The sequence below is a fragment of the Chlamydotis macqueenii genome, chromosome Z (assembly GCF_036417535.1).
Source record: "Chlamydotis macqueenii isolate bChlMac1 chromosome Z, bChlMac1.mat, whole genome shotgun sequence".
NCBI lineage: Eukaryota > Metazoa > Chordata > Aves > Otidiformes > Otididae > Chlamydotis > Chlamydotis macqueenii.
The window spans coordinates 84,043,937-84,104,177 of record NC_141593.1 but is presented as its reverse complement, the minus strand read 5'-3'; the positions used below and the strand labels follow the sequence as shown (position 1 = coordinate 84,104,177).

General features: G+C 54.2%; 5 protein-coding genes across 5 annotated transcripts; all 5 read right to left on the bottom strand.

The window, feature by feature from the left end:
* Positions 1 to 824: 824 nt before the first annotated feature.
* Positions 825 to 6,859, bottom strand: LOC147596477 (dynein regulatory complex subunit 4-like). Its single transcript, XM_086771429.1, has 11 exons — positions 6,773 to 6,859; positions 5,306 to 5,503; positions 4,903 to 5,109; positions 4,556 to 4,610; positions 3,949 to 4,154; positions 3,508 to 3,675; positions 3,085 to 3,171; positions 1,886 to 2,095; positions 1,483 to 1,548; positions 988 to 1,163; positions 825 to 876 (listed from the first exon to the last, which is right to left on the bottom strand). Exons 1-11 carry the CDS (start codon positions 6,785 to 6,787, stop codon positions 825 to 827), a joined length of 1,440 nt encoding a protein of 479 aa, XP_086627555.1. The 5' UTR covers positions 6,788 to 6,859.
* Positions 6,860 to 13,045: 6,186 nt separating this feature from the next.
* Positions 13,046 to 19,080, bottom strand: LOC147596476 (dynein regulatory complex subunit 4-like). The gene is made up of 11 exons (XM_086771428.1): positions 18,994 to 19,080; positions 17,527 to 17,724; positions 17,124 to 17,330; positions 16,777 to 16,831; positions 16,170 to 16,375; positions 15,729 to 15,896; positions 15,306 to 15,392; positions 14,107 to 14,316; positions 13,704 to 13,769; positions 13,209 to 13,384; positions 13,046 to 13,097 (listed from the first exon to the last, which is right to left on the bottom strand). The coding sequence occupies exons 1-11, from the start codon at positions 19,006 to 19,008 to the stop codon at positions 13,046 to 13,048; spliced, it is 1,440 nt and encodes a 479-aa protein (XP_086627554.1). The 5' UTR covers positions 19,009 to 19,080.
* Positions 19,081 to 25,266: 6,186 nt separating this feature from the next.
* Positions 25,267 to 31,301, bottom strand: LOC147596475 (dynein regulatory complex subunit 4-like). Its single transcript, XM_086771427.1, has 11 exons — positions 31,215 to 31,301; positions 29,748 to 29,945; positions 29,345 to 29,551; positions 28,998 to 29,052; positions 28,391 to 28,596; positions 27,950 to 28,117; positions 27,527 to 27,613; positions 26,328 to 26,537; positions 25,925 to 25,990; positions 25,430 to 25,605; positions 25,267 to 25,318 (listed from the first exon to the last, which is right to left on the bottom strand). Exons 1-11 carry the CDS (start codon positions 31,227 to 31,229, stop codon positions 25,267 to 25,269), a joined length of 1,440 nt encoding a protein of 479 aa, XP_086627553.1. The 5' UTR covers positions 31,230 to 31,301.
* A 6,186-nt stretch (positions 31,302 to 37,487) lies between these two features.
* LOC147596474 (dynein regulatory complex subunit 4-like) lies at positions 37,488 to 43,533 on the bottom strand. The gene is made up of 11 exons (XM_086771426.1): positions 43,447 to 43,533; positions 41,980 to 42,177; positions 41,577 to 41,783; positions 41,230 to 41,284; positions 40,623 to 40,828; positions 40,182 to 40,349; positions 39,759 to 39,845; positions 38,560 to 38,769; positions 38,146 to 38,211; positions 37,651 to 37,826; positions 37,488 to 37,539 (listed from the first exon to the last, which is right to left on the bottom strand). The coding sequence occupies exons 1-11, from the start codon at positions 43,459 to 43,461 to the stop codon at positions 37,488 to 37,490; spliced, it is 1,440 nt and encodes a 479-aa protein (XP_086627552.1). The 5' UTR covers positions 43,462 to 43,533.
* Positions 43,534 to 49,719: 6,186 nt separating this feature from the next.
* On the bottom strand, positions 49,720 to 55,765 carry LOC147596473 (dynein regulatory complex subunit 4-like). The gene is made up of 11 exons (XM_086771425.1): positions 55,679 to 55,765; positions 54,212 to 54,409; positions 53,809 to 54,015; positions 53,462 to 53,516; positions 52,855 to 53,060; positions 52,414 to 52,581; positions 51,991 to 52,077; positions 50,792 to 51,001; positions 50,378 to 50,443; positions 49,883 to 50,058; positions 49,720 to 49,771 (listed from the first exon to the last, which is right to left on the bottom strand). The coding sequence occupies exons 1-11, from the start codon at positions 55,691 to 55,693 to the stop codon at positions 49,720 to 49,722; spliced, it is 1,440 nt and encodes a 479-aa protein (XP_086627551.1). The 5' UTR covers positions 55,694 to 55,765.
* Between the last annotated feature and the right edge of the window lie 4,476 nt (positions 55,766 to 60,241).

Below are 60,241 nucleotides of genomic sequence, written 5' to 3'. Positions count from 1 at the left end.
CCTATTCCCATCCGCATTACTCACTTTGCTGCATTTGCTTACATCGATACACTTGCTCATATTCCCATCCACTACAGTCTCCCACAAATGGATCACACCAAGTGGGACCCTCTGCAGTGTATTTGAACAAAAAGCCTTTACAGATTCAGCTTTCGAATACATGTGCATTACTATTCTATAGAATGATTGGTTCCAGTCTCCTCGCCCGGCCCGTCAATTCCTACGCGCACTCAGTCCTGTTACTCCCCCCATTTCTTTTAAATCAGTGGTAGGAATGAAGTAGAGGGTTGGTGAGTCAGTGGTCGCAGGGACTGATGCTGGCATGACCTTTTCCCTCATTTCTCCAGTAGCTGTGTCACCAAAATCGGGAATCAAACTCCTGAACAGCAATATAGCATTAAGAAGCAGCATTCTTTGTTGCAGCGCTGGATGCACGGGGGATCCTTCCACCCAGCATACATGCCGGTCTGAAAATCTGGACAGAATCTATTTAGTGATTTCATACATCATCATTAATAATTCCCTGAACACTAATACATAATCATCAGTTTTCCTGGAAACCATTGTAATATTCCCCACCCACTTGTGCATGCTCAGTCTTTTGAGTCAAGGGTCTTCTGGTGGTCTTGGGGGTTGTCAGAGTGGGCCCTCCTCAAATTCTCTGGCGGAACCCTTCCTTAAAATCTCCATCCGTGGTCTTGGGAAGGTCGCGTTTTCCTTGATTTTCTGGCTCCAAAGTGATGGCTCAGGGCCTATCTTCACAGCTGGGGTTTGAGGCCTGCCTTTGTTCTACCACTCTTCTTAATCACCCCAGACATGCTGGGCTAACTGCTAACAAACGAGATGTTGTAGCAGTTCTGAGACTCCGTGTTCCCTCTAAGGGCACATAGATTTCATACAAAATTTACCCTATGTGACTACAGTGAGCCAAAGGCTCACTGGGCTCTGTTTATTGTCGCGGAGCACCAATGAGGCCCTGCACGGCACAGCGGGTCCCTTCGCGCCAGCTGGCGCCAGGAGGGCACAGCGATGAGTCCCGCAGGGCCCTGTCCCAGCACCTGCCCCAGCACGGGGCTCGCCAGTGGCTTAAAGCCCAGGTTGTCCACGGGGATCCCAAAGGCTCTCAGCTTGGCCTCCAACGTGTGCAGCATGTCATTGTGTGCCTGCAAGAGAAGCGTCCCATGCTCAGCCTGATACCGAGCTCCAGCCCAGCACCTCCCTGCCTTGCCATGGACGCTCTGCACCTCCCTGCATGGAGAGGACCCCAAAATGCCTTCCTTTGCAGGGGAAACCGCAGCCTGGGCTGGCTCCTGCCCAGGCCATGAAGCAGCTCAGCCGGCCTGCTGGAAGTTCCCTTCCATCCACTTGGTGCAAGGCTTGGAGTAGAAATTCCCATTTCCACCCCACCAAGCCACAGCCAGCACCCACCAGGCCCCAGCCCTGACCTGCAGGGCTCAGGGAAGCTTCATCCCCTTCCCTCACCTTGCAGACTTGGGCTAGCTGCAGCTGCAGCTGCCTGATGGTGGTGTTCTTCGAACTGACCAAGTCCTGCAAAGGGAGATGGTGCATCAGGCAACAGCTACACGGCCCTGGGGACACGGCGGCTGTGAGCAGTGTGACAGAGTGCACAGAGGAGCTGCTGCGCAGCGGCCGAGCTGGCAGCAGGACTTAGCTTGCAGTACAGCCTGACAGGTGGCCACCGCTCTATGTCCTTCCAGCCAGAACTGCCAGGGACAGCCAGCCCCAGGCAGAGGTGAGGGACATGGATGAGTGACATGGCAGCTTCAGCCACGGAGGACGAGGGCTTGCATGGCTCAGGGTCAGCTTTCACCATAAGGCAGCCTCTGCCCTCCAAGGCCAGCCCTCACCGGGCCCCACACAGTACCTCCAGCTTGCTGGAGACCAAGAAGAGGGCATCCGGGTCGAGGTTGGAGGCTGCAAAGGCCTCACTGAGCTCCACATCCTTTTTCTCCACCATGCTGAGGAGCCCTTTCAGCTTGCGCTCTAGGAGCAAGTTCTTGAAGCCCGTCTTCTGCTGCACCTCTTCTGTGGCTTGGGTGAACTTCTGATAGAGCTCATCTCGCTCCGCCTGCACCTGCTCCCAAAGACAGCGTGCCTTCACACCCGGGCTGGCGGCAACCCCGGGCCAGCACCAGACAGGTCTGGTGGCTTGGCCCTGCCTGCTCCAGCCACGGCCTGGCCATTCCCCATGGCACCTGCAGCCCACAGGAAGGCAGGTGCTGGAGCACAGCTTCTCTCCCTCCCTCCCTTCATGGCTGGCACTCCCTCAGCACCCACACTTCTGCTCTCGCCTCCCCTCCAGGCCCGAGACACCTCTGACAGCAGAATGGCTGGATGGGCACTGGTTTACACTTCAGAGGGGGCCCCACAGCACACAAGGGTCTCTCCTCTCCTCGCAGCTGGCAGGAGTCCCTGGCTCACAGCTGGTTAAGAAGTGTCCTAATTAGGACACAATTTCTCCACCACAGCTTATTTTGGAATGCAATTAATATGTTGCTGCCTTCATGATGGATCGATAACAAGGCCTCAGACCAGTCTTCCTGTTCCTGAGGATTTCTGCTAATTACAAACAAGCTCTCTTCTTGCCTCCAGAGATTTATCTTCGCTGGGAGGGGGAGAGGCTGAGTCTGGGAGAACTCAGACAATGGGACTCATCCCGAGCCACTCCCGCATGGCAAACAAGGGAAGCAACCCCCAAATGCCAGCAGAAGGAGGGAGCGAGCTCCCACCGGGGGTGCTGACCCATGACAATCCCTCGCCACAGCTCTGCTCCAGAACTGCTGCTGCAGCCAGTGGCTCCCTGGCTGGGAGGGGACTACCTGAGCGTGCGCGCTTGCTTAGCCAAGTACAAGGCCAGGCCTGTCTGCTGAGCTGAGTGGAAGATGCCAAAGCTGTGAGAAGCTTCACTGGAAGTAGCAGTTATCTCAGGGCTCTGGATCAGATCTTCTGAAAGCCCTTGGCTAAGCACAAACTCTCTGCTCAGTCCCCATGACCAGCCCTCTGCGGAGGGGCCAGGGTTTTGGAGAGGGAAGTGGGATGCCCAGACCCATCTGCAGCTCTCACCTTGCTGAACCTCTGCTTCAGGACCTCGTGTTCCCACTGAAGAGCCTTCAGTTCCTTCTGGGTGAGTTTCAGATGGGCTCTGATGTTCTGCGAGTGGGAAGGGGCAGTTAAAAAGCACAGGTTTCTCTGGGAGGTGTGGGGGACACGTTCGGGCAAGGCAGGAGAGTGACCAGCAAAGAGAAATGGGTGAGAAAAAAGAAGCAGTACCCGCACCAACACCCTTTCCTCTCTGCTGTGGAGGCGACTCTACTTTCTCGCTACCGGAGTGCCATTTGAGATCGTACAAGCACCCAGCGAAGCCCAAAGGAACTCGGAGGACTTTGCTCAGGGATCTGGCCAAGCCGAGTGGCAGAGGTCACTGCTGAGCGGCTGCCTCCAGGACAGAGCCAGGGCCACTGGGGAGGGGACAGGGCTGGCACTCACCCTCAGGGCCTCCTTGTCCTTGTCATAGTTGGCCAACTTCTTCTGCAGCTCAGACAGCTGCTCGCGGGCCTGCTGCAGGGGCTCCTTCAGCTGCTTGTTCTGGAGCAGCACACGTGCCTTCTCCTTTTCCAAGCGATTCCCTTTCTTCTTCATCTCCTCCATCTGCTCCTGTTCTTGGAAACACAAGTGCCAACTCCTGGGGGCTGCCCAGGTCCTCAGGGCTTCCCCAACCCTCCGGACACCCTCCTGCTGCTGGCCCAGCAAGACCCTGTGCTCAAGAGCTTCACTCCTGGAATGGTAGCAGACCCTCGGGAGAGTAGCAGCACCCACACGGCCGCCTGGGAACCGGCCAGACCTGGGTGAAATCCTCACAGGAGCGGTCCATTGCTGGAATGGTGACACTGCAGGCCAGGCAGGCTGAGGCAGGGGGGCAGGCAGTACCTTGAGCAAGTCTATGAGCGCCATGTTTTTGTCACGCATATCATTGTAGTAGTCCTTGATGTCACGGAAGGCTTTCTCGTGGTTCCTCATCAGCTCATCAATCTGGGTGTTCTTCCCCTCCTCCACTTTGTGGACCTCGGTCGTTCTACACAAGTCAAGCTCGTCCCGCAGCACTTCCATCTTGTTGGTGTACTTGGCCTTGATCTCTGGGGGAGCACACAGAGAGCTGAGTGAGGACCTCCTGGAGATCGCACGTAACATGCCCCAGTGCCATTAATAGGTGAGGTGCCAGAGTGGCGTGTGCCACTGTGGCATCACTGGAGTTCAAGACACTTGTTAGCAGTGTCACCACAGCTGCCACCAGTGTGCGGAGCAGCTACACTGGGACCACGGAGAGCAGAGCAACAGGCGCCCTGCCTGCACCCTCTGGAAACTTGGGGAAAACTGTCCAGAACTCGGGGAAAACAAGCCAGAACTGGAGGGAAACCCATCCCCCTTTCTGCTCGAGGCTCTGCCACGGAGCCCGGCAGCACAGCAGAGCTCGGAGAAGCCTCCCCTGGCACACTGACAAAGGGAGGTCACGCAGGAGCTACGCGCACGGACTCACCTTTCACCTGTCTCTCAAAGTTGTTGTGCAGCTGGGTGATCTCCTCCTCTTGTTTCTGTTAGGGAGAAGCTACATGTCAGAGACACATAATCAAATCCTCAGGCAGCTGCATCCTGAAGGATTCCCTCCTGCTCCCTGGGAAAGGCCCCTGCTGTGGTGCCAGTCCCACGTTATCTCTGCACACGGCAGCTCATGGGTTCTCCAGCAGCTCTCACAGCTCTCCGTTGCAGGAGGGGGATTTCGCAGGAGCTGGGAGCCCCAGGAAGCCCTTCTCCGCAGCCCCACCACCTCCCTCTGCAGCAGATGCACACGGCTCATACATGGCTCCGGCCCGGCCAGGGACCTACCAGGTGCATGTTTTTCAGTGCCTCCTCACTGGCCAGCTCCTGCTCCTTCAGCTCCATTTTCATGGAACGCATGTCCTTCCTCAGCTCCATCTCCTGGGCCCAGTGATCCTTCTGGGCCCGCTTCACGGACAGGGTGCCCTCCCCCTTCAGCTCGGTGAGGTTTTCTTGGTGTTCGTGCAACAAGTGCTTCACCTTCTGCTTGTAAACCTAAAGACAAGCTACAGACTGGGTGAGGGGCTTCTGCAGGAGACATGTGGACCTGGGATTTTTATCTGTGACGCGTCTGGGTTGCATCTCACCCAGCTTCTCCTCCTCTAGCCCTTCCCTCACCTCCTCAGAGCTGCCCAAGGCTCAGACAGAGCTTGGGGCACTCACAACATCTCCCAGCCTCCTGCCCTCCCACCTTCAGCTCCACTTGTTGCTGCTCCTCCGCCTCCTTCATCTCCCACTCCTTCTTCCGCAACTCTGCTTTCTGCTCCTCCAGCTGCCGGCGGGTCATCTCCCAGAAGCTGTGAAACTTGTCACGTTCCAGCTGGAAATAGTTGCGCTCTTCCCGTTCCCGGTCCAGCTCCTCCCGCAGACGCGCAACATGCTTCTCCAGCTGCAAAGCCAAGGGGAAGAGCCAGGGAGGGGAAAAAAGAGGCCTCAGACAGACACCTCCACAAGACACCCGTGGCAAGCCATGTCACAAACCTGGCAGGCCACAGTGGCCATCAATGGGATGGAGGCGCGCAGGAGAGAAGGGGACGGGCCCTGACACAGGGACATCTGGGGACTGTGGGGGTTGCCCAGGGCCTGACAGAACCCATCAGCCCCTGGAAAAGGAGTAACACCATTCCCAGGTGCCTAAATACTACTGATTTGTAGAATCAAATCATAGAATCGTTTAGGTTGGAAAAGACCTTGAATATCACTGAGTCCAACCGTTATCTCAACACTGCCAAGGCCACCACCAATCCATGTCCCTAAGCAGCACATCTGCGTGCCTTTTAAATATCTCTGGGGGTGGTGACTCCACTGCTTCTCTGGGCAGCCTGTTCCAATGCTTGAGAACCCTTTGGGTGAAGGTGGTTTCCTCTCACCCTACCACTTCTTACTTGGGAGAAGAGACCCACAACCTCTCTGCTCCAACCTCCTTTCGGGTAGTTGTAGAGAGCACTAAGATCTCCCCTCAGCCTCCTTTTCTCCAGCACAGGACTCGGGCTCCAGACCCTTCACCAGCGTCGTTGCTCTCCTTTGGGTGTGCTCCAGCACCTCAATGTTTTTCTTTCAGTGAGGGGCCCAAAAGTGAACACAGCACTGGAGGTGCGGCCTCACCAGTGCTGACTACAGGGGACGATCACTGCCCTAATTATCCTGGCTACTCTCTGAGACAATCCAGGATGCTGTAGGCCTTCTTGGCCACCTGGGCATGCTGCTTGCTCTGAGATGTGCAAGATCTTTCCCAAGGAGCAAGGTCCCCAGCCCAGGGCCATCTGCTCCTCTGTTGGTAGGACACTGGGCAAAACAAGGGGACTTGGAGCAACTGAGGGCGCCGCGAGCAAGAGCACAGCAGGCTGCCATCACAGAGCTCCCAGCTGAGCCATCAGCTGGCTGAGCAGGCTGCCGGAGTTATGGAGTCGGGGAGAAGACAGGGAGGGCACAGGGCTGGAGAGCAGAGTGGGCCGGACCAGCAGAAGGGAGGATGGGACGAGGGGGCTGCTCCTTCCAGGACCAGTGAGAATCCCTCACCAGCACAGCTGGCCATCAGGCAGGGAAATGATCCTCAGCTGCTTGTCTCTGTCACCCTCCGCCACCTGTCATTGCCGGAGCCAGGTGCTGAGCTGGGCTTCCTAAGCGGGACTGGTGTGGAAGATGAGGGCTCTCTCACCTGCTCCTTGCTCATCTCCTGCGGGGACAAAGCATCCACCACTGCTGGAGTTTTGCTTTCTTCCCCTTTTTTCCCGCCTTTCTTTTTGGGTGCCTAAGGAGAGAAAGCAAAACACACGAGGTGTGTGCATGGCTCAGGTGCTGGGAAGAAACTGTGCTGCTCAGAGCTCCCACAGCAGCCCAGGCCACCAAATGTCCCTGCTCTCATGGCTGGGACAGGGTGAGGAGGGGGACAGGGAGCCAGGGTCCGTGGAAGGGGCCTGGAAGCCCCTGACAGCCTCCAGCACAGCCACGGCTCATACCCAGCCACTGCTGGCCCAAAGCGAAGCCCAGAATGCCCGTACCCAAAAGAAGGGCTCGGGAGCAGCATCACAGGCCTGGGCATGGCGCTGAGGGGCTCCCTCCCCAGGGCTGGGCCCAGGACAAGCTCAGGCCCTGCTCTCACCATGGCTGCTGCCACTCACACTGTGGTCTCCAAGGCAATGGGAACGCGCATCTGGAGAGAGGTGTGAGGTGGTCGGACACGCCCGTTAGCAACGTGGGGCTGCACCGTGGCAACGGGGGTGGGGCCTAGTCCAGGCCCTGAACCAGGTCGCCACGCCAACAAAGGCAACAAGTGGTGCCGAAACCCGGGAAGTCGCCTGGACGGGTGAACGGCGGCCGGAGCGGCAGGACCAGCCCGGCGGGGAGGACGCTCCCGGACCAACAAGGAGGATGGAAGCCCTTGTGAAGGTCGTATCACAATTACATAAGCAGTGGGGTATTGATTGTAAGCCCAAAGATTTTACTGTCGCAGTTGCGAGGCTTTTACAAATTGGGGTCATTGACCAGCCGGTGGATATTCTCCACCCTGAAGTGTGGGATAAATGCACTAAAGCATTAGCCGAGGAGACGATGTCCTCGGGTAGCGGGAAAAACCTTAAGTCGTGGGGGAAAGTCGTACAGGCCCTGCAGAAGGCCTTACAAGAGCAGGAAACCTGGAGGGCGGCAAGGGACTGTTTGTTAGTCACTCCGAAATTGGGAGTCGGGGCAGCTACGCAGACTCCGCACCCCCCAAACGGCGGTGATTCCACGGAGTCCAAAAACTTACAAGAGGGCGACACGCCCCCTCTACCCCTGAACCCCTCGCCCCCTCAGTCCCCAAACCCTGACCCGATTACGGAGGCACAGAAGCGCGCACTGTCCTTCTGGGGTGGGTTAACTGAGGAAGCCAGGGGCGCTGAAGCCCGGGCGAGACCACCACCTTATGCGCCTCATAATGGCGCCGAACCCCGGGGGGAGGGCGGGGCGAAGATGTCCCCGGTGGGAACAAAGAAGAAGCGCTCGAGCTAAGAAGCGCACACAAAGGTGAAGGGCAGGAGGACAAGAAGGAGAAGAGTGGTGGGGGCGACCGGGGAGGGGAGGGGAGTGTGAGTGAAGCGCCGACAGCCAATCAGAGCGGCCCGCCGAGCAGAAGGCGGGGCGAACCAAAACGGAGGGACAAGCCAAGGGGGAGGGAACGGCCCGCCCACCAAGGAAGTAGGCGGCGCCCAACAAACAGGCATCAGAACCCGGAAGTAACCAGTCAGTCGAGTTCCGACTCCGGAACAGCCGCGAGCTGGGGCGAGCGGCTCGTAACCGATTCAGACTCAGAGGAGGAGGACACGAGGGTAAATAAAATTAAAAGCAAAAATATCCCCAGCCAAAATAAAAAGGAATCGCGAGGGGAAGGAGTTCCTCTCACGGATTGGAGGGAAATAAAGATTGCCTGTGCGGATTGGGTCCCAACAGCCACGCTGGCGTTCCCGGTCCGGGTGGCAGACGGGGGACAAAGGGTTTACTCGCCACACCGTGGTTAACCACCCTGGTATCTACCCTGGGAGGGCCAGTCACAATGATCGTGTTAGCATTGGTCTTCGGACCCTGTATATTAAACAGACTCGTGTCGTTTGTCAAGAGCCGATTAGAGACGGTTAACGTCATGTTAGTGGAACGCATGGAACACCGACAATTGCTTTAAGGTTCTGTTTGTTTAGAATTATCCCTAATCGTTCCCCATTTACCATCCGCCCAGCGTGCCTTACACTCGCTATCGCGAGATGATTACACAGTATTTTCACTCAGGTTTACTAACAGTATTAGGCTTGCCTTCGCTTTTACGCCTACTCACAAAGTGCCGTTAATCGATCTTTTTAAGGTAACAACTATTTTAAGATATATATATTCTTTACGATTGCTGTAAAACGTAGAACAAGAACAGAATATTTGAACTAACTTAACTATACGTTTAGTATGTTTTTATCCGAGATCACGGTGTACGTATTCTTGAACTGGATCCAAAGTGCGTCTTTGTAGTTGCGGTACGAATTTATTGTGTTCTGTCATTGTAGATTTCTTTGTTCCCTTGTAGTGGGACCCCGATGGCCCTGAATGGTATCCTTTACACCGCGATACCTCTTGTAAACCTGTGTTTGTTCCAGAGTGCAAGTAAGTGCTGCAATGAAAAGTTGTGAGCAGTGTTTAGCTGGAATTTCGAGTGTTCTAGGTGAGTAAAGAGAGGGTTGTGTATGTGTACGCTGGAAAGAGGAAGTCGGGCTGAGGGAAGAGAGGAAGTAGTCGCCCAGTCGGATTCTGGGGGAGTGGCAGCACCCCTCAAACTCTGGGGAAGGGGTGGTACAGCAACTGAGTTGCTGGACACGGAGTAAAGACAGGATCAGAGAATGAATCAGTAAATATGGGAGGAGGTCAGAGTGGAGGAACATTAAAGAAAAGCCCTTTAGGTTGTGTACTTGCTCACTGGAAAGATATCGTTGGGACTGGACGTACGGAAAGTAAGAAGACCTCTACCCAGCAGTGGCGGATCCATACGCCCTGCTGACTGTGATGACACCTGAACCACTTTGGCTTGCTGCTCCGGATTTGAAAGGACGCTTTTTTTCTTTTGCCTCCCTCTCCATGAGGCCAGTCAAAATCGTTTGCATTCGAATGGGAAAAGACTGTGATATTTTGATCAATTTAATTACGCATAGGGAGGGGGGAAATGTGGGTAGCTAGGGTCTGGCGACCGGAAGATATCGCGCTGTACGGAAAGATAGGGTCTCTCTCCTGATGACCAATAGCGGTCAGTTTGTGATGCAAGCAGACGGAAATAACGTTGTAAACCTAAGCTATATAAGGTCGTGTTACCCCTCAATAAACGCCATTTGCCGTCCACCACACTGGTGTCAGCGAGCTGATGGACCGAGCGGCCTGGGGTTGGTCGCCGTGCCGTTCCTGAACCAGGTCGCCACGCCAACAAAGGCAACAGGAGGTAGTAGAGAAAATGTTAAGCCCGGGAAGAGGGAGGGGTGGGGGGAGGTTATCTTGTTCCCTGTCTCATTCTCCTGCTAGTTTTAGAAATAAATGAGTGTTTTTCCCCAAGTCGAGTCTGTTTTGCCCGTAACGGTAACTTTAAGGATTTCTCCCTGTCCTTATCTCAAACCTCGAGCTGTTTTTCCTTATATTATCTCTCCCTATTCTCTCGGAGGGTGGGGGGAATGAGAGAGAGACTGCGTAGTCTGGTCCCGATCGGGGCTGAACTACTACACAGCCAAAGAGGGATTATGGTTTTTCATAGGTTGCAGTACATGCTTACAATCATTGTTAGCATTTTCAACAGCCAGTTGTAATAGCAACATCCCTCTTGCATCATCATTGTCGAACTGCTGCTCGAAAGTAGCTTGCAGACGATCTATGAAATCTGCATATGGCTCATTAGCTCCTTGCAGCACCTTAACAAAAGATTGAGGTCCTTCGCCTTTTGATGCTGGGATTTTTCTCACTGCCCTAAGAGCAATATGTCTAATTTGAGCATACGCTTCTCTCGGGAACTGTGCCTGCAGGAGCGAGTTACTATAAGCATTTTCTCCTGCCAGTTGTTCATATCCTATTGGAATCTGTTGATTTAAATTTTGTAATACTTTGCACAGTACATCCTTCTTTAAAATCATGGACTGTGTAGGTGTTAACACCATTTTCATTAACAATTTCCAATCATGTGGATCCAGAGTATACGACTCTGCTTTTGCCTCAAGTAAGGGTGTAGTAAAAGAAGAATGTATCCCTCCCTTCTTTACTGTCCGTCGCAGCTCCTTTATAGCATCATAACTGAGAGGCTGCGAAACCAGCTGCTGATTAGCTTGATACATAACTGGACAGGCTAAAACAGTTTGCCAGTCACCATTCTGCATTGCCTCTTTTTTACGCTCTTCCCAGATACCACACATTTCAACATTCACAGCTGCATGACTAACATTCACATTTCACGGAGGAGGGAACAGATCAGGTTTCTTTTCAAAGTCTTTTGAACCCACATTAAATACATCTACCTCCAGAGAGGTTTCGTTATTAGCAAGCGCAGTATCAGGAAAAGAATTGATAGGTGAAACCCGAGGCAAATCTGGCACGCGAGACTGTGGTGACGACAGCGACGGTAAAAGCGTGGAAGCAGGGTGTACAAGTGCAGGTTGCAGGGGAACAGGAATACAGCACGGAGTTTTCTGCCCCGACCCGCGGCACGGAGTTCTCTGTGCTAATCCCTCCCCCCAACCAGTTTCTGGGGAGATGCCATTGTTACAGGGGGACACGCTTACAGGTTGAGGGTCTGGTAATGGAGATGCCGACGCCTCAGGCAAAGAAGAATTAGTAGACTCTGTTGAAACATTGTCGAGGGTTAGCATGATTTGTACCCAAGTGGCTAAGTTTTTGCAAGCTTGGCTGCAAAAAGCTGCTGCAGCGATTTTTTGAAGGCTTGTGCCCACTTTCTCCCAAGCCTCTATTTGAAAAGTCCCGTCTGCAGGAAATTGCGGATGATTTTCACGAATCCACTCTAATAAAGTCATTAACTGTGGGCTGGTAACAGTCCTGCCCTGCGTTTTCAGCATTTTTCCCATTACATCAATGCTTTGCATCTCATCTGAGGATATTTTCCCTCCCATGATTCCCAGTTGCTCACCTGTATGCAAGTGATGAGCGCGCTTTCTGATGTGTGGATCCTCAATCCCGGTTTCTGGATTCCGGCCTCTGGTTCAACTGGGCTATGCCACCAGTGCAGGCTTTGTTCAAGCCTCTTCAGAGTTTCCGTCCTTGTTCCTTTTGAAGTTTAAGTGCGTCCCTGTTTGGGCGCCATCTGTGGCATATTGGTGGGACAGAGTAACGGGCAAGACAGCAAGTGAGCCCAAAAGGCCAAAGTTTATTTTTACAGCAGTGTTTTATACTCTTTACCTGGATGCTCTTTGTCTACGATCTCTATTCCTATAGGGCAACTATTAGCACGATCTCTACCACCCCACTATTTGTCCAATTTGCTTCACGCTTTTGATTGACGTTGTAGCATTGTTCTTCATCACGTACTTCTTCACACCGTTGCTTCTCAGCATGTACTCTCGCTTTGCCCATTGTGCTCAGGTCCTGTTTGCTTTGATACATTCACCCCTATTCCCATCCGCATTACTCACTTTGCTGCATTTGCTTACATCGATACACTTGCTCATATTCCCATCCACTACAGTCTCCCACAAATGGATCACACCAAGTGGGACCCTCTGCAGTGTATTTGAACAAAAAGCCTTTACAGATTCAGCTTTCGAATACATGTGCATTACTATTCTATAGAATGATTGGTTCCAGTCTCCTCGCCCGGCCCGTCAATTCCTACGCGCACTCAGTCCTGTTACTCCCCCCATTTCTTTTAAATCAGTGGTAGGAATGAAGTAGAGGGTTGGTGAGTCAGTGGTCGCAGGGACTGATGCTGGCATGACCTTTTCCCTCATTTCTCCAGTAGCTGTGTCACCAAAATCGGGAATCAAACTCCTGAACAGCAATATAGCATTAAGAAGCAGCATTCTTTGTTGCAGCGCTGGATGCACGGGGGATCCTTCCACCCAGCATACATGCCGGTCTGAAAATCTGGACAGAATCTATTTAGTGATTTCATACATCATCATTAATAATTCCCTGAACACTAATACATAATCATCAGTTTTCCTGGAAACCATTGTAATATTCCCCACCCACTTGTGCATGCTCAGTCTTTTGAGTCAAGGGTCTTCTGGTGGTCTTGGGGGTTGTCAGAGTGGGCCCTCCTCAAATTCTCTGGCGGAACCCTTCCTTAAAATCTCCATCCGTGGTCTTGGGAAGGTCGCGTTTTCCTTGATTTTCTGGCTCCAAAGTGATGGCTCAGGGCCTATCTTCACAGCTGGGGTTTGAGGCCTGCCTTTGTTCTACCACTCTTCTTAATCACCCCAGACATGCTGGGCTAACTGCTAACAAACGAGATGTTGTAGCAGTTCTGAGACTCCGTGTTCCCTCTAAGGGCACATAGATTTCATACAAAATTTACCCTATGTGACTACAGTGAGCCAAAGGCTCACTGGGCTCTGTTTATTGTCGCGGAGCACCAATGAGGCCCTGCACGGCACAGCGGGTCCCTTCGCGCCAGCTGGCGCCAGGAGGGCACAGCGATGAGTCCCGCAGGGCCCTGTCCCAGCACCTGCCCCAGCACGGGGCTCGCCAGTGGCTTAAAGCCCAGGTTGTCCACGGGGATCCCAAAGGCTCTCAGCTTGGCCTCCAACGTGTGCAGCATGTCATTGTGTGCCTGCAAGAGAAGCGTCCCATGCTCAGCCTGATACCGAGCTCCAGCCCAGCACCTCCCTGCCTTGCCATGGACGCTCTGCACCTCCCTGCATGGAGAGGACCCCAAAATGCCTTCCTTTGCAGGGGAAACCGCAGCCTGGGCTGGCTCCTGCCCAGGCCATGAAGCAGCTCAGCCGGCCTGCTGGAAGTTCCCTTCCATCCACTTGGTGCAAGGCTTGGAGTAGAAATTCCCATTTCCACCCCACCAAGCCACAGCCAGCACCCACCAGGCCCCAGCCCTGACCTGCAGGGCTCAGGGAAGCTTCATCCCCTTCCCTCACCTTGCAGACTTGGGCTAGCTGCAGCTGCAGCTGCCTGATGGTGGTGTTCTTCGAACTGACCAAGTCCTGCAAAGGGAGATGGTGCATCAGGCAACAGCTACACGGCCCTGGGGACACGGCGGCTGTGAGCAGTGTGACAGAGTGCACAGAGGAGCTGCTGCGCAGCGGCCGAGCTGGCAGCAGGACTTAGCTTGCAGTACAGCCTGACAGGTGGCCACCGCTCTATGTCCTTCCAGCCAGAACTGCCAGGGACAGCCAGCCCCAGGCAGAGGTGAGGGACATGGATGAGTGACATGGCAGCTTCAGCCACGGAGGACGAGGGCTTGCATGGCTCAGGGTCAGCTTTCACCATAAGGCAGCCTCTGCCCTCCAAGGCCAGCCCTCACCGGGCCCCACACAGTACCTCCAGCTTGCTGGAGACCAAGAAGAGGGCATCCGGGTCGAGGTTGGAGGCTGCAAAGGCCTCACTGAGCTCCACATCCTTTTTCTCCACCATGCTGAGGAGCCCTTTCAGCTTGCGCTCTAGGAGCAAGTTCTTGAAGCCCGTCTTCTGCTGCACCTCTTCTGTGGCTTGGGTGAACTTCTGATAGAGCTCATCTCGCTCCGCCTGCACCTGCTCCCAAAGACAGCGTGCCTTCACACCCGGGCTGGCGGCAACCCCGGGCCAGCACCAGACAGGTCTGGTGGCTTGGCCCTGCCTGCTCCAGCCACGGCCTGGCCATTCCCCATGGCACCTGCAGCCCACAGGAAGGCAGGTGCTGGAGCACAGCTTCTCTCCCTCCCTCCCTTCATGGCTGGCACTCCCTCAGCACCCACACTTCTGCTCTCGCCTCCCCTCCAGGCCCGAGACACCTCTGACAGCAGAATGGCTGGATGGGCACTGGTTTACACTTCAGAGGGGGCCCCACAGCACACAAGGGTCTCTCCTCTCCTCGCAGCTGGCAGGAGTCCCTGGCTCACAGCTGGTTAAGAAGTGTCCTAATTAGGACACAATTTCTCCACCACAGCTTATTTTGGAATGCAATTAATATGTTGCTGCCTTCATGATGGATCGATAACAAGGCCTCAGACCAGTCTTCCTGTTCCTGAGGATTTCTGCTAATTACAAACAAGCTCTCTTCTTGCCTCCAGAGATTTATCTTCGCTGGGAGGGGGAGAGGCTGAGTCTGGGAGAACTCAGACAATGGGACTCATCCCGAGCCACTCCCGCATGGCAAACAAGGGAAGCAACCCCCAAATGCCAGCAGAAGGAGGGAGCGAGCTCCCACCGGGGGTGCTGACCCATGACAATCCCTCGCCACAGCTCTGCTCCAGAACTGCTGCTGCAGCCAGTGGCTCCCTGGCTGGGAGGGGACTACCTGAGCGTGCGCGCTTGCTTAGCCAAGTACAAGGCCAGGCCTGTCTGCTGAGCTGAGTGGAAGATGCCAAAGCTGTGAGAAGCTTCACTGGAAGTAGCAGTTATCTCAGGGCTCTGGATCAGATCTTCTGAAAGCCCTTGGCTAAGCACAAACTCTCTGCTCAGTCCCCATGACCAGCCCTCTGCGGAGGGGCCAGGGTTTTGGAGAGGGAAGTGGGATGCCCAGACCCATCTGCAGCTCTCACCTTGCTGAACCTCTGCTTCAGGACCTCGTGTTCCCACTGAAGAGCCTTCAGTTCCTTCTGGGTGAGTTTCAGATGGGCTCTGATGTTCTGCGAGTGGGAAGGGGCAGTTAAAAAGCACAGGTTTCTCTGGGAGGTGTGGGGGACACGTTCGGGCAAGGCAGGAGAGTGACCAGCAAAGAGAAATGGGTGAGAAAAAAGAAGCAGTACCCGCACCAACACCCTTTCCTCTCTGCTGTGGAGGCGACTCTACTTTCTCGCTACCGGAGTGCCATTTGAGATCGTACAAGCACCCAGCGAAGCCCAAAGGAACTCGGAGGACTTTGCTCAGGGATCTGGCCAAGCCGAGTGGCAGAGGTCACTGCTGAGCGGCTGCCTCCAGGACAGAGCCAGGGCCACTGGGGAGGGGACAGGGCTGGCACTCACCCTCAGGGCCTCCTTGTCCTTGTCATAGTTGGCCAACTTCTTCTGCAGCTCAGACAGCTGCTCGCGGGCCTGCTGCAGGGGCTCCTTCAGCTGCTTGTTCTGGAGCAGCACACGTGCCTTCTCCTTTTCCAAGCGATTCCCTTTCTTCTTCATCTCCTCCATCTGCTCCTGTTCTTGGAAACACAAGTGCCAACTCCTGGGGGCTGCCCAGGTCCTCAGGGCTTCCCCAACCCTCCGGACACCCTCCTGCTGCTGGCCCAGCAAGACCCTGTGCTCAAGAGCTTCACTCCTGGAATGGTAGCAGACCCTCGGGAGAGTAGCAGCACCCACACGGCCGCCTGGGAACCGGCCAGACCTGGGTGAAATCCTCACAGGAGCGGTCCATTGCTGGAATGGTGACACTGCAGGCCAGGCAGGCTGAGGCAGGGGGGCAGGCAGTACCTTGAGCAAGTCTATGAGCGCCATGTTTTTGTCACGCATATCATTGTAGTAGTCCTTGATGTCACGGAAGGCTTTCTCGTGGTTCCTCATCAGCTCATCAATCTGGGTGTTCTTCCCCTCCTCCACTTTGTGGACCTCGGTCGTTCTACACAAGTCAAGCTCGTCCCGCAGCACTTCCATCTTGTTGGTGTACTTGGCCTTGATCTCTGGGGGAGCACACAGAGAGCTGAGTGAGGACCTCCTGGAGATCGCACGTAACATGCCCCAGTGCCATTAATAGGTGAGGTGCCAGAGTGGCGTGTGCCACTGTGGCATCACTGGAGTTCAAGACACTTGTTAGCAGTGTCACCACAGCTGCCACCAGTGTGCGGAGCAGCTACACTGGGACCACGGAGAGCAGAGCAACAGGCGCCCTGCCTGCACCCTCTGGAAACTTGGGGAAAACTGTCCAGAACTCGGGGAAAACAAGCCAGAACTGGAGGGAAACCCATCCCCCTTTCTGCTCGAGGCTCTGCCACGGAGCCCGGCAGCACAGCAGAGCTCGGAGAAGCCTCCCCTGGCACACTGACAAAGGGAGGTCACGCAGGAGCTACGCGCACGGACTCACCTTTCACCTGTCTCTCAAAGTTGTTGTGCAGCTGGGTGATCTCCTCCTCTTGTTTCTGTTAGGGAGAAGCTACATGTCAGAGACACATAATCAAATCCTCAGGCAGCTGCATCCTGAAGGATTCCCTCCTGCTCCCTGGGAAAGGCCCCTGCTGTGGTGCCAGTCCCACGTTATCTCTGCACACGGCAGCTCATGGGTTCTCCAGCAGCTCTCACAGCTCTCCGTTGCAGGAGGGGGATTTCGCAGGAGCTGGGAGCCCCAGGAAGCCCTTCTCCGCAGCCCCACCACCTCCCTCTGCAGCAGATGCACACGGCTCATACATGGCTCCGGCCCGGCCAGGGACCTACCAGGTGCATGTTTTTCAGTGCCTCCTCACTGGCCAGCTCCTGCTCCTTCAGCTCCATTTTCATGGAACGCATGTCCTTCCTCAGCTCCATCTCCTGGGCCCAGTGATCCTTCTGGGCCCGCTTCACGGACAGGGTGCCCTCCCCCTTCAGCTCGGTGAGGTTTTCTTGGTGTTCGTGCAACAAGTGCTTCACCTTCTGCTTGTAAACCTAAAGACAAGCTACAGACTGGGTGAGGGGCTTCTGCAGGAGACATGTGGACCTGGGATTTTTATCTGTGACGCGTCTGGGTTGCATCTCACCCAGCTTCTCCTCCTCTAGCCCTTCCCTCACCTCCTCAGAGCTGCCCAAGGCTCAGACAGAGCTTGGGGCACTCACAACATCTCCCAGCCTCCTGCCCTCCCACCTTCAGCTCCACTTGTTGCTGCTCCTCCGCCTCCTTCATCTCCCACTCCTTCTTCCGCAACTCTGCTTTCTGCTCCTCCAGCTGCCGGCGGGTCATCTCCCAGAAGCTGTGAAACTTGTCACGTTCCAGCTGGAAATAGTTGCGCTCTTCCCGTTCCCGGTCCAGCTCCTCCCGCAGACGCGCAACATGCTTCTCCAGCTGCAAAGCCAAGGGGAAGAGCCAGGGAGGGGAAAAAAGAGGCCTCAGACAGACACCTCCACAAGACACCCGTGGCAAGCCATGTCACAAACCTGGCAGGCCACAGTGGCCATCAATGGGATGGAGGCGCGCAGGAGAGAAGGGGACGGGCCCTGACACAGGGACATCTGGGGACTGTGGGGGTTGCCCAGGGCCTGACAGAACCCATCAGCCCCTGGAAAAGGAGTAACACCATTCCCAGGTGCCTAAATACTACTGATTTGTAGAATCAAATCATAGAATCGTTTAGGTTGGAAAAGACCTTGAATATCACTGAGTCCAACCGTTATCTCAACACTGCCAAGGCCACCACCAATCCATGTCCCTAAGCAGCACATCTGCGTGCCTTTTAAATATCTCTGGGGGTGGTGACTCCACTGCTTCTCTGGGCAGCGTGTTCCAATGCTTGAGAACCCTTTGGGTGAAGGTGGTTTCCTCTCACCCTACCACTTCTTACTTGGGAGAAGAGACCCACAACCTCTCTGCTCCAACCTCCTTTCGGGTAGTTGTAGAGAGCACTAAGATCTCCCCTCAGCCTCCTTTTCTCCAGCACAGGACTCGGGCTCCAGACCCTTCACCAGCGTCGTTGCTCTCCTTTGGGTGTGCTCCAGCACCTCAATGTTTTTCTTTCAGTGAGGGGCCCAAAAGTGAACACAGCACTGGAGGTGCGGCCTCACCAGTGCTGACTACAGGGGACGATCACTGCCCTAATTATCCTGGCTACTCTCTGAGACAATCCAGGATGCTGTAGGCCTTCTTGGCCACCTGGGCATGCTGCTTGCTCTGAGATGTGCAAGATCTTTCCCAAGGAGCAAGGTCCCCAGCCCAGGGCCATCTGCTCCTCTGTTGGTAGGACACTGGGCAAAACAAGGGGACTTGGAGCAACTGAGGGCGCCGCGAGCAAGAGCACAGCAGGCTGCCATCACAGAGCTCCCAGCTGAGCCATCAGCTGGCTGAGCAGGCTGCCGGAGTTATGGAGTCGGGGAGAAGACAGGGAGGGCACAGGGCTGGAGAGCAGAGTGGGCCGGACCAGCAGAAGGGAGGATGGGACGAGGGGGCTGCTCCTTCCAGGACCAGTGAGAATCCCTCACCAGCACAGCTGGCCATCAGGCAGGGAAATGATCCTCAGCTGCTTGTCTCTGTCACCCTCCGCCACCTGTCATTGCCGGAGCCAGGTGCTGAGCTGGGCTTCCTAAGCGGGACTGGTGTGGAAGATGAGGGCTCTCTCACCTGCTCCTTGCTCATCTCCTGCGGGGACAAAGCATCCACCACTGCTGGAGTTTTGCTTTCTTCCCCTTTTTTCCCGCCTTTCTTTTTGGGTGCCTAAGGAGAGAAAGCAAAACACACGAGGTGTGTGCATGGCTCAGGTGCTGGGAAGAAACTGTGCTGCTCAGAGCTCCCACAGCAGCCCAGGCCACCAAATGTCCCTGCTCTCATGGCTGGGACAGGGTGAGGAGGGGGACAGGGAGCCAGGGTCCGTGGAAGGGGCCTGGAAGCCCCTGACAGCCTCCAGCACAGCCACGGCTCATACCCAGCCACTGCTGGCCCAAAGCGAAGCCCAGAATGCCCGTACCCAAAAGAAGGGCTCGGGAGCAGCATCACAGGCCTGGGCATGGCGCTGAGGGGCTCCCTCCCCAGGGCTGGGCCCAGGACAAGCTCAGGCCCTGCTCTCACCATGGCTGCTGCCACTCACACTGTGGTCTCCAAGGCAATGGGAACGCGCATCTGGAGAGAGGTGTGAGGTGGTCGGACACGCCCGTTAGCAACGTGGGGCTGCACCGTGGCAACGGGGGTGGGGCCTAGTCCAGGCCCTGAACCAGGTCGCCACGCCAACAAAGGCAACAAGTGGTGCCGAAACCCGGGAAGTCGCCTGGACGGGTGAACGGCGGCCGGAGCGGCAGGACCAGCCCGGCGGGGAGGACGCTCCCGGACCAACAAGGAGGATGGAAGCCCTTGTGAAGGTCGTATCACAATTACATAAGCAGTGGGGTATTGATTGTAAGCCCAAAGATTTTACTGTCGCAGTTGCGAGGCTTTTACAAATTGGGGTCATTGACCAGCCGGTGGATATTCTCCACCCTGAAGTGTGGGATAAATGCACTAAAGCATTAGCCGAGGAGACGATGTCCTCGGGTAGCGGGAAAAACCTTAAGTCGTGGGGGAAAGTCGTACAGGCCCTGCAGAAGGCCTTACAAGAGCAGGAAACCTGGAGGGCGGCAAGGGACTGTTTGTTAGTCACTCCGAAATTGGGAGTCGGGGCAGCTACGCAGACTCCGCACCCCCCAAACGGCGGTGATTCCACGGAGTCCAAAAACTTACAAGAGGGCGACACGCCCCCTCTACCCCTGAACCCCTCGCCCCCTCAGTCCCCAAACCCTGACCCGATTACGGAGGCACAGAAGCGCGCACTGTCCTTCTGGGGTGGGTTAACTGAGGAAGCCAGGGGCGCTGAAGCCCGGGCGAGACCACCACCTTATGCGCCTCATAATGGCGCCGAACCCCGGGGGGAGGGCGGGGCGAAGATGTCCCCGGTGGGAACAAAGAAGAAGCGCTCGAGCTAAGAAGCGCACACAAAGGTGAAGGGCAGGAGGACAAGAAGGAGAAGAGTGGTGGGGGCGACCGGGGAGGGGAGGGGAGTGTGAGTGAAGCGCCGACAGCCAATCAGAGCGGCCCGCCGAGCAGAAGGCGGGGCGAACCAAAACGGAGGGACAAGCCAAGGGGGAGGGAACGGCCCGCCCACCAAGGAAGTAGGCGGCGCCCAACAAACAGGCATCAGAACCCGGAAGTAACCAGTCAGTCGAGTTCCGACTCCGGAACAGCCGCGGGCTGGGGCGAGCGGCTCGTAACCGATTCAGACTCAGAGGAGGAGGACACGAGGGTAAATAAAATTAAAAGCAAAAATATCCCCAGCCAAAATAAAAAGGAATCGCGAGGGGAAGGAGTTCCTCTCACGGATTGGAGGGAAATAAAGATTGCCTGTGCGGATTGGGTCCCAACAGCCACGCTGGCGTTCCCGGTCCGGGTGGCAGACGGGGGACAAAGGGTTTACTCGCCACACCGTGGTTAACCACCCTGGTATCTACCCTGGGAGGGCCAGTCACAATGATCGTGTTAGCATTGGTCTTCGGACCCTGTATACTAAACAGACTCGTGTCGTTTGTCAAGAGCCGATTAGAGACGGTTAACGTCATGTTAGTGGAACGCATGGAACACCGATAATTGCTTTAAGGTTCTGTTTGTTTAGAATTATCCCTAATCGTTCCACATTTACCATCCGCCCAGCGTGCCTTACACTCGCTATCGCGAGATGATTACACAGTATTTTCACTCAGGTTTACTAACAGTATTAGGCTTGCCTTCGCTTTTACGCCTACTCACAAAGTGCCGTTAATCGATCTTTTTAAGGTAACAACTATTTTAAGATATATATATTCTTTACGATTGCTGTAAAACGTAGAACAAGAACAGAATATTTGAACTAACTTAACTATACGTTTAGTATGTTTTTATCCGAGATCACGGTGTACGTATTCTTGAACTGGATCCAAAGTGCGTCTTTGTAGTTGCGGTACGAATTTATTGTGTTCTGTCATTGTAGATTTCTTTGTTCCCTTGTAGTGGGACCCCGATGGCCCTGAATGGTATCCTTTACACCGCGATACCTCTTGTAAACCTGTGTTTGTTCCAGAGTGCAAGTAAGTGCTGCAATGAAAAGTTGTGAGCAGTGTTTAGCTGGAATTTCGAGTGTTCTAGGTGAGTAAAGAGAGGGTTGTGTATGTGTACGCTGGAAAGAGGAAGTCGGGCTGAGGGAAGAGAGGAAGTAGTCGCCCAGTCGGATTCTGGGGGAGTGGCAGCACCCCTCAAACTCTGGGGAAGGGGTGGTACAGCAACTGAGTTGCTGGACACGGAGTAAAGACAGGATCAGAGAATGAATCAGTAAATATGGGAGGAGGTCAGAGTGGAGGAACATTAAAGAAAAGCCCTTTAGGTTGTGTACTTGCTCACTGGAAAGATATCGTTGGGACTGGACGTACGGAAAGTAAGAAGACCTCTACCCAGCAGTGGCGGATCCATACGCCCTGCTGACTGTGATGACACCTGAACCACTTTGGCTTGCTGCTCCGGATTTGAAAGGACGCTTTTTTTCTTTTGCCTCCCTCTCCATGAGGCCAGTCAAAATCGTTTGCATTCGAATGGGAAAAGACTGTGATATTTTGATCAATTTAATTACGCATAGGGAGGGGGGAAATGTGGGTAGCTAGGGTCTGGCGACCGGAAGATATCGCGCTGTACGGAAAGATAGGGTCTCTCTCCTGATGACCAATAGCGGTCAGTTTGTGATGCAAGCAGACGGAAATAACGTTGTAAACCTAAGCTATATAAGGTCGTGTTACCCCTCAATAAACGCCATTTGCCGTCCACCACACTGGTGTCAGCGAGCTGATGGACCGAGCGGCCTGGGGTTGGTCGCCGTGCCGTTCCTGAACCAGGTCGCCACGCCAACAAAGGCAACAGGAGGTAGTAGAGAAAATGTTAAGCCCGGGAAGAGGGAGGGGTGGGGGGAGGTTATCTTGTTCCCTGTCTCATTCTCCTGCTAGTTTTAGAAATAAATGAGTGTTTTTCCCCAAGTCGAGTCTGTTTTGCCCGTAACGGTAACTTTAAGGATTTCTCCCTGTCCTTATCTCAAACCTCGAGCTGTTTTTCCTTATATTATCTCTCCCTATTCTCTCGGAGGGTGGGGGGAATGAGAGAGAGACTGCGTAGTCTGGTCCCGATCGGGGCTGAACTACTACACAGCCAAAGAGGGATTATGGTTTTTCATAGGTTGCAGTACATGCTTACAATCATTGTTAGCATTTTCAACAGCCAGTTGTAATAGCAACATCCCTCTTGCATCATCATTGTCGAACTGCTGCTCGAAAGTAGCTTGCAGACGATCTATGAAATCTGCATATGGCTCATTAGCTCCTTGCAGCACCTTAACAAAAGATTGAGGTCCTTCGCCTTTTGATGCTGGGATTTTTCTCACTGCCCTAAGAGCAATATGTCTAATTTGAGCATACGCTTCTCTCGGGAACTGTGCCTGCAGGAGCGAGTTACTATAAGCATTTTCTCCTGCCAGTTGTTCATATCCTATTGGAATCTGTTGATTTAAATTTTGTAATACTTTGCACAGTACATCCTTCTTTAAAATCATGGACTGTGTAGGTGTTAACACCATTTTCATTAACAATTTCCAATCATGTGGATCCAGAGTATACGACTCTGCTTTTGCCTCAAGTAAGGGTGTAGTAAAAGAAGAATGTATCCCTCCCTTCTTTACTGTCCGTCGCAGCTCCTTTATAGCATCATAACTGAGAGGCTGCGAAACCAGCTGCTGATTAGCTTGATACATAACTGGACAGGCTAAAACAGTTTGCCAGTCACCATTCTGCATTGCCTCTTTTTTACGCTCTTCCCAGATACCACACATTTCAACATTCACAGCTGCATGACTAACATTCACATTTCACGGAGGAGGGAACAGATCAGGTTTCTTTTCAAAGTCTTTTGAACCCACATTAAATACATCTACCTCCAGAGAGGTTTCGTTATTAGCAAGCGCAGTATCAGGAAAAGAATTGATAGGTGAAACCCGAGGCAAATCTGGCACGCGAGACTGTGGTGACGACAGCGACGGTAAAAGCGTGGAAGCAGGGTGTACAAGTGCAGGTTGCAGGGGAACAGGAATACAGCACGGAGTTTTCTGCCCCGACCCGCGGCACGGAGTTCTCTGTGCTAATCCCTCCCCCCAACCAGTTTCTGGGGAGATGCCATTGTTACAGGGGGACACGCTTACAGGTTGAGGGTCTGGTAATGGAGATGCCGACGCCTCAGGCAAAGAAGAATTAGTAGACTCTGTTGAAACATTGTCGAGGGTTAGCATGATTTGTACCCAAGTGGCTAAGTTTTTGCAAGCTTGGCTGCAAAAAGCTGCTGCAGCGATTTTTTGAAGGCTTGTGCCCACTTTCTCCCAAGCCTCTATTTGAAAAGTCCCGTCTGCAGGAAATTGCGGATGATTTTCACGAATCCACTCTAATAAAGTCATTAACTGTGGGCTGGTAACAGTCCTGCCCTGCGTTTTCAGCATTTTTCCCATTACATCAATGCTTTGCATCTCATCTGAGGATATTTTCCCTCCCATGATTCCCAGTTGCTCACCTGTATGCAAGTGATGAGCGCGCTTTCTGATGTGTGGATCCTCAATCCCGGTTTCTGGATTCCGGCCTCTGGTTCAACTGGGCTATGCCACCAGTGCAGGCTTTGTTCAAGCCTCTTCAGAGTTTCCGTCCTTGTTCCTTTTGAAGTTTAAGTGCGTCCCTGTTTGGGCGCCATCTGTGGCATATTGGTGGGACAGAGTAACGGGCAAGACAGCAAGTGAGCCCAAAAGGCCAAAGTTTATTTTTACAGCAGTGTTTTATACTCTTTACCTGGATGCTCTTTGTCTACGATCTCTATTCCTATAGGGCAACTATTAGCACGATCTCTACCACCCCACTATTTGTCCAATTTGCTTCACGCTTTTGATTGACGTTGTAGCATTGTTCTTCATCACGTACTTCTTCACACCGTTGCTTCTCAGCATGTACTCTCGCTTTGCCCATTGTGCTCAGGTCCTGTTTGCTTTGATACATTCACCCCTATTCCCATCCGCATTACTCACTTTGCTGCATTTGCTTACATCGATACACTTGCTCATATTCCCATCCACTACAGTCTCCCACAAATGGATCACACCAAGTGGGACCCTCTGCAGTGTATTTGAACAAAAAGCCTTTACAGATTCAGCTTTCGAATACATGTGCATTACTATTCTATAGAATGATTGGTTCCAGTCTCCTCGCCCGGCCCGTCAATTCCTACGCGCACTCAGTCCTGTTACTCCCCCCATTTCTTTTAAATCAGTGGTAGGAATGAAGTAGAGGGTTGGTGAGTCAGTGGTCGCAGGGACTGATGCTGGCATGACCTTTTCCCTCATTTCTCCAGTAGCTGTGTCACCAAAATCGGGAATCAAACTCCTGAACAGCAATATAGCATTAAGAAGCAGCATTCTTTGTTGCAGCGCTGGATGCACGGGGGATCCTTCCACCCAGCATACATGCCGGTCTGAAAATCTGGACAGAATCTATTTAGTGATTTCATACATCATCATTAATAATTCCCTGAACACTAATACATAATCATCAGTTTTCCTGGAAACCATTGTAATATTCCCCACCCACTTGTGCATGCTCAGTCTTTTGAGTCAAGGGTCTTCTGGTGGTCTTGGGGGTTGTCAGAGTGGGCCCTCCTCAAATTCTCTGGCGGAACCCTTCCTTAAAATCTCCATCCGTGGTCTTGGGAAGGTCGCGTTTTCCTTGATTTTCTGGCTCCAAAGTGATGGCTCAGGGCCTATCTTCACAGCTGGGGTTTGAGGCCTGCCTTTGTTCTACCACTCTTCTTAATCACCCCAGACATGCTGGGCTAACTGCTAACAAACGAGATGTTGTAGCAGTTCTGAGACTCCGTGTTCCCTCTAAGGGCACATAGATTTCATACAAAATTTACCCTATGTGACTACAGTGAGCCAAAGGCTCACTGGGCTCTGTTTATTGTCGCGGAGCACCAATGAGGCCCTGCACGGCACAGCGGGTCCCTTCGCGCCAGCTGGCGCCAGGAGGGCACAGCGATGAGTCCCGCAGGGCCCTGTCCCAGCACCTGCCCCAGCACGGGGCTCGCCAGTGGCTTAAAGCCCAGGTTGTCCACGGGGATCCCAAAGGCTCTCAGCTTGGCCTCCAACGTGTGCAGCATGTCATTGTGTGCCTGCAAGAGAAGCGTCCCATGCTCAGCCTGATACCGAGCTCCAGCCCAGCACCTCCCTGCCTTGCCATGGACGCTCTGCACCTCCCTGCATGGAGAGGACCCCAAAATGCCTTCCTTTGCAGGGGAAACCGCAGCCTGGGCTGGCTCCTGCCCAGGCCATGAAGCAGCTCAGCCGGCCTGCTGGAAGTTCCCTTCCATCCACTTGGTGCAAGGCTTGGAGTAGAAATTCCCATTTCCACCCCACCAAGCCACAGCCAGCACCCACCAGGCCCCAGCCCTGACCTGCAGGGCTCAGGGAAGCTTCATCCCCTTCCCTCACCTTGCAGACTTGGGCTAGCTGCAGCTGCAGCTGCCTGATGGTGGTGTTCTTCGAACTGACCAAGTCCTGCAAAGGGAGATGGTGCATCAGGCAACAGCTACACGGCCCTGGGGACACGGCGGCTGTGAGCAGTGTGACAGAGTGCACAGAGGAGCTGCTGCGCAGCGGCCGAGCTGGCAGCAGGACTTAGCTTGCAGTACAGCCTGACAGGTGGCCACCGCTCTATGTCCTTCCAGCCAGAACTGCCAGGGACAGCCAGCCCCAGGCAGAGGTGAGGGACATGGATGAGTGACATGGCAGCTTCAGCCACGGAGGACGAGGGCTTGCATGGCTCAGGGTCAGCTTTCACCATAAGGCAGCCTCTGCCCTCCAAGGCCAGCCCTCACCGGGCCCCACACAGTACCTCCAGCTTGCTGGAGACCAAGAAGAGGGCATCCGGGTCGAGGTTGGAGGCTGCAAAGGCCTCACTGAGCTCCACATCCTTTTTCTCCACCATGCTGAGGAGCCCTTTCAGCTTGCGCTCTAGGAGCAAGTTCTTGAAGCCCGTCTTCTGCTGCACCTCTTCTGTGGCTTGGGTGAACTTCTGATAGAGCTCATCTCGCTCCGCCTGCACCTGCTCCCAAAGACAGCGTGCCTTCACACCCGGGCTGGCGGCAACCCCGGGCCAGCACCAGACAGGTCTGGTGGCTTGGCCCTGCCTGCTCCAGCCACGGCCTGGCCATTCCCCATGGCACCTGCAGCCCACAGGAAGGCAGGTGCTGGAGCACAGCTTCTCTCCCTCCCTCCCTTCATGGCTGGCACTCCCTCAGCACCCACACTTCTGCTCTCGCCTCCCCTCCAGGCCCGAGACACCTCTGACAGCAGAATGGCTGGATGGGCACTGGTTTACACTTCAGAGGGGGCCCCACAGCACACAAGGGTCTCTCCTCTCCTCGCAGCTGGCAGGAGTCCCTGGCTCACAGCTGGTTAAGAAGTGTCCTAATTAGGACACAATTTCTCCACCACAGCTTATTTTGGAATGCAATTAATATGTTGCTGCCTTCATGATGGATCGATAACAAGGCCTCAGACCAGTCTTCCTGTTCCTGAGGATTTCTGCTAATTACAAACAAGCTCTCTTCTTGCCTCCAGAGATTTATCTTCGCTGGGAGGGGGAGAGGCTGAGTCTGGGAGAACTCAGACAATGGGACTCATCCCGAGCCACTCCCGCATGGCAAACAAGGGAAGCAACCCCCAAATGCCAGCAGAAGGAGGGAGCGAGCTCCCACCGGGGGTGCTGACCCATGACAATCCCTCGCCACAGCTCTGCTCCAGAACTGCTGCTGCAGCCAGTGGCTCCCTGGCTGGGAGGGGACTACCTGAGCGTGCGCGCTTGCTTAGCCAAGTACAAGGCCAGGCCTGTCTGCTGAGCTGAGTGGAAGATGCCAAAGCTGTGAGAAGCTTCACTGGAAGTAGCAGTTATCTCAGGGCTCTGGATCAGATCTTCTGAAAGCCCTTGGCTAAGCACAAACTCTCTGCTCAGTCCCCATGACCAGCCCTCTGCGGAGGGGCCAGGGTTTTGGAGAGGGAAGTGGGATGCCCAGACCCATCTGCAGCTCTCACCTTGCTGAACCTCTGCTTCAGGACCTCGTGTTCCCACTGAAGAGCCTTCAGTTCCTTCTGGGTGAGTTTCAGATGGGCTCTGATGTTCTGCGAGTGGGAAGGGGCAGTTAAAAAGCACAGGTTTCTCTGGGAGGTGTCGGGGACACGTTCGGGCAAGGCAGGAGAGTGACCAGCAAAGAGAAATGGGTGAGAAAAAAGAAGCAGTACCCGCACCAACACCCTTTCCTCTCTGCTGTGGAGGCGACTCTACTTTCTCGCTACCGGAGTGCCATTTGAGATCGTACAAGCACCCAGCGAAGCCCAAAGGAACTCGGAGGACTTTGCTCAGGGATCTGGCCAAGCCGAGTGGCAGAGGTCACTGCTGAGCGGCTGCCTCCAGGACAGAGCCAGGGCCACTGGGGAGAGGACAGGGCTGGCACTCACCCTCAGGGCCTCCTTGTCCTTGTCATAGTTGGCCAACTTCTTCTGCAGCTCAGACAGCTGCTCGCGGGCCTGCTGCAGGGGCTCCTTCAGCTGCTTGTTCTGGAGCAGCACACGTGCCTTCTCCTTTTCCAAGCGATTCCCTTTCTTCTTCATCTCCTCCATCTGCTCCTGTTCTTGGAAACACAAGTGCCAACTCCTGGGGGCTGCCCAGGTCCTCAGGGCTTCCCCAACCCTCCGGACACCCTCCTGCTGCTGGCCCAGCAAGACCCTGTGCTCAAGAGCTTCACTCCTGGAATGGCAGCAGACCCTCGGGAGAGTAGCAGCACCCACACGGCCGCCTGGGAACCGGCCAGACCTGGGTGAAATCCTCACAGGAGCGGTCCATTGCTGGAATGGTGACACTGCAGGCCAGGCAGGCTGAGGCAGGGGGGCAGGCAGTACCTTGAGCAAGTCTATGAGCGCCATGTTTTTGTCACGCATATCATTGTAGTAGTCCTTGATGTCACGGAAGGCTTTCTCGTGGTTCCTCATCAGCTCATCAATCTGGGTGTTCTTCCCCTCCTCCACTTTGTGGACCTCGGTCGTTCTACACAAGTCAAGCTCGTCCCGCAGCACTTCCATCTTGTTGGTGTACTTGGCCTTGATCTCTGGGGGAGCACACAGAGAGCTGAGTGAGGACCTCCTGGAGATCGCACGTAACATGCCCCAGTGCCATTAATAGGTGAGGTGCCAGAGTGGCGTGTGCCACTGTGGCATCACTGGAGTTCAAGACACTTGTTAGCAGTGTCACCACAGCTGCCACCAGTGTGCGGAGCAGCTACACTGGGACCACGGAGAGCAGAGCAACAGGCGCCCTGCCTGCACCCTCTGGAAACTTGGGGAAAACTGTCCAGAACTCGGGGAAAACAAGCCAGAACTGGAGGGAAACCCATCCCCCTTTCTGCTCGAGGCTCTGCCACGGAGCCCGGCAGCACAGCAGAGCTCGGAGAAGCCTCCCCTGGCACACTGACAAAGGGAGGTCACGCAGGAGCTACGCGCACGGACTCACCTTTCACCTGTCTCTCAAAGTTGTTGTGCAGCTGGGTGATCTCCTCCTCTTGTTTCTGTTAGGGAGAAGCTACATGTCAGAGACACATAATCAAATCCTCAGGCAGCTGCATCCTGAAGGATTCCCTCCTGCTCCCTGGGAAAGGCCCCTGCTGTGGTGCCAGTCCCACGTTATCTCTGCACACGGCAGCTCATGGGTTCTCCAGCAGCTCTCACAGCTCTCCGTTGCAGGAGGGGGATTTCGCAGGAGCTGGGAGCCCCAGGAAGCCCTTCTCCGCAGCCCCACCACCTCCCTCTGCAGCAGATGCACACGGCTCATACATGGCTCCGGCCCGGCCAGGGACCTACCAGGTGCATGTTTTTCAGTGCCTCCTCACTGGCCAGCTCCTGCTCCTTCAGCTCCATTTTCATGGAACGCATGTCCTTCCTCAGCTCCATCTCCTGGGCCCAGTGATCCTTCTGGGCCCGCTTCACGGACAGGGTGCCCTCCCCCTTCAGCTCGGTGAGGTTTTCTTGGTGTTCGTGCAACAAGTGCTTCACCTTCTGCTTGTAAACCTAAAGACAAGCTACAGACTGGGTGAGGGGCTTCTGCAGGAGACATGTGGACCTGGGATTTTTATCTGTGACGCGTCTGGGTTGCATCTCACCCAGCTTCTCCTCCTCTAGCCCTTCCCTCACCTCCTCAGAGCTGCCCAAGGCTCAGACAGAGCTTGGGGCACTCACAACATCTCCCAGCCTCCTGCCCTCCCACCTTCAGCTCCACTTGTTGCTGCTCCTCCGCCTCCTTCATCTCCCACTCCTTCTTCCGCAACTCTGCTTTCTGCTCCTCCAGCTGCCGGCGGGTCATCTCCCAGAAGCTGTGAAACTTGTCACGTTCCAGCTGGAAATAGTTGCGCTCTTCCCGTTCCCGGTCCAGCTCCTCCCGCAGACGCGCAACATGCTTCTCCAGCTGCAAAGCCAAGGGGAAGAGCCAGGGAGGGGAAAAAAGAGGCCTCAGACAGACACCTCCACAAGACACCCGTGGCAAGCCATGTCACAAACCTGGCAGGCCACAGTGGCCATCAATGGGATGGAGGCGCGCAGGAGAGAAGGGGACGGGCCCTGACACAGGGACATCTGGGGACTGTGGGGGTTGCCCAGGGCCTGACAGAACCCATCAGCCCCTGGAAAAGGAGTAACACCATTCCCAGGTGCCTAAATACTACTGATTTGTAGAATCAAATCATAGAATCGTTTAGGTTGGAAAAGACCTTGAATATCACTGAGTCCAACCGTTATCTCAACACTGCCAAGGCCACCACCAATCCATGTCCCTAAGCAGCACATCTGCGTGCCTTTTAAATATCTCTGGGGGTGGTGACTCCACTGCTTCTCTGGGCAGCCTGTTCCAATGCTTGAGAACCCTTTGGGTGAAGGTGGTTTCCTCTCACCCTACCACTTCTTACTTGGGAGAAGAGACCCACAACCTCTCTGCTCCAACCTCCTTTCGGGTAGTTGTAGAGAGCACTAAGATCTCCCCTCAGCCTCCTTTTCTCCAGCACAGGACTCGGGCTCCAGACCCTTCACCAGCGTCGTTGCTCTCCTTTGGGTGTGCTCCAGCACCTCAATGTTTTTCTTTCAGTGAGGGGCCCAAAAGTGAACACAGCACTGGAGGTGCGGCCTCACCAGTGCTGACTACAGGGGACGATCACTGCCCTAATTATCCTGGCTACTCTCTGAGACAATCCAGGATGCTGTAGGCCTTCTTGGCCACCTGGGCATGCTGCTTGCTCTGAGATGTGCAAGATCTTTCCCAAGGAGCAAGGTCCCCAGCCCAGGGCCATCTGCTCCTCTGTTGGTAGGACACTGGGCAAAACAAGGGGACTTGGAGCAACTGAGGGCGCCGCGAGCAAGAGCACAGCAGGCTGCCATCACAGAGCTCCCAGCTGAGCCATCAGCTGGCTGAGCAGGCTGCCGGAGTTATGGAGTCGGGGAGAAGACAGGGAGGGCACAGGGCTGGAGAGCAGAGTGGGCCGGACCAGCAGAAGGGAGGATGGGACGAGGGGGCTGCTCCTTCCAGGACCAGTGAGAATCCCTCACCAGCACAGCTGGCCATCAGGCAGGGAAATGATCCTCAGCTGCTTGTCTCTGTCACCCTCCGCCACCTGTCATTGCCGGAGCCAGGTGCTGAGCTGGGCTTCCTAAGCGGGACTGGTGTGGAAGATGAGGGCTCTCTCACCTGCTCCTTGCTCATCTCCTGCGGGGACAAAGCATCCACCACTGCTGGAGTTTTGCTTTCTTCCCCTTTTTTCCCGCCTTTCTTTTTGGGTGCCTAAGGAGAGAAAGCAAAACACACGAGGTGTGTGCATGGCTCAGGTGCTGGGAAGAAACTGTGCTGCTCAGAGCTCCCACAGCAGCCCAGGCCACCAAATGTCCCTGCTCTCATGGCTGGGACAGGGTGAGGAGGGGGACAGGGAGCCAGGGTCCGTGGAAGGGGCCTGGAAGCCCCTGACAGCCTCCAGCACAGCCACGGCTCATACCCAGCCACTGCTGGCCCAAAGCGAAGCCCAGAATGCCCGTACCCAAAAGAAGGGCTCGGGAGCAGCATCACAGGCCTGGGCATGGCGCTGAGGGGCTCCCTCCCCAGGGCTGGGCCCAGGACAAGCTCAGGCCCTGCTCTCACCATGGCTGCTGCCACTCACACTGTGGTCTCCAAGGCAATGGGAACGCGCATCTGGAGAGAGGTGTGAGGTGGTCGGACACGCCCGTTAGCAACGTGGGGCTGCACCGTGGCAACGGGGGTGGGGCCTAGTCCAGGCCCTGAACCAGGTCGCCACGCCAACAAAGGCAACAAGTGGTGCCGAAACCCGGGAAGTCGCCTGGACGGGTGAACGGCGGCCGGAGCGGCAGGACCAGCCCGGCGGGGAGGACGCTCCCGGACCAACAAGGAGGATGGAAGCCCTTGTGAAGGTCGTATCACAATTACATAAGCAGTGGGGTATTGATTGTAAGCCCAAAGATTTTACTGTCGCAGTTGCGAGGCTTTTACAAATTGGGGTCATTGACCAGCCGGTGGATATTCTCCACCCTGAAGTGTGGGATAAATGCACTAAAGCATTAGCCGAGGAGACGATGTCCTCGGGTAGCGGGAAAAACCTTAAGTCGTGGGGGAAAGTCGTACAGGCCCTGCAGAAGGCCTTACAAGAGCAGGAAACCTGGAGGGCGGCAAGGGACTGTTTGTTAGTCACTCCGAAATTGGGAGTCGGGGCAGCTACGCAGACTCCGCACCCCCCAAACGGCGGTGATTCCACGGAGTCCAAAAACTTACAAGAGGGCGACACGCCCCCTCTACCCCTGAACCCCTCGCCCCCTCAGTCCCCAAACCCTGACCCGATTACGGAGGCACAGAAGCGCGCACTGTCCTTCTGGGGTGGGTTAACTGAGGAAGCCAGGGGCGCTGAAGCCCGGGCGAGACCACCACCTTATGCGCCTCATAATGGCGCCGAACCCCGGGGGGAGGGCGGGGCGAAGATGTCCCCGGTGGGAACAAAGAAGAAGCGCTCGAGCTAAGAAGCGCACACAAAGGTGAAGGGCAGGAGGACAAGAAGGAGAAGAGTGGTGGGGGCGACCGGGGAGGGGAGGGGAGTGTGAGTGAAGCGCCGACAGCCAATCAGAGCGGCCCGCCGAGCAGAAGGCGGGGCGAACCAAAACGGAGGGACAAGCCAAGGGGGAGGGAACGGCCCGCCCACCAAGGAAGTAGGCGGCGCCCAACAAACAGGCATCAGAACCCGGAAGTAACCAGTCAGTCGAGTTCCGACTCCGGAACAGCCGCGAGCTGGGGCGAGCGGCTCGTAACCGATTCAGACTCAGAGGAGGAGGACACGAGGGTAAATAAAATTAAAAGCAAAAATATCCCCAGCCAAAATAAAAAGGAATCGCGAGGGGAAGGAGTTCCTCTCACGGATTGGAGGGAAATAAAGATTGCCTGTGCGGATTGGGTCCCAACAGCCACGCTGGCGTTCCCGGTCCGGGTGGCAGACGGGGGACAAAGGGTTTACTCGCCACACCGTGGTTAACCACCCTGGTATCTACCCTGGGAGGGCCAGTCACAATGATCGTGTTAGCATTGGTCTTCGGACCCTGTATATTAAACAGACTCGTGTCGTTTGTCAAGAGCCGATTAGAGACGGTTAACGTCATGTTAGTGGAACGCATGGAACACCGACAATTGCTTTAAGGTTCTGTTTGTTTAGAATTATCCCTAATCGTTCCCCATTTACCATCCGCCCAGCGTGCCTTACACTCGCTATCGCGAGATGATTACACAGTATTTTCACTCAGGTTTACTAACAGTATTAGGCTTGCCTTCGCTTTTACGCCTACTCACAAAGTGCCGTTAATCGATCTTTTTAAGGTAACAACTATTTTAAGATATATATATTCTTTACGATTGCTGTAAAACGTAGAACAAGAACAGAATATTTGAACTAACTTAACTATACGTTTAGTATGTTTTTATCCGAGATCACGGTGTACGTATTCTTGAACTGGATCCAAAGTGCGTCTTTGTAGTTGCGGTACGAATTTATTGTGTTCTGTCATTGTAGATTTCTTTGTTCCCTTGTAGTGGGACCCCGATGGCCCTGAATGGTATCCTTTACACCGCGATACCTCTTGTAAACCTGTGTTTGTTCCAGAGTGCAAGTAAGTGCTGCAATGAAAAGTTGTGAGCAGTGTTTAGCTGGAATTTCGAGTGTTCTAGGTGAGTAAAGAGAGGGTTGTGTATGTGTACGCTGGAAAGAGGAAGTCGGGCTGAGGGAAGAGAGGAAGTAGTCGCCCAGTCGGATTCTGGGGGAGTGGCAGCACCCCTCAAACTCTGGGGAAGGGGTGGTACAGCAACTGAGTTGCTGGACACGGAGTAAAGACAGGATCAGAGAATGAATCAGTAAATATGGGAGGAGGTCAGAGTGGAGGAACATTAAAGAAAAGCCCTTTAGGTTGTGTACTTGCTCACTGGAAAGATATCGTTGGGACTGGACGTACGGAAAGTAAGAAGACCTCTACCCAGCAGTGGCGGATCCATACGCCCTGCTGACTGTGATGACACCTGAACCACTTTGGCTTGCTGCTCCGGATTTGAAAGGACGCTTTTTTTCTTTTGCCTCCCTCTCCATGAGGCCAGTCAAAATCGTTTGCATTCGAATGGGAAAAGACTGTGATATTTTGATCAATTTAATTACGCATAGGGAGGGGGGAAATGTGGGTAGCTAGGGTCTGGCGACCGGAAGATATCGCGCTGTACGGAAAGATAGGGTCTCTCTCCTGATGACCAATAGCGGTCAGTTTGTGATGCAAGCAGACGGAAATAACGTTGTAAACCTAAGCTATATAAGGTCGTGTTACCCCTCAATAAACGCCATTTGCCGTCCACCACACTGGTGTCAGCGAGCTGATGGACCGAGCGGCCTGGGGTTGGTCGCCGTGCCGTTCCTGAACCAGGTCGCCACGCCAACAAAGGCAACAGGAGGTAGTAGAGAAAATGTTAAGCCCGGGAAGAGGGAGGGGTGGGGGGAGGTTATCTTGTTCCCTGTCTCATTCTCCTGCTAGTTTTAGAAATAAATGAGTGTTTTTCCCCAAGTCGAGTCTGTTTTGCCCGTAACGGTAACTTTAAGGATTTCTCCCTGTCCTTATCTCAAACCTCGAGCTGTTTTTCCTTATATTATCTCTCCCTATTCTCTCGGAGGGTGGGGGGAATGAGAGAGAGACTGCGTAGTCTGGTCCCGATCGGGGCTGAACTACTACACAGCCAAAGAGGGATTATGGTTTTTCATAGGTTGCAGTACATGCTTACAATCATTGTTAGCATTTTCAACAGCCAGTTGTAATAGCAACATCCCTCTTGCATCATCATTGTCGAACTGCTGCTCGAAAGTAGCTTGCAGACGATCTATGAAATCTGCATATGGCTCATTAGCTCCTTGCAGCACCTTAACAAAAGATTGAGGTCCTTCGCCTTTTGATGCTGGGATTTTTCTCACTGCCCTAAGAGCAATATGTCTAATTTGAGCATACGCTTCTCTCGGGAACTGTGCCTGCAGGAGCGAGTTACTATAAGCATTTTCTCCTGCCAGTTGTTCATATCCTATTGGAATCTGTTGATTTAAATTTTGTAATACTTTGCACAGTACATCCTTCTTTAAAATCATGGACTGTGTAGGTGTTAACACCATTTTCATTAACAATTTCCAATCATGTGGATCCAGAGTATACGACTCTGCTTTTGCCTCAAGTAAGGGTGTAGTAAAAGAAGAATGTATCCCTCCCTTCTTTACTGTCCGTCGCAGCTCCTTTATAGCATCATAACTGAGAGGCTGCGAAACCAGCTGCTGATTAGCTTGATACATAACTGGACAGGCTAAAACAGTTTGCCAGTCACCATTCTGCATTGCCTCTTTTTTACGCTCTTCCCAGATACCACACATTTCAACATTCACAGCTGCATGACTAACATTCACATTTCACGGAGGAGGGAACAGATCAGGTTTCTTTTCAAAGTCTTTTGAACCCACATTAAATACATCTACCTCCAGAGAGGTTTCGTTATTAGCAAGCGCAGTATCAGGAAAAGAATTGATAGGTGAAACCCGAGGCAAATCTGGCACGCGAGACTGTGGTGACGACAGCGACGGTAAAAGCGTGGAAGCAGGGTGTACAAGTGCAGGTTGCAGGGGAACAGGAATACAGCACGGAGTTTTCTGCCCCGACCCGCGGCACGGAGTTCTCTGTGCTAATCCCTCCCCCCAACCAGTTTCTGGGGAGATGCCATTGTTACAGGGGGACACGCTTACAGGTTGAGGGTCTGGTAATGGAGATGCCGACGCCTCAGGCAAAGAAGAATTAGTAGACTCTGTTGAAACATTGTCGAGGGTTAGCATGATTTGTACCCAAGTGGCTAAGTTTTTGCAAGCTTGGCTGCAAAAAGCTGCTGCAGCGATTTTTTGAAGGCTTGTGCCCACTTTCTCCCAAGCCTCTATTTGAAAAGTCCCGTCTGCAGGAAATTGCGGATGATTTTCACGAATCCACTCTAATAAAGTCATTAACTGTGGGCTGGTAACAGTCCTGCCCTGCGTTTTCAGCATTTTTCCCATTACATCAATGCTTTGCATCTCATCTGAGGATATTTTCCCTCCCATGATTCCCAGTTGCTCACCTGTATGCAAGTGATGAGCGCGCTTTCTGATGTGTGGATCCTCAATCCCGGTTTCTGGATTCCGGCCTCTGGTTCAACTGGGCTATGCCACCAGTGCAGGCTTTGTTCAAGCCTCTTCAGAGTTTCCGTCCTTGTTCCTTTTGAAGTTTAAGTGCGTCCCTGTTTGGGCGCCATCTGTGGCATATTGGTGGGACAGAGTAACGGGCAAGACAGCAAGTGAGCCCAAAAGGCCAAAGTTTATTTTTACAGCAGTGTTTTATACTCTTTACCTGGATGCTCTTTGTCTACGATCTCTATTCCTATAGGGCAACTATTAGCACGATCTCTACCACCCCACTATTTGTCCAATTTGCTTCACGCTTTTGATTGACGTTGTAGCATTGTTCTTCATCACGTACTTCTTCACACTGTTGCTTCTCAGCATGTACTCTCGCTTTGCCCATTGTGCTCAGGTCCTGTTTGCTTTGATACATTCACCCCTATTCCCATCCGCATTACTCACTTTGCTGCATTTGCTTACATCGATACACTTGCTCATATTCCCATCCACTACAGTCTCCCACAAATGGATCACACCAAGTGGGACCCTCTGCAGTGTATTTGAACAAAAAGCCTTTACAGATTCAGCTTTCGAATACATGTGCATTACTATTCTATAGAATGATTGGTTCCAGTCTCCTCGCCCGGCCCGTCAATTCCTACGCGCACTCAGTCCTGTTACTCCCCCCATTTCTTTTAAATCAGTGGTAGGAATGAAGTAGAGGGTTGGTGAGTCAGTGGTCGCAGGGACTGATGCTGGCATGACCTTTTCCCTCATTTCTCCAGTAGCTGTGTCACCAAAATCGGGAATCAAACTCCTGAACAGCAATATAGCATTAAGAAGCAGCATTCTTTGTTGCAGCGCTGGATGCACGGGGGATCCTTCCACCCAGCATACATGCCGGTCTGAAAATCTGGACAGAATCTATTTAGTGATTTCATACATCATCATTAATAATTCCCTGAACACTAATACATAATCATCAGTTTTCCTGGAAACCATTGTAATATTCCCCACCCACTTGTGCATGCTCAGTCTTTTGAGTCAAGGGTCTTCTGGTGGTCTTGGGGGTTGTCAGAGTGGGCCCTCCTCAAATTCTCTGGCGGAACCCTTCCTTAAAATCTCCATCCGTGGTCTTGGGAAGGTCGCGTTTTCCTTGATTTTCTGGCTCCAAAGTGATGGCTCAGGGCCTATCTTCACAGCTGGGGTTTGAGGCCTGCCTTTGTTCTACCACTCTTCTTAATCACCCCAGACATGCTGGGCTAACTGCTAACAAACGAGATGTTGTAGCAGTTCTGAGACTCCGTGTTCCCTCTAAGGGCACATAGATTTCATACAAAATTTACCCTATGTGACTACAGTGAGCCAAAGGCTCACTGGGCTCTGTTTATTGTCGCGGAGCACCAATGAGGCCCTGCACGGCACAGCGGGTCCCTTCGCGCCAGCTGGCGCCAGGAGGGCACAGCGATGAGTCCCGCAGGGCCCTGTCCCAGCACCTGCCCCAGCACGGGGCTCGCCAGTGGCTTAAAGCCCAGGTTGTCCACGGGGATCCCAAAGGCTCTCAGCTTGGCCTCCAACGTGTGCAGCATGTCATTGTGTGCCTGCAAGAGAAGCGTCCCATGCTCAGCCTGATACCGAGCTCCAGCCCAGCACCTCCCTGCCTTGCCATGGACGCTCTGCACCTCCCTGCATGGAGAGGACCCCAAAATGCCTTCCTTTGCAGGGGAAACCGCAGCCTGGGCTGGCTCCTGCCCAGGCCATGAAGCAGCTCAGCCGGCCTGCTGGAAGTTCCCTTCCATCCACTTGGTGCAAGGCTTGGAGTAGAAATTCCCATTTCCACCCCACCAAGCCACAGCCAGCACCCACCAGGCCCCAGCCCTGACCTGCAGGGCTCAGGGAAGCTTCATCCCCTTCCCTCACCTTGCAGACTTGGGCTAGCTGCAGCTGCAGCTGCCTGATGGTGGTGTTCTTCGAACTGACCAAGTCCTGCAAAGGGAGATGGTGCATCAGGCAACAGCTACACGGCCCTGGGGACACGGCGGCTGTGCCACAGGTGTGAGCAGTGTGACAGAGTGCACAGAGGAGCTGCTGCGCAGCGGCCGAGCTGGCAGCAGGACTTAGCTTGCAGTACAGCCTGACAGGTGGCCACCGCTCTATGTCCTTCCAGCCAGAACTGCCAGGGACAGCCAGCCCCAGGCAGAGGTGAGGGACATGGATGAGTGACATGGCAGCTTCAGCCACGGAGGACGAGGGCTTGCATGGCTCAGGGTCAGCTTTCACCATAAGGCAGCCTCTGCCCTCCAAGGCCAGCCCTCACCGGGCCCCACACAGTACCTCCAGCTTGCTGGAGACCAAGAAGAGGGCATCCGGGTCGAGGTTGGAGGCTGCAAAGGCCTCACTGAGCTCCACATCCTTTTTCTCCACCATGCTGAGGAGCCCTTTCAGCTTGCGCTCTAGGAGCAAGTTCTTGAAGCCCGTCTTCTGCTGCACCTCTTCTGTGGCTTGGGTGAACTTCTGATAGAGCTCATCTCGCTCCGCCTGCACCTGCTCCCAAAGACAGCGTGCCTTCACACCCGGGCTGGCGGCAACCCCGGGCCAGCACCAGACAGGTCTGGTGGCTTGGCCCTGCCTGCTCCAGCCACGGCCTGGCCATTCCCCATGGCACCTGCAGCCCACAGGAAGGCAGGTGCTGGAGCACAGCTTCTCTCCCTCCCTCCCTTCATGGCTGGCACTCCCTCAGCACCCACACTTCTGCTCTCGCCTCCCCTCCAGGCCCGAGACACCTCTGACAGCAGAATGGCTGGATGGGCACTGGTTTACACTTCAGAGGGGGCCCCACAGCACACAAGGGTCTCTCCTCTCCTCGCAGCTGGCAGGAGTCCCTGGCTCACAGCTGGTTAAGAAGTGTCCTAATTAGGACACAATTTCTCCACCACAGCTTATTTTGGAATGCAATTAATATGTTGCTGCCTTCATGATGGATCGATAACAAGGCCTCAGACCAGTCTTCCTGTTCCTGAGGATTTCTGCTAATTACAAACAAGCTCTCTTCTTGCCTCCAGAGATTTATCTTCGCTGGGAGGGGGAGAGGCTGAGTCTGGGAGAACTCAGACAATGGGACTCATCCCGAGCCACTCCCGCATGGCAAACAAGGGAAGCAACCCCCAAATGCCAGCAGAAGGAGGGAGCGAGCTCCCACCGGGGGTGCTGACCCATGACAATCCCTCGCCACAGCTCTGCTCCAGAACTGCTGCTGCAGCCAGTGGCTCCCTGGCTGGGAGGGGACTACCTGAGCGTGCGCGCTTGCTTAGCCAAGTACAAGGCCAGGCCTGTCTGCTGAGCTGAGTGGAAGATGCCAAAGCTGTGAGAAGCTTCACTGGAAGTAGCAGTTATCTCAGGGCTCTGGATCAGATCTTCTGAAAGCCCTTGGCTAAGCACAAACTCTCTGCTCAGTCCCCATGACCAGCCCTCTGCGGAGGGGCCAGGGTTTTGGAGAGGGAAGTGGGATGCCCAGACCCATCTGCAGCTCTCACCTTGCTGAACCTCTGCTCCAGGACCTCGTGTTCCCACTGAAGAGCCTTCAGTTCCTTCTGGGTGAGTTTCAGATGGGCTCTGATGTTCTGCGAGTGGGAAGGGGCAGTTAAAAAGCACAGGTTTCTCTGGGAGGTGTGGGGGACACGTTCGGGCAAGGCAGGAGAGTGACCAGCAAAGAGAAATGGGTGAGAAAAAAGAAGCAGTACCCGCACCAACACCCTTTCCTCTCTGCTGTGGAGGCGACTCTACTTTCTCGCTACCGGAGTGCCATTTGAGATCGTACAAGCACCCAGCGAAGCCCAAAGGAACTCGGAGGACTTTGCTCAGGGATCTGGCCAAGCCGAGTGGCAGAGGTCACTGCTGAGCGGCTGCCTCCAGGACAGAGCCAGGGCCACTGGGGAGAGGACAGGGCTGGCACTCACCCTCAGGGCCTCCTTGTCCTTGTCATAGTTGGCCAACTTCTTCTGCAGCTCAGACAGCTGCTCGCGGGCCTGCTGCAGGGGCTCCTTCAGCTGCTTGTTCTGGAGCAGCACACGTGCCTTCTCCTTTTCCAAGCGATTCCCTTTCTTCTTCATCTCCTCCATCTGCTCCTGTTCTTGGAAACACAAGTGCCAACTCCTGGGGGCTGCCCAGGTCCTCAGGGCTTCCCCAACCCTCCGGACACCCTCCTGCTGCTGGCCCAGCAAGACCCTGTGCTCAAGAGCTTCACTCCTGGAATGGCAGCAGACCCTCGGGAGAGTAGCAGCACCCACACGGCCGCCTGGGAACCGGCCAGACCTGGGTGAAATCCTCACAGGAGCGGTCCATTGCTGGAATGGTGACACTGCAGGCCAGGCAGGCTGAGGCAGGGGGGCAGGCAGTACCTTGAGCAAGTCTATGAGCGCCATGTTTTTGTCACGCATATCATTGTAGTAGTCCTTGATGTCACGGAAGGCTTTCTCGTGGTTCCTCATCAGCTCATCAATCTGGGTGTTCTTCCCCTCCTCCACTTTGTGGACCTCGGTCGTTCTACACAAGTCAAGCTCGTCCCGCAGCACTTCCATCTTGTTGGTGTACTTGGCCTTGATCTCTGGGGGAGCACACAGAGAGCTGAGTGAGGACCTCCTGGAGATCGCACGTAACATGCCCCAGTGCCATTAATAGGTGAGGTGCCAGAGTGGCGTGTGCCACTGTGGCATCACTGGAGTTCAAGACACTTGTTAGCAGTGTCACCACAGCTGCCACCAGTGTGCGGAGCAGCTACACTGGGACCACGGAGAGCAGAGCAACAGGCGCCCTGCCTGCACCCTCTGGAAACTTGGGGAAAACTGTCCAGAACTCGGGGAAAACAAGCCAGAACTGGAGGGAAACCCATCCCCCTTTCTGCTCGAGGCTCTGCCACGGAGCCCGGCAGCACAGCAGAGCTCGGAGAAGCCTCCCCTGGCACACTGACAAAGGGAGGTCACGCAGGAGCTACGCGCACGGACTCACCTTTCACCTGTCTCTCAAAGTTGTTGTGCAGCTGGGTGATCTCCTCCTCTTGTTTCTGTTAGGGAGAAGCTACATGTCAGAGACACATAATCAAATCCTCAGGCAGCTGCATCCTGAAGGATTCCCTCCTGCTCCCTGGGAAAGGCCCCTGCTGTGGTGCCAGTCCCACGTTATCTCTGCACACGGCAGCTCATGGGTTCTCCAGCAGCTCTCACAGCTCTCCGTTGCAGGAGGGGGATTTCGCAGGAGCTGGGAGCCCCAGGAAGCCCTTCTCCGCAGCCCCACCACCTCCCTCTGCAGCAGATGCACACGGCTCATACATGGCTCCGGCCCGGCCAGGGACCTACCAGGTGCATGTTTTTCAGTGCCTCCTCACTGGCCAGCTCCTGCTCCTTCAGCTCCATTTTCATGGAACGCATGTCCTTCCTCAGCTCCATCTCCTGGGCCCAGTGATCCTTCTGGGCCCGCTTCACGGACAGGGTGCCCTCCCCCTTCAGCTCGGTGAGGTTTTCTTGGTGTTCGTGCAACAAGTGCTTCACCTTCTGCTTGTAAACCTAAAGACAAGCTACAGACTGGGTGAGGGGCTTCTGCAGGAGACATGTGGACCTGGGATTTTTATCTGTGACGCGTCTGGGTTGCATCTCACCCAGCTTCTCCTCCTCTAGCCCTTCCCTCACCTCCTCAGAGCTGCCCAAGGCTCAGACAGAGCTTGGGGCACTCACAACATCTCCCAGCCTCCTGCCCTCCCACCTTCAGCTCCACTTGTTGCTGCTCCTCCGCCTCCTTCATCTCCCACTCCTTCTTCCGCAACTCTGCTTTCTGCTCCTCCAGCTGCCGGCGGGTCATCTCCCAGAAGCTGTGAAACTTGTCACGTTCCAGCTGGAAATAGTTGCGCTCTTCCCGTTCCCGGTCCAGCTCCTCCCGCAGACGCGCAACATGCTTCTCCAGCTGCAAAGCCAAGGGGAAGAGCCAGGGAGGGGAAAAAAGAGGCCTCAGACAGACACCTCCACAAGACACCCGTGGCAAGCCATGTCACAAACCTGGCAGGCCACAGTGGCCATCAATGGGATGGAGGCGCGCAGGAGAGAAGGGGACGGGCCCTGACACAGGGACATCTGGGGACTGTGGGGGTTGCCCAGGGCCTGACAGAACCCATCAGCCCCTGGAAAAGGAGTAACACCATTCCCAGGTGCCTAAATACTACTGATTTGTAGAATCAAATCATAGAATCGTTTAGGTTGGAAAAGACCTTGAATATCACTGAGTCCAACCGTTATCTCAACACTGCCAAGGCCACCACCAATCCATGTCCCTAAGCAGCACATCTGCGTGCCTTTTAAATATCTCTGGGGGTGGTGACTCCACTGCTTCTCTGGGCAGCCTGTTCCAATGCTTGAGAACCCTTTGGGTGAAGGTGGTTTCCTCTCACCCTACCACTTCTTACTTGGGAGAAGAGACCCACAACCTCTCTGCTCCAACCTCCTTTCGGGTAGTTGTAGAGAGCACTAAGATCTCCCCTCAGCCTCCTTTTCTCCAGCACAGGACTCGGGCTCCAGACCCTTCACCAGCGTCGTTGCTCTCCTTTGGGTGTGCTCCAGCACCTCAATGTTTTTCTTTCAGTGAGGGGCCCAAAAGTGAACACAGCACTGGAGGTGCGGCCTCACCAGTGCTGACTACAGGGGACGATCACTGCCCTAATTATCCTGGCTACTCTCTGAGACAATCCAGGATGCTGTAGGCCTTCTTGGCCACCTGGGCATGCTGCTTGCTCTGAGATGTGCAAGATCTTTCCCAAGGAGCAAGGTCCCCAGCCCAGGGCCATCTGCTCCTCTGTTGGTAGGACACTGGGCAAAACAAGGGGACTTGGAGCAACTGAGGGCGCCGCGAGCAAGAGCACAGCAGGCTGCCATCACAGAGCTCCCAGCTGAGCCATCAGCTGGCTGAGCAGGCTGCCGGAGTTATGGAGTCGGGGAGAAGACAGGGAGGGCACAGGGCTGGAGAGCAGAGTGGGCCGGACCAGCAGAAGGGAGGATGGGACGAGGGGGCTGCTCCTTCCAGGACCAGTGAGAATCCCTCACCAGCACAGCTGGCCATCAGGCAGGGAAATGATCCTCAGCTGCTTGTCTCTGTCACCCTCCGCCACCTGTCATTGCCGGAGCCAGGTGCTGAGCTGGGCTTCCTAAGCGGGACTGGTGTGGAAGATGAGGGCTCTCTCACCTGCTCCTTGCTCATCTCCTGCGGGGACAAAGCATCCACCACTGCTGGAGTTTTGCTTTCTTCCCCTTTTTTCCCGCCTTTCTTTTTGGGTGCCTAAGGAGAGAAAGCAAAACACACGAGGTGTGTGCATGGCTCAGGTGCTGGGAAGAAACTGTGCTGCTCAGAGCTCCCACAGCAGCCCAGGCCACCAAATGTCCCTGCTCTCATGGCTGGGACAGGGTGAGGAGGGGGACAGGGAGCCAGGGTCCGTGGAAGGGGCCTGGAAGCCCCTGACAGCCTCCAGCACAGCCACGGCTCATACCCAGCCACTGCTGGCCCAAAGCGAAGCCCAGAATGCCCGTACCCAAAAGAAGGGCTCGGGAGCAGCATCACAGGCCTGGGCATGGCGCTGAGGGGCTCCCTCCCCAGGGCTGGGCCCAGGACAAGCTCAGGCCCTGCTCTCACCATGGCTGCTGCCACTCACACTGTGGTCTCCAAGGCAATGGGAACGCGCATCTGGAGAGAGGTGTGAGGTGGTCGGACACGCCCGTTAGCAACGTGGGGCTGCACCGTGGCAACGGGGGTGGGGCCTAGTCCAGGCCCTGAACCAGGTCGCCACGCCAACAAAGGCAACAAGTGGTGCCGAAACCCGGGAAGTCGCCTGGACGGGTGAACGGCGGCCGGAGCGGCAGGACCAGCCCGGCGGGGAGGACGCTCCCGGACCAACAAGGAGGATGGAAGCCCTTGTGAAGGTCGTATCACAATTACATAAGCAGTGGGGTATTGATTGTAAGCCCAAAGATTTTACTGTCGCAGTTGCGAGGCTTTTACAAATTGGGGTCATTGACCAGCCGGTGGATATTCTCCACCCTGAAGTGTGGGATAAATGCACTAAAGCATTAGCCGAGGAGACGATGTCCTCGGGTAGCGGGAAAAACCTTAAGTCGTGGGGGAAAGTCGTACAGGCCCTGCAGAAGGCCTTACAAGAGCAGGAAACCTGGAGGGCGGCAAGGGACTGTTTGTTAGTCACTCCGAAATTGGGAGTCGGGGCAGCTACGCAGACTCCGCACCCCCCAAACGGCGGTGATTCCACGGAGTCCAAAAACTTACAAGAGGGCGACACGCCCCCTCTACCCCTGAACCCCTCGCCCCCTCAGTCCCCAAACCCTGACCCGATTACGGAGGCACAGAAGCGCGCACTGTCCTTCTGGGGTGGGTTAACTGAGGAAGCCAGGGGCGCTGAAGCCCGGGCGAGACCACCACCTTATGCGCCTCATAATGGCGCCGAACCCCGGGGGGAGGGCGGGGCGAAGATGTCCCCGGTGGGAACAAAGAAGAAGCGCTCGAGCTAAGAAGCGCACACAAAGGTGAAGGGCAGGAGGACAAGAAGGAGAAGAGTGGTGGGGGCGACCGGGGAGGGGAGGGGAGTGTGAGTGAAGCGCCGACAGCCAATCAGAGCGGCCCGCTGAGCAGAAGGCGGGGCGAACCAAAACGGAGGGACAAGCCAAGGGGGAGGGAACGGCCCGCCCACCAAGGAAGTAGGCGGCGCCCAACAAACAGGCATCAGAACCCGGAAGTAACCAGTCAGTCGAGTTCCGACTCCGGAACAGCCGCGAGCTGGGGCGAGCGGCTCGTAACCGATTCAGACTCAGAGGAGGAGGACACGAGGGTAAATAAAATTAAAAGCAAAAATATCCCCAGCCAAAATAAAAAGGAATCGCGAGGGGAAGGAGTTCCTCTCACGGATTGGAGGGAAATAAAGATTGCCTGTGCGGATTGGGTCCCAACAGCCACGCTGGCGTTCCCGGTCCGGGTGGCAGACGGGGGACAAAGGGTTTACTCGCCACACCGTGGTTAACCACCCTGGTATCTACCCTGGGAGGGCCAGTCACAATGATCGTGTTAGCATTGGTCTTCGGACCCTGTATATTAAACAGACTCGTGTCGTTTGTCAAGAGCCGATTAGAGACGGTTAACGTCATGTTAGTGGAACGCATGGAACACCGACAATTGCTTTAAGGTTCTGTTTGTTTAGAATTATCCCTAATCGTTCCCCATTTACCATCCGCCCAGCGTGCCTTACACTCGCTATCGCGAGATGATTACACAGTATTTTCACTCAGGTTTACTAACAGTATTAGGCTTGCCTTCGCTTTTACGCCTACTCACAAAGTGCCGTTAATCGATCTTTTTAAGGTAACAACTATTTTAAGATATATATATTCTTTACGATTGCTGTAAAACGTAGAACAAGAACAGAATATTTGAACTAACTTAACTATACGTTTAGTATGTTTTTATCCGAGATCACGGTGTACGTATTCTTGAACTGGATCCAAAGTGCGTCTTTGTAGTTGCGGTACGAATTTATTGTGTTCTGTCATTGTAGATTTCTTTGTTCCCTTGTAGTGGGACCCCGATGGCCCTGAATGGTATCCTTTACACCGCGATACCTCTTGTAAACCTGTGTTTGTTCCAGAGTGCAAGTAAGTGCTGCAATGAAAAGTTGTGAGCAGTGTTTAGCTGGAATTTCGAGTGTTCTAGGTGAGTAAAGAGAGGGTTGTGTATGTGTACGCTGGAAAGAGGAAGTCGGGCTGAGGGAAGAGAGGAAGTAGTCGCCCAGTCGGATTCTGGGGGAGTGGCAGCACCCCTCAAACTCTGGGGAAGGGGTGGTACAGCAACTGAGTTGCTGGACACGGAGTAAAGACAGGATCAGAGAATGAATCAGTAAATATGGGAGGAGGTCAGAGTGGAGGAACATTAAAGAAAAGCCCTTTAGGTTGTGTACTTGCTCACTGGAAAGATATCGTTGGGACTGGACGTACGGAAAGTAAGAAGACCTCTACCCAGCAGTGGCGGATCCATACGCCCTGCTGACTGTGATGACACCTGAACCACTTTGGCTTGCTGCTCCGGATTTGAAAGGACGCTTTTTTTCTTTTGCCTCCCTCTCCATGAGGCCAGTCAAAATCGTTTGCATTCGAATGGGAAAAGACTGTGATATTTTGATCAATTTAATTACGCATAGGGAGGGGGGAAATGTGGGTAGCTAGGGTCTGGCGACCGGAAGATATCGCGCTGTACGGAAAGATAGGGTCTCTCTCCTGATGACCAATAGCGGTCAGTTTGTGATGCAAGCAGACGGAAATAACGTTGTAAACCTAAGCTATATAAGGTCGTGTTACCCCTCAATAAACGCCATTTGCCGTCCACCACACTGGTGTCAGCGAGCTGATGGACCGAGCGGCCTGGGGTTGGTCGCCGTGCCGTTCCTGAACCAGGTCGCCACGCCAACAAAGGCAACAGGAGGTAGTAGAGAAAATGTTAAGCCCGGGAAGAGGGAGGGGTGGGGGGAGGTTATCTTGTTCCCTGTCTCATTCTCCTGCTAGTTTTAGAAATAAATGAGTGTTTTTCCCCAAGTCGAGTCTGTTTTGCCCGTAACGGTAACTTTAAGGATTTCTCCCTGTCCTTATCTCAAACCTCGAGCTGTTTTTCCTTATATTATCTCTCCCTATTCTCTCGGAGGGTGGGGGGAATGAGAGAGAGACTGCGTAGTCTGGTCCCGATCGGGGCTGAACTACTACACAGCCAAAGAGGGATTATGGTTTTTCATAGGTTGCAGTACATGCTTACAATCATTGTTAGCATTTTCAACAGCCAGTTGTAATAGCAACATCCCTCTTGCATCATCATTGTCGAACTGCTGCTCGAAAGTAGCTTGCAGACGATCTATGAAATCTGCATATGGCTCATTAGCTCCTTGCAGCACCTTAACAAAAGATTGAGGTCCTTCGCCCTTTGATGCTGGGATTTTTCTCACTGCCCTAAGAGCAATATGTCTAATTTGAGCATACGCTTCTCTCGGGAACTGTGCCTGCAGGAGCGAGTTACTATAAGCATTTTCTCCTGCCAGTTGTTCATATCCTATTGGAATCTGTTGATTTAAATTTTGTAATACTTTGCACAGTACATCCTTCTTTAAAATCATGGACTGTGTAGGTGTTAACACCATTTTCATTAACAATTTCCAATCATGTGGATCCAGAGTATACGACTCTGCTTTTGCCTCAAGTAAGGGTGTAGTAAAAGAAGAATGTATCCCTCCCTTCTTTACTGTCCGTCGCAGCTCCTTTATAGCATCATAACTGAGAGGCTGCGAAACCAGCTGCTGATTAGCTTGATACATAACTGGACAGGCTAAAACAGTTTGCCAGTCACCATTCTGCATTGCCTCTTTTTTACGCTCTTCCCAGATACCACACATTTCAACATTCACAGCTGCATGACTAACATTCACATTTCACGGAGGAGGGAACAGATCAGGTTTCTTTTCAAAGTCTTTTGAACCCACATTAAATACATCTACCTCCAGAGAGGTTTCGTTATTAGCAAGCGCAGTATCAGGAAAAGAATTGATAGGTGAAACCCGAGGCAAATCTGGCACGCGAGACTGTGGTGACGACAGCGACGGTAAAAGCGTGGAAGCAGGGTGTACAAGTGCAGGTTGCAGGGGAACAGGAATACAGCACGGAGTTTTCTGCCCCGACCCGCGGCACGGAGTTCTCTGTGCTAATCCCTCCCCCCAACCAGTTTCTGGGGAGATGCCATTGTTACAGGGGGACACGCTTACAGGTTGAGGGTCTGGTAATGGAGATGCCGACGCCTCAGGCAAAGAAGAATTAGTAGACTCTGTTGAAACATTGTCGAGGGTTAGCATGATTTGTACCCAAGTGGCTAAGTTTTTGCAAGCTTGGCTGCAAAAAGCTGCTGCAGCGATTTTTTGAAGGCTTGTGCCCACTTTCTCCCAAGCCTCTATTTGAAAAGTCCCGTCTGCAGGAAATTGCGGATGATTTTCACGAATCCACTCTAATAAAGTCATTAACTGTGGGCTGGTAACAGTCCTGCCCTGCGTTTTCAGCATTTTTCCCATTACATCAATGCTTTGCATCTCATCTGAGGATATTTTCCCTCCCATGATTCCCAGTTGCTCACCTGTATGCAAGTGATGAGCGCGCTTTCTGATGTGTGGATCCTCAATCCCGGTTTCTGGATTCCGGCCTCTGGTTCAACTGGGCTATGCCACCAGTGCAGGCTTTGTTCAAGCCTCTTCAGAGTTTCCGTCCTTGTTCCTTTTGAAGTTTAAGTGCGTCCCTGTTTGGGCGCCATCTGTGGCATATTGGTGGGACAGAGTAACGGGCAAGACAGCAAGTGAGCCCAAAAGGCCAAAGTTTATTTTTACAGCAGTGTTTTATACTCTTTACCTGGATGCTCTTTGTCTACGATCTCTATTCCTATAGGGCAACTATTAGCACGATCTCTACCACCCCACTATTTGTCCAATTTGCTTCACGCTTTTGATTGACGTTGTAGCATTGTTCTTCATCACGTACTTCTTCACACCGTTGCTTCTCAGCATGTACTCTCGCTTTGCCCATTGTGCTCAGGTCCTGTTTGCTTTGATACATTCACCCCTATTCCCATCCGCATTACTCACTTTGCTGCATTTGCTTACATCGATACACTTGCTCATATTCCCATCCACTACAGTCTCCCACAAATGGATCACACCAAGTGGGACCCTCTGCAGTGTATTTGAACAAAAAGCCTTTACAGATTCAGCTTTCGAATACATGTGCATTACTATTCTATAGAATGATTGGTTCCAGTCTCCTCGCCCGGCCCGTCAATTCCTACGCGCACTCAGTCCTGTTACTCCCCCCATTTCTTTTAAATCAGTGGTAGGAATGAAGTAGAGGGTTGGTGAGTCAGTGGTCGCAGGGACTGATGCTGGCATGACCTTTTCCCTCATTTCTCCAGTAGCTGTGTCACCAAAATCGGGAATCAAACTCCTGAACAGCAATATAGCATTAAGAAGCAGCATTCTTTGTTGCAGCGCTGGATGCACGGGGGATCCTTCCACCCAGCATACATGCCGGTCTGAAAATCTGGACAGAATCTATTTAGTGATTTCATACATCATCATTAATAATTCCCTGAACACTAATACATAATCATCAGTTTTCCTGGAAACCATTGTAATATTCCCCACCCACTTGTGCATGCTCAGTCTTTTGAGTCAAGGGTCTTCTGGTGGTCTTGGGGGTTGTCAGAGTGGGCCCTCCTCAAATTCTCTGGCGGAACCCTTCCTTAAAATCTCCATCCGTGGTCTTGGGAAGGTCGCGTTTTCCTTGATTTTCTGGCTCCAAAGTGATGGCTCAGGGCCTATCTTCACAGCTGGGGTTTGAGGCCTGCCTTTGTTCTACCACTCTTCTTAATCACCCCAGACATGCTGGGCTAACTGCTAACAAACGAGATGTTGTAGCAGTTCTGAGACTCCGTGTTCCCTCTAAGGGCACATAGATTTCATACAAAATTTACCCTATGTGACTACAGTGAGCCAAAGGCTCACTGGGCTCTGTTTATTGTCGCGGAGCACCAATGAGGCCCTGCACGGCACAGCGGGTCCCTTCGCGCCAGCTGGCGCCAGGAGGGCACAGCGATGAGTCCCGCAGGGCCCTGTCCCAGCACCTGCCCCAGCACGGGGCTCGCCAGTGGCTTAAAGCCCAGGTTGTCCACGGGGATCCCAAAGGCTCTCAGCTTGGCCTCCAACGTGTGCAGCATGTCATTGTGTGCCTGCAAGAGAAGCGTCCCATGCTCAGCCTGATACCGAGCTCCAGCCCAGCACCTCCCTGCCTTGCCATGGACGCTCTGCACCTCCCTGCATGGAGAGGACCCCAAAATGCCTTCCTTTGCAGGGGAAACCGCAGCCTGGGCTGGCTCCTGCCCAGGCCATGAAGCAGCTCAGCCGGCCTGCTGGAAGTTCCCTTCCATCCACTTGGTGCAAGGCTTGGAGTAGAAATTCCCATTTCCACCCCACCAAGCCACAGCCAGCACCCACCAGGCCCCAGCCCTGACCTGCAGGGCTCAGGGAAGCTTCATCCCCTTCCCTCACCTTGCAGACTTGGGCTAGCTGCAGCTGCAGCTGCCTGATGGTGGTGTTCTTCGAACTGACCAAGTCCTGCAAAGGGAGATGGTGCATCAGGCAACAGCTACACGGCCCTGGGGACACGGCGGCTGTGCCACAGGTGTGAGCAGTGTGACAGAGTGCACAGAGGAGCTGCTGCGCAGCGGCCGAGCTGGCAGCAGGACTTAGCTTGCAGTACAGCCTGACAGGTGGCCACCGCTCTATGTCCTTCCAGCCAGAACTGCCAGGGACAGCCAGCCCCAGGCAGAGGTGAGGGACATGGATGAGTGACATGGCAGCTTCAGCCACGGAGGACGAGGGCTTGCATGGCTCAGGGTCAGCTTTCACCATAAGGCAGCCTCTGCCCTCCAAGGCCAGCCCTCACCGGGCCCCACACAGTACCTCCAGCTTGCTGGAGACCAAGAAGAGGGCATCCGGGTCGAGGTTGGAGGCTGCAAAGGCCTCACTGAGCTCCACATCCTTTTTCTCCACCATGCTGAGGAGCCCTTTCAGCTTGCGCTCTAGGAGCAAGTTCTTGAAGCCCGTCTTCTGCTGCACCTCTTCTGTGGCTTGGGTGAACTTCTGATAGAGCTCATCTCGCTCCGCCTGCACCTGCTCCCAAAGACAGCGTGCCTTCACACCCGGGCTGGCGGCAACCCCGGGCCAGCACCAGACAGGTCTGGTGGCTTGGCCCTGCCTGCTCCAGCCACGGCCTGGCCATTCCCCATGGCACCTGCAGCCCACAGGAAGGCAGGTGCTGGAGCACAGCTTCTCTCCCTCCCTCCCTTCATGGCTGGCACTCCCTCAGCACCCACACTTCTGCTCTCGCCTCCCCTCCAGGCCCGAGACACCTCTGACAGCAGAATGGCTGGATGGGCACTGGTTTACACTTCAGAGGGGGCCCCACAGCACACAAGGGTCTCTCCTCTCCTCGCAGCTGGCAGGAGTCCCTGGCTCACAGCTGGTTAAGAAGTGTCCTAATTAGGACACAATTTCTCCACCACAGCTTATTTTGGAATGCAATTAATATGTTGCTGCCTTCATGATGGATCGATAACAAGGCCTCAGACCAGTCTTCCTGTTCCTGAGGATTTCTGCTAATTACAAACAAGCTCTCTTCTTGCCTCCAGAGATTTATCTTCGCTGGGAGGGGGAGAGGCTGAGTCTGGGAGAACTCAGACAATGGGACTCATCCCGAGCCACTCCCGCATGGCAAACAAGGGAAGCAACCCCCAAATGCCAGCAGAAGGAGGGAGCGAGCTCCCACCGGGGGTGCTGACCCATGACAATCCCTCGCCACAGCTCTGCTCCAGAACTGCTGCTGCAGCCAGTGGCTCCCTGGCTGGGAGGGGACTACCTGAGCGTGCGCGCTTGCTTAGCCAAGTACAAGGCCAGGCCTGTCTGCTGAGCTGAGTGGAAGATGCCAAAGCTGTGAGAAGCTTCACTGGAAGTAGCAGTTATCTCAGGGCTCTGGATCAGATCTTCTGAAAGCCCTTGGCTAAGCACAAACTCTCTGCTCAGTCCCCATGACCAGCCCTCTGCGGAGGGGCCAGGGTTTTGGAGAGGGAAGTGGGATGCCCAGACCCATCTGCAGCTCTCACCTTGCTGAACCTCTGCTTCAGGACCTCGTGTTCCCACTGAAGAGCCTTCAGTTCCTTCTGGGTGAGTTTCAGATGGGCTCTGATGTTCTGCGAGTGGGAAGGGGCAGTTAAAAAGCACAGGTTTCTCTGGGAGGTGTCGGGGACACGTTCGGGCAAGGCAGGAGAGTGACCAGCAAAGAGAAATGGGTGAGAAAAAAGAAGCAGTACCCGCACCAACACCCTTTCCTCTCTGCTGTGGAGGCGACTCTACTTTCTCGCTACCGGAGTGCCATTTGAGATCGTACAAGCACCCAGCGAAGCCCAAAGGAACTCGGAGGACTTTGCTCAGGGATCTGGCCAAGCCGAGTGGCAGAGGTCACTGCTGAGCGGCTGCCTCCAGGACAGAGCCAGGGCCACTGGGGAGAGGACAGGGCTGGCACTCACCCTCAGGGCCTCCTTGTCCTTGTCATAGTTGGCCAACTTCTTCTGCAGCTCAGACAGCTGCTCGCGGGCCTGCTGCAGGGGCTCCTTCAGCTGCTTGTTCTGGAGCAGCACACGTGCCTTCTCCTTTTCCAAGCGATTCCCTTTCTTCTTCATCTCCTCCATCTGCTCCTGTTCTTGGAAACACAAGTGCCAACTCCTGGGGGCTGCCCAGGTCCTCAGGGCTTCCCCAACCCTCCGGACACCCTCCTGCTGCTGGCCCAGCAAGACCCTGTGCTCAAGAGCTTCACTCCTGGAATGGCAGCAGACCCTCGGGAGAGTAGCAGCACCCACACGGCCGCCTGGGAACCGGCCAGACCTGGGTGAAATCCTCACAGGAGCGGTCCATTGCTGGAATGGTGACACTGCAGGCCAGGCAGGCTGAGGCAGGGGGGCAGGCAGTACCTTGAGCAAGTCTATGAGCGCCATGTTTTTGTCACGCATATCATTGTAGTAGTCCTTGATGTCACGGAAGGCTTTCTCGTGGTTCCTCATCAGCTCATCAATCTGGGTGTTCTTCCCCTCCTCCACTTTGTGGACCTCGGTCGTTCTACACAAGTCAAGCTCGTCCCGCAGCACTTCCATCTTGTTGGTGTACTTGGCCTTGATCTCTGGGGGAGCACACAGAGAGCTGAGTGAGGACCTCCTGGAGATCGCACGTAACATGCCCCAGTGCCATTAATAGGTGAGGTGCCAGAGTGGCGTGTGCCACTGTGGCATCACTGGAGTTCAAGACACTTGTTAGCAGTGTCACCACAGCTGCCACCAGTGTGCGGAGCAGCTACACTGGGACCACGGAGAGCAGAGCAACAGGCGCCCTGCCTGCACCCTCTGGAAACTTGGGGAAAACTGTCCAGAACTCGGGGAAAACAAGCCAGAACTGGAGGGAAACCCATCCCCCTTTCTGCTCGAGGCTCTGCCACGGAGCCCGGCAGCACAGCAGAGCTCGGAGAAGCCTCCCCTGGCACACTGACAAAGGGAGGTCACGCAGGAGCTACGCGCACGGACTCACCTTTCACCTGTCTCTCAAAGTTGTTGTGCAGCTGGGTGATCTCCTCCTCTTGTTTCTGTTAGGGAGAAGCTACATGTCAGAGACACATAATCAAATCCTCAGGCAGCTGCATCCTGAAGGATTCCCTCCTGCTCCCTGGGAAAGGCCCCTGCTGTGGTGCCAGTCCCACGTTATCTCTGCACACGGCAGCTCATGGGTTCTCCAGCAGCTCTCACAGCTCTCCGTTGCAGGAGGGGGATTTCGCAGGAGCTGGGAGCCCCAGGAAGCCCTTCTCCGCAGCCCCACCACCTCCCTCTGCAGCAGATGCACACGGCTCATACATGGCTCCGGCCCGGCCAGGGACCTACCAGGTGCATGTTTTTCAGTGCCTCCTCACTGGCCAGCTCCTGCTCCTTCAGCTCCATTTTCATGGAACGCATGTCCTTCCTCAGCTCCATCTCCTGGGCCCAGTGATCCTTCTGGGCCCGCTTCACGGACAGGGTGCCCTCCCCCTTCAGCTCGGTGAGGTTTTCTTGGTGTTCGTGCAACAAGTGCTTCACCTTCTGCTTGTAAACCTAAAGACAAGCTACAGACTGGGTGAGGGGCTTCTGCAGGAGACATGTGGACCTGGGATTTTTATCTGTGACGCGTCTGGGTTGCATCTCACCCAGCTTCTCCTCCTCTAGCCCTTCCCTCACCTCCTCAGAGCTGCCCAAGGCTCAGACAGAGCTTGGGGCACTCACAACATCTCCCAGCCTCCTGCCCTCCCACCTTCAGCTCCACTTGTTGCTGCTCCTCCGCCTCCTTCATCTCCCACTCCTTCTTCCGCAACTCTGCTTTCTGCTCCTCCAGCTGCCGGCGGGTCATCTCCCAGAAGCTGTGAAACTTGTCACGTTCCAGCTGGAAATAGTTGCGCTCTTCCCGTTCCCGGTCCAGCTCCTCCCGCAGACGCGCAACATGCTTCTCCAGCTGCAAAGCCAAGGGGAAGAGCCAGGGAGGGGAAAAAAGAGGCCTCAGACAGACACCTCCACAAGACACCCGTGGCAAGCCATGTCACAAACCTGGCAGACCACAGTGGCCATCAATGGGATGGAGGCGCGCAGGAGAGAAGGGGACGGGCCCTGACACAGGGACATCTGGGGACTGTGGGGGTTGCCCAGGGCCTGACAGAACCCATCAGCCCCTGGAAAAGGAGTAACACCATTCCCAGGTGCCTAAATACTACTGATTTGTAGAATCAAATCATAGAATCGTTTAGGTTGGAAAAGACCTTGAATATCACTGAGTCCAACCGTTATCTCAACACTGCCAAGGCCACCACCAATCCATGTCCCTAAGCAGCACATCTGCGTGCCTTTTAAATATCTCTGGGGGTGGTGACTCCACTGCTTCTCTGGGCAGCCTGTTCCAATGCTTGAGAACCCTTTGGGTGAAGGTGGTTTCCTCTCACCCTACCACTTCTTACTTGGGAGAAGAGACCCACAACCTCTCTGCTCCAACCTCCTTTCGGGTAGTTGTAGAGAGCACTAAGATCTCCCCTCAGCCTCCTTTTCTCCAGCACAGGACTCGGGCTCCAGACCCTTCACCAGCGTCGTTGCTCTCCTTTGGGTGTGCTCCAGCACCTCAATGTTTTTCTTTCAGTGAGGGGCCCAAAAGTGAACACAGCACTGGAGGTGCGGCCTCACCAGTGCTGACTACAGGGGACGATCACTGCCCTAATTATCCTGGCTACTCTCTGAGACAATCCAGGATGCTGTAGGCCTTCTTGGCCACCTGGGCATGCTGCTTGCTCTGAGATGTGCAAGATCTTTCCCAAGGAGCAAGGTCCCCAGCCCAGGGCCATCTGCTCCTCTGTTGGTAGGACACTGGGCAAAACAAGGGGACTTGGAGCAACTGAGGGCGCCGCGAGCAAGAGCACAGCAGGCTGCCATCACAGAGCTCCCAGCTGAGCCATCAGCTGGCTGAGCAGGCTGCCGGAGTTATGGAGTCGGGGAGAAGACAGGGAGGGCACAGGGCTGGAGAGCAGAGTGGGCCGGACCAGCAGAAGGGAGGATGGGACGAGGGGGCTGCTCCTTCCAGGACCAGTGAGAATCCCTCACCAGCACAGCTGGCCATCAGGCAGGGAAATGATCCTCAGCTGCTTGTCTCTGTCACCCTCCGCCACCTGTCATTGCCGGAGCCAGGTGCTGAGCTGGGCTTCCTAAGCGGGACTGGTGTGGAAGATGAGGGCTCTCTCACCTGCTCCTTGCTCATCTCCTGCGGGGACAAAGCATCCACCACTGCTGGAGTTTTGCTTTCTTCCCCTTTTTTCCCGCCTTTCTTTTTGGGTGCCTAAGGAGAGAAAGCAAAACACACGAGGTGTGTGCATGGCTCAGGTGCTGGGAAGAAACTGTGCTGCTCAGAGCTCCCACAGCAGCCCAGGCCACCAAATGTCCCTGCTCTCATGGCTGGGACAGGGTGAGGAGGGGGACAGGGAGCCAGGGTCCGTGGAAGGGGCCTGGAAGCCCCTGACAGCCTCCAGCACAGCCACGGCTCATACCCAGCCACTGCTGGCCCAAAGCGAAGCCCAGAATGCCCGTACCCAAAAGAAGGGCTCGGGAGCAGCATCACAGGCCTGGGCATGGCGCTGAGGGGCTCCCTCCCCAGGGCTGGGCCCAGGACAAGCTCAGGCCCTGCTCTCACCATGGCTGCTGCCACTCACACTGTGGTCTCCAAGGCAATGGGAACGCGCATCTGGAGAGAGGTGTGAGGTGGTCGGACACGCCCGTTAGCAACGTGGGGCTGCACCGTGGCAACGGGGGTGGGGCCTAGTCCAGGCCCTGAACCAGGTCGCCACGCCAACAAAGGCAACAAGTGGTGCCGAAACCCGGGAAGTCGCCTGGACGGGTGAACGGCGGCCGGAGCGGCAGGACCAGCCCGGCGGGGAGGACGCTCCCGGACCAACAAGGAGGATGGAAGCCCTTGTGAAGGTCGTATCACAATTACATAAGCAGTGGGGTATTGATTGTAAGCCCAAAGATTTTACTGTCGCAGTTGCGAGGCTTTTACAAATTGGGGTCATTGACCAGCCGGTGGATATTCTCCACCCTGAAGTGTGGGATAAATGCACTAAAGCATTAGCCGAGGAGACGATGTCCTCGGGTAGCGGGAAAAACCTTAAGTCGTGGGGGAAAGTCGTACAGGCCCTGCAGAAGGCCTTACAAGAGCAGGAAACCTGGAGGGCGGCAAGGGACTGTTTGTTAGTCACTCCGAAATTGGGAGTCGGGGCAGCTACGCAGACTCCGCACCCCCCAAACGGCGGTGATTCCACGGAGTCCAAAAACTTACAAGAGGGCGACACGCCCCCTCTACCCCTGAACCCCTCGCCCCCTCAGTCCCCAAACCCTGACCCGATTACGGAGGCACAGAAGCGCGCACTGTCCTTCTGGGGTGGGTTAACTGAGGAAGCCAGGGGCGCTGAAGCCCGGGCGAGACCACCACCTTATGCGCCTCATAATGGCGCCGAACCCCGGGGGGAGGGCGGGGCGAAGATGTCCCCGGTGGGAACAAAGAAGAAGCGCTCGAGCTAAGAAGCGCACACAAAGGTGAAGGGCAGGAGGACAAGAAGGAGAAGAGTGGTGGGGGCGACCGGGGAGGGGAGGGGAGTGTGAGTGAAGCGCCGACAGCCAATCAGAGCGGCCCGCCGAGCAGAAGGCGGGGCGAACCAAAACGGAGGGACAAGCCAAGGGGGAGGGAACGGCCCGCCCACCAAGGAAGTAGGCGGCGCCCAACAAACAGGCATCAGAACCCGGAAGTAACCAGTCAGTCGAGTTCCGACTCCGGAACAGCCGCGAGCTGGGGCGAGCGGCTCGTAACCGATTCAGACTCAGAGGAGGAGGACACGAGGGTAAATAAAATTAAAAGCAAAAATATCCCCAGCCAAAATAAAAAGGAATCGCGAGGGGAAGGAGTTCCTCTCACGGATTGGAGGGAAATAAAGATTGCCTGTGCGGATTGGGTCCCAACAGCCACGCTGGCGTTCCCGGTCCGGGTGGCAGACGGGGGACAAAGGGTTTACTCGCCACACCGTGGTTAACCACCCTGGTATCTACCCTGGGAGGGCCAGTCACAATGATCGTGTTAGCATTGGTCTTCGGACCCTGTATATTAAACAGACTCGTGTCGTTTGTCAAGAGCCGATTAGAGACGGTTAACGTCATGTTAGTGGAACGCATGGAACACCGACAATTGCTTTAAGGTTCTGTTTGTTTAGAATTATCCCTAATCGTTCCCCATTTACCATCCGCCCAGCGTGCCTTACACTCGCTATCGCGAGATGATTACACAGTATTTTCACTCAGGTTTACTAACAGTATTAGGCTTGCCTTCGCTTTTACGCCTACTCACAAAGTGCCGTTAATCGATCTTTTTAAGGTAACAACTATTTTAAGATATATATATTCTTTACGATTGCTGTAAAACGTAGAACAAGAACAGAATATTTGAACTAACTTAACTATACGTTTAGTATGTTTTTATCCGAGATCACGGTGTACGTATTCTTGAACTGGATCCAAAGTGCGTCTTTGTAGTTGCGGTACGAATTTATTGTGTTCTGTCATTGTAGATTTCTTTGTTCCCTTGTAGTGGGACCCCGATGGCCCTGAATGGTATCCTTTACACCGCGATACCTCTTGTAAACCTGTGTTTGTTCCAGAGTGCAAGTAAGTGCTGCAATGAAAAGTTGTGAGCAGTGTTTAGCTGGAATTTCGAGTGTTCTAGGTGAGTAAAGAGAGGGTTGTGTATGTGTACGCTGGAAAGAGGAAGTCGGGCTGAGGGAAGAGAGGAAGTAGTCGCCCAGTCGGATTCTGGGGGAGTGGCAGCACCCCTCAAACTCTGGGGAAGGGGTGGTACAGCAACTGAGTTGCTGGACACGGAGTAAAGACAGGATCAGAGAATGAATCAGTAAATATGGGAGGAGGTCAGAGTGGAGGAACATTAAAGAAAAGCCCTTTAGGTTGTGTACTTGCTCACTGGAAAGATATCGTTGGGACTGGACGTACGGAAAGTAAGAAGACCTCTACCCAGCAGTGGCGGATCCATACGCCCTGCTGACTGTGATGACACCTGAACCACTTTGGCTTGCTGCTCCGGATTTGAAAGGACGCTTTTTTTCTTTTGCCTCCCTCTCCATGAGGCCAGTCAAAATCGTTTGCATTCGAATGGGAAAAGACTGTGATATTTTGATCAATTTAATTACGCATAGGGAGGGGGGAAATGTGGGTAGCTAGGGTCTGGCGACCGGAAGATATCGCGCTGTACGGAAAGATAGGGTCTCTCTCCTGATGACCAATAGCGGTCAGTTTGTGATGCAAGCAGACGGAAATAACGTTGTAAACCTAAGCTATATAAGGTCGTGTTACCCCTCAATAAACGCCATTTGCCGTCCACCACACTGGTGTCAGCGAGCTGATGGACCGAGCGGCCTGGGGTTGGTCGCCGTGCCGTTCCTGAACCAGGTCGCCACGCCAACAAAGGCAACAGGAGGTAGTAGAGAAAATGTTAAGCCCGGGAAGAGGGAGGGGTGGGGGGAGGTTATCTTGTTCCCTGTCTCATTCTCCTGCTAGTTTTAGAAATAAATGAGTGTTTTTCCCCAAGTCGAGTCTGTTTTGCCCGTAACGGTAACTTTAAGGATTTCTCCCTGTCCTTATCTCAAACCTCGAGCTGTTTTTCCTTATATTATCTCTCCCTATTCTCTCGGAGGGTGGGGGGAATGAGAGAGAGACTGCGTAGTCTGGTCCCGATCGGGGCTGAACTACTACACAGCCAAAGAGGGATTATGGTTTTTCATAGGTTGCAGTACATGCTTACAATCATTGTTAGCATTTTCAACAGCCAGTTGTAATAGCAACATCCCTCTTGCATCATCATTGTCGAACTGCTGCTCGAAAGTAGCTTGCAGACGATCTATGAAATCTGCATATGGCTCATTAGCTCCTTGCAGCACCTTAACAAAAGATTGAGGTCCTTCGCCTTTTGATGCTGGGATTTTTCTCACTGCCCTAAGAGCAATATGTCTAATTTGAGCATACGCTTCTCTCGGGAACTGTGCCTGCAGGAGCGAGTTACTATAAGCATTTTCTCCTGCCAGTTGTTCATATCCTATTGGAATCTGTTGATTTAAATTTTGTAATACTTTGCACAGTACATCCTTCTTTAAAATCATGGACTGTGTAGGTGTTAACACCATTTTCATTAACAATTTCCAATCATGTGGATCCAGAGTATACGACTCTGCTTTTGCCTCAAGTAAGGGTGTAGTAAAAGAAGAATGTATCCCTCCCTTCTTTACTGTCCGTCGCAGCTCCTTTATAGCATCATAACTGAGAGGCTGCGAAACCAGCTGCTGATTAGCTTGATACATAACTGGACAGGCTAAAACAGTTTGCCAGTCACCATTCTGCATTGCCTCTTTTTTACGCTCTTCCCAGATACCACACATTTCAACATTCACAGCTGCATGACTAACATTCACATTTCACGGAGGAGGGAACAGATCAGGTTTCTTTTCAAAGTCTTTTGAACCCACATTAAATACATCTACCTCCAGAGAGGTTTCGTTATTAGCAAGCGCAGTATCAGGAAAAGAATTGATAGGTGAAACCCGAGGCAAATCTGGCACGCGAGACTGTGGTGACGACAGCGACGGTAAAAGCGTGGAAGCAGGGTGTACAAGTGCAGGTTGCAGGGGAACAGGAATACAGCACGGAGTTTTCTGCCCCGACCCGCGGCACGGAGTTCTCTGTGCTAATCCCTCCCCCC

Excerpts from the sequence above, each read along its gene's own strand:
- LOC147596477 (XM_086771429.1), bottom strand. Across the intron at positions 5,110-5,305 it reads AGCAACAAGTGGAGCTGAAG|GTTTACAAGCAGAAGGTGAA; the intron begins GTGGGAGGGCAG and ends GCTTGTCTTTAG. Across the intron at positions 2,096-3,084 it reads TGAAGCAGAGGTTCAGCAAG|GTGCAGGCGGAGCGAGATGA; the intron begins GTGAGAGCTGCA and ends CTTTGGGAGCAG.
- LOC147596476 (XM_086771428.1), bottom strand. Across the intron at positions 15,393-15,728 it reads AGGACAAGGAGGCCCTGAGG|AACATCAGAGCCCATCTGAA; the intron begins GTGAGTGCCAGC and ends TCCCACTCGCAG. Across the intron at positions 13,770-14,106 it reads TGGTCTCCAGCAAGCTGGAG|GACTTGGTCAGTTCGAAGAA; the intron begins GTACTGTGTGGG and ends CTCCCTTTGCAG.
- LOC147596475 (XM_086771427.1), bottom strand. Across the intron at positions 29,053-29,344 it reads CACTGAAAAACATGCACCTG|AAACAAGAGGAGGAGATCAC; the intron begins GTAGGTCCCTGG and ends TCTCCCTAACAG. Across the intron at positions 25,991-26,327 it reads TGGTCTCCAGCAAGCTGGAG|GACTTGGTCAGTTCGAAGAA; the intron begins GTACTGTGTGGG and ends CTCCCTTTGCAG.
- LOC147596474 (XM_086771426.1), bottom strand. Across the intron at positions 41,285-41,576 it reads CACTGAAAAACATGCACCTG|AAACAAGAGGAGGAGATCAC; the intron begins GTAGGTCCCTGG and ends TCTCCCTAACAG. Across the intron at positions 37,540-37,650 it reads CTGGCGCGAAGGGACCCGCT|AGGGAACACGGAGTCTCAGA; the intron begins GTGCCGTGCAGG and ends ATGTGCCCTTAG.
- LOC147596473 (XM_086771425.1), bottom strand. Across the intron at positions 53,517-53,808 it reads CACTGAAAAACATGCACCTG|AAACAAGAGGAGGAGATCAC; the intron begins GTAGGTCCCTGG and ends TCTCCCTAACAG. Across the intron at positions 50,444-50,791 it reads TGGTCTCCAGCAAGCTGGAG|GACTTGGTCAGTTCGAAGAA; the intron begins GTACTGTGTGGG and ends CTCCCTTTGCAG.